Genomic DNA, 72089 nt, shown 5'->3' with positions numbered 1-72089 from the left:
CGCGGGGGCAGAAAGAAGAGGTGTGATAGCTCTGGCGACTCTGCTGGGGAGTTTTCCCAGAACCACTGGTTCAGGGTTAGAATTCGAGCTTAGATAAATTGTTATATTTGGTTTTATCTGATTTTTACATATTTGAGCCTAATGTGCTAAATGCTGCTTTTAGCGCTTTGATATTATTTGAATTGTACATATAAACTGTGCCGAAACCTTTCTCTTCTTACCTCCGGGGAGAAGCTCGCTGGACGAGACTCCCTATTCTGTTAGTGTCAATGCCTGAAATAAGAAAGAGGTCGGACAAGTTACAAAGCCGGACGATCTCGCGGGTCCCCGGTACGTAGCCCCCTCCTCGGCTCGAGTTGTCCGCTCGGGTACACGGCGCAAAAAGGAGGTGTGACAGCTCTGGCGACTCTGCTGGGGACTAATGGACCCAGAACCACTGGTTCAGGGTTCAAGAATTCGAGCTTAGAATAATTGTTATATTTGGCTTTATTATCTGATCTTTATTACATGTTTTTGCATAATGTGCTAAATGCTGTCTTTTACCGCTTTGATATTATCTGAACTGTATATAAACTGTGCCGAAACCCTTCTCTTCTTACCTCCGGGGAGAAGCTCGCTGGTCGAGACTCCCTATTCTGTTAGTGTCAATACCTGAAATAAGAAAGAGGCCGGACAAGTTACAAAGCCGGACGATCTCGCGGGTCCCCGGTACGTAGCCCCCTCCTCGACTCGAGTTGTCCGCTCGGGTACACAGTCTAGAACATATACCCAGGTTATAAACCTAGTATAACGAAACCTCATGCCGGATCCCTAGTAGGAACGCTTATTTGCATCACGTTGCATTTGACTTAGGGGACTCAACACAGGGGTTGGGTCCGTCTAGGACTAGCAACCTGAAATGAAAAGACCATTCTGATGCATCCTACTTGCTCTGTATATTTATTTGTTTCGAACTTGTATGTTGACCGGTTTCTGAATCTCGGGAATGTTGGAAAATTGAAGGAAAAAAGAGAAAAAAAAGGAAAAAGAATATATCAGTTAGGGAGTTAATTGATTATTTTAGAAAAAATCAATGACCAATTACTGGCGAAACTCTGCCGAAATTTTGAAGAAAAAAAAGAGAGCAAAATATTGTATTTTGTTTTACTAAAAATATAGGAAAAAAAAAGAGTCTTTTATTTTTGGAAAAATAGATTGTTTTATTGTTTGTTGAAAATGGAAAAAAATCGTTATTTTGTCTTTTTCAAAAATAGAAAAGGAAAATAGATTGTCTTGCCAGGAAAAAATAAAAATGGAAAAGAGTCATGTTTTAAAATAGTTCGGTTAATCTGCCCGAACTACGCGGGTTTGATTCTCACCGGATGTGAGATACGTAGGCAACCCTCATCGGGTCCAACCCCCCCTTTTGCTAAAAAAGCCAAAAACAAATAAATATATATAAAAAACATGTCAAAATTTTAATTCCGTCATAAAGAAGTTGGGTGACACTGTTTTATCAAGACATAGCCGAATGTTCCCGAAAGGGACGCGGGAAGGCTGACTTTGCATAAACAGCCACCTTTGGGTCATTTTTAAAAATTTGGTCTGATTGACTCACACAGCCTTAAAAATCTTCGTCCCCGAGGCGTTGAAAGGCCATGTTTGCAATATTGAGTTTTCTAATTTGAAAAATGATAAAAAGAGTCATAAAGAAGTCGGGTGATGCTCTTTTATCAAGACATAGCCGAATGTTCCCAAAAGGGATGTCGGAAGGCTGACTTTGCATAAACAGCCACCTTTTGGGTCATATTTAGGATTTTTTGATCCAGTTGACCCACACAGCCTTAAAAAAAATCTTCGTCCCCGAGGCGCTGAAGGGTCGTGTTTGCAACACCCGGTTTTTTATTGTAATTTGAAAAAAAAACAAAGAGTCAACGGTCAGGTGAATACCGTTTAGATTTTTGGTCAAAATAAGCCGAGCCAGCTTCGGCCGCGTCTTAAACCGTTCTTGCCGAAATAGCCTTAGAGTATCTTTCAGTTGTCGAAAGGCTATTTTCGTAAAAGAACGGACAAGTTTATAAAGTGTCAAAATAATCCTCTCCTGCCTCAAAATTCATGTGAGATTTGGAAGGGGCCGTATTTGCAAAAATAGCCGTTTGATTGCATTTGTCAAACTGGGAAAGGAAGCTGGCCATTTATTTTTGGAGTTTGTAAACCTTTTAATTAGAATATGTGGGTTGTTTGATCTTCGAGTTTGTAGGTCATATTCAAACCTTTAAAACCCAGTTTGTTTTAATATGAAAATTAAAAAAACAAATTGTTGTTTATCTTTATTTGGTCCGAACTACGCAAGGTCTGATTCATGCGGGGTCATGATACGTAGGCAATCTCCATAAGATTCGACCACAATGAAAAAAAGAGAGAAAAAATGAAAAAAAAATCGAAAAAAAAGAAAAAAAAAAGAAAATGAAAAAAATGTTGTTAATAATGAGGACCGACTGAGTCCATTCTAACCTGTTTGTTTCGCAAAGAAAATTAAGGTGGTTGGTTTGTGGTAAGCCGGACAATGACGCCCAGAATCCTTTGTTTGCACCTCATGATACACACTCTGCGGGGATCAGGCCTGATAACAGAAGCACTTGAATCCTATTGGGAACTTGTTGACGGAGGTTGATGATATTGAAGCTGGTAATGGTCTTGGCAGTATTGATGCGAAGCTCAGTGGCTAAGATGCCAGTTTTGATAAAGTGGGAGCACGCTCCGTTCCTTGGTTAGCAAGAGAGAAGCTTTTGGTGGCTTATTTTGTTGTCATTTCTATTGTTCGGGTTATTAGGATTGCAATTCAAATATTGTTCTGTGTCAATATCTTTCCGCTTATCTTTCCGTTTGGTCATAGCAGTTTGTTTAAGTTTTGTCCAGTTTGTTTTAGGATTTTATTTTGATTTGTTTTGTTCGTCTTGTTATTCAAACCCTTCCACCGGTAATCTAATGCAAAATCCGGTCTTTTATTTCCAGTCATCTTTTTATTTAGTCTTTTTATCATTTTTATTCAACGCCGATTCTAGTGACATGACATGCGCACACAATTTGGGCCTAATCTTAAAAGTTAATCATAAAATCCCGGAAAGGTGATCAGAACATTTAAAGGAAATATGGACGGTTTGAGATTATTCAGAGCTCGAAGTCATATGGAACTGGGGCAAGTAAAACATAAAGAAAACCGTTAAAACCAAGATTCATCAAATTGGCATGAGGGTCGTTCATGATGATGAGAGCGAGAGTGTCGCCCAACGGTGCTTTAAAAAAAGACAAATGAAAAGCAAATGTTGAATATAATTGTCAAGTCCAGCACCATCAGAAGACACTATAAATCTTTGTTTAAATTGTGTTGTTTGTACTTGGCATATTTTAAAGACTGGAATGACGAAGGCATTTTGTTCTGCTACCTAAAACACTTTATCCTTCGTTACCCCTTTTGAGCATTATTTATTTTCTTTCATACCCCTCGTTCGGAATCAATAGCAACGACTAGGAAATACGAGTCTGGAAGGTAAAGAAAAAAAAATCAACAAAAAAAAACGAAAAAAATAAGAAGAGAGAAATGATAACAAAAAACAAAAGAAAGTCAAATGAAAAAAGGAGGAATTGGGAACTACGTTTGACCTGATTCCTCAAAGAGGATACGTAGGCGCTTCACGGCTCGGTCATGATGTTAATTTTTTTTTTAAAAAATATAAATAAATAATCCCCAAGCAAGAAACTGGGGCAAGGGTTGCGTTTGTTGTAAACAAATATGATTCCGAAGGTTGTAATTTTAAAACCCCAAATTTATTTTGTTTTTGAGCCTTAAATACCCTTTTTTTCTAGCCTATCCAAAAACCCACATTACGGTCCAAAGAAAGACCTTCTGATCAGTCTTCAAAGATGCCAAGTCAGACAAATGAGAGTCTTACCGGTGAACATAACACTCTGTTCCACAATAGAAAGGACTCTAATCTCCAGCAGAGAAAGTCATACCGGCAACACTCCAAATCCCCAGCTGGAAAGTGATACAAATGAGAGAGTCTTATCGGTGAAAACCTTCACAGGCACCATAAGGCGATGAAAGCTGAGAGAAAAACCAAAATGAGAGAGGCTTGATAGTGAAAACCCTTCGGGCACTACAAGTCGAATAAGATTGAGAATCAGATGGGGAATTGCCAATTAGAGGTCTTGAAAGGCGATTGACGACGGAGGATAGGCCACATATGCATGCCATGACCATTAGAGTCTGTGTCTGCGCTTGATAGGTTTTTATTTATAGTTTCTTTTGTTACAGAGTCATCTTTTTCATTTGTCTTATTCTGTTCGCTTTTATCTTTTCCTTTCATAGAAAAATCCCCAGTAGAGTCTGTTTGGTCAGAACCAGTGGGAAATGATTTCAAAATAGGCCATCAGCTTTCCAATTATGCAAGATGAGATCTGGCTAGTACATCCAAGTGGTATAGTCAGAAAGGAACAAGCGCAAGGCCAATGTCAAAAAAGATATCCCCAGCAAAAGGGAATTGACAAAAGGATTGACGAGTGTCAAGAGGGATATCCTTGCCAAAACCAAGGTTATAAACCTCAAGGCCAAGGCCCATGAACAAAGCAAGGAAAGCAGTGAGCATGATTTGGAGAAATTCATGCGAGACTAAAAGGTCGGAAAAATGCAAGTTTCCGAGCTATGCCACAAAAGAAGAGGGATATCCCCAGCAGAAAGGGATTATCCCCAGCAAATAATATCATCCCCAACAAGTTGTGGAGCGCAGAGCAAGGAAGGAGAAAAGGAAAAGCCATCCCAGTAGGAGTATCACAACCAACCACCACGTTTTAAACTAACAAATTTTGTTTGATTTGAAACAGGTAAAGGAAATGGCATTGATGACAGAAATGCATGCCATAAGGGAGACTGTCAAACTGGGGCAGAAAATTTTCCTTTCATTTGGAAAATTTTCTGGAAGTCAGGTACCCATTCGAGGAAGAATAAAGATAGCACCAGTCTCAAGGGAAGTGGTGTTTGAACCAGTGTTGCCCCAACATAATAAGTTTAAATGGAGGAAGTATTCCCCAGCAGACAGAATAAAGGGATGACACTTGTGCTCAGAAAAGCAAAAAGCCATTATCATCCCCAGCAGCTTCCAGAAGAATGAAGCATCGACTTGAAGGGATAAAATTCCCCAGTAGCGTTATCCTCAACAACGTTATCCCGAGAAGATAACACTTTTATCCCCAGCAGTGTTGAAAAAAAAATTGAATTTGAAGGAGGGGAAGATAGGAGACTTCCCCAGTAGTATTATCCCCAACAATCAGGCGTCCACCTAGAGAACAAGGAAGAGCAGTTGGAGTATTAGCAATCAGGCGTCCACCTGGAGAACAAGGAAGAGCAGTTGGAGTATTAGCAATCAGGCGTCCACCTGGAGAACAAGGAAGAGCAGTTGAAGTATCAGCAATCAGGAGCCCACCTGGAGAATAAGGGAATACAATGGAAGTATCGGCAATCAGGAGCCCACCTGGAGAATAAGGGAATACAATTCAAATTTTAAGTAATCAGGAGCCCCCCCTGAAAAACAGAATGGCGTTTTATTTTTGACATTATTGGTTGAAGTCAGGAGCCCCCTGTAGAACAGAATGGTGATTTGTTGGTTGAAGTTGGGAGCCCGCCCATATAACAGAGGAATACATTCAGTCTTTTCATTTCAAAAAAAAAAAGAAAAGAAAAAATAAAGAGAAAAAAAAACGAAAAAAGAAAGAAAAAGGGGGAAGTAGTTTGCAGAGGAATGAAACATCCTACTCAAAAGGAAGTAATTTTGGAAGGAGTAAGATAACATATTTACTCAGCAGAGTTATCCACAGCAGTGTTATCCCCAGTGGATCATCGAGATGTAGAAGCATCCTCGACAGAGTTTCGGGCAACCCAGAGTGGGTAAGGAAGAAAAGGAAAAGTCATCCCCAGCAAAATAATCCCCAGCAGTTTCGAGGGAAGACAACACAGGTAAGTAAATAATTCAGGAAGAAGGAAATGGTTCACGCATAGGAGACGCACTTCCTAAGTGAAGATTTCATTAATAGGAGACGCACTTCCTAGTTTGAAATCATTAAAGTTTCACCCATAGGAGATGCATTTCCTCCTAAGTTTGTTTAGTTTCACCCATAGGAGAGGCATTTCCTCCTAAGTTTGTTTTAGTTTCACCCATAGGAGACGCATTTCCTCCTAAGTTTAGTTTCACCCATAGGAGACGCATTTCCTCCTAAGTTTAGTTTCACCCATATGAGACACATTTCCTCCTAACTAAGTTTAGTTTCACCCATATGAGATGCATTTCCTCCTAAGTTTGTTTTTACCCATAGGAGAGGCATTTCCTCCTAAGTTTGTTTTTACCCATAGGAGAGGCATTTCCTCCTAAATTTAGTTTCACCCATAGGAGATGCATTTCCTCCTAAGTTTGTTTTTACCCATAGGGGAGGCATTTCCTCCTAAGTTTAGTTTCACCCATAGGAGAGGCATTTCCTCCTAAGTTTAGTTTCACCCATAGGAGATGCATTTCCTTCTAAGTTTACTTTTACCCCATAGGAGATGCATTTCCTCCTAAGTTTAGTCTTACCCATAGGAGAGGCATTTCCTCCTAAGTTGTTGTTTAACCAATAGGAGAGGCATTTCCTCCTAAGTTTAGTTTCACCCATAGGAGAAGCATTTTCTCCTAAGTTTGTTTTTACACATAGGAGAGGCATTTCCTCCTAAGTTGATTGTTGAAATCAGGAGCCCGCCGGAAGAGAGGAAAGACGTTTTATATTCAAAGTTGTTTGTTGAAATCAGAAGCCCACCTGAAGAGAGGAAAGGCGTTTTATTTTAAAGTTGTTTGTTGAAATCAGGAGCCCACCTGAAGAGAGGAATGACATTTTATTTTCAAGTGTTGAAATTGGGAGCCCGCCCATAGAACAGAGGCATACATTTCATTCTTTTCATTTCAAGTGTTGAAGTTGGGAGCCCGCCCATAGAACAGAGGCATACATTCAGTCTTTTCATTTCAAGTGTTGATGTTGGGAGCCCGCACATATAACAGAGGAATACATTTCAGTCTTTTCATTTCAAGCGTTGAAGCTGGGAGCCCGCCCATAGAACAGAGGCATACATTTCAGTCTTTACATTTCAAGCGTTGAAGTTGGGAGCCCGCCTAGATAACAGAGGCATACATTTCAGTTTTTCATTTCAAGTATTGAAGTTGGGAGCCCGCCCATACAACAGAGGCATACATTTCAAGATCAAGTCAGAGGACAATAAAACAGAGGGTTACAACAGGAATCCCCAGCAGGAAACAATAAAAATCCCCAGCACCGGGAAGCAGAAGGTTGCAACAAGAGGTCCCAGCACAAACTCAAGTGCATGTGTCAAAAGGAAGAAAAGCATCAGAAGAAAAGCACCGGAAGAAATGCAAGCAAACAAGAAAGCAAGGCAACAAGAACAAATTGCAGTCTAGCCTAGCTTCTTGTTTTATTTTAAGCACGGTGTAACAAGGAGATCGGTAAGCAGTGGTAATATCATGCAACAACAGTAACATTGCAGTCCTACGGTAGTCCCAGCTTCCAAAAACTTCCCGAACTACATTGACCGGATTCCTGTTTAGCCCAGGATATGTAGGAAACCTTTGAAGCAAAGGTTCGGTCAAATCTTTTACAAAAAAAAAATGCTCCATACGGAGTACTCGGATAGGAAAAAATCGCTCGCTTTATCTTTGCACGAAAACCCTTCGTGTCTTCGGGAAAAGAGGGGCAGCTGTAAGCACGTGATTTTTGCCCTATATGAGAATTACTCCCAAAAATTCAAAATAAAATGATTTTCTTTGGTGTGCAATTTTGTGATATTTTTTAAATAATTGTTTGTATTTGTCTGTGCATGTTTATTTGTTAAATTAATAAAAATACAAAAAAATGTCGCATTTTGCATGTAGGATTTAATCATACAATTGTTAGTAATTAAGTTTGTTTTACAAAAAATAAAAATTACAAAAATAGGCATTTTTTGCATTTTTAGCATTTAATGTCCAAATGAACAATTTTATGCTTAATTATTACTTAATTGTGCGTTAATTGTTATTAGTAGTTAATTTGCATTTTTATAACTTAATTTAGTTCTTAATAATAATTTAAGTATATTTATAATTTAGTTTTAGAAAAATAAAAGAAGAAAAGAGAGCAAAATACAAAGAAAAATCGGATTGGGCCATTTCTTCAAATTTCAACCCCAGGCCCAAATAATTGCCCAACCTTCTCCATGACCCGGTCCACTTCAAACCGGGTCGACCCGGTCTGCCCCATTAACCCAAATACCCAACACCCCTTCTTCATTTTTTTGTCCAAACACAAAACAAAACAAAAAAATAAAAAAACCAAAACCCTAAAAAACTAAGAAAGGATCCCCTCCCCCCCGCCATTTTGGCTTCTTCTTCCCCAAACTCAAAAACACCTCCCATGGCTTCCCTTTACCTTCTTCTTCGTCCACACAAACACCCTCGCGTCCAAATGACCTCCCCGTCCTCCATTAAAACCACACAACCACCTTCAACCTCGAGCTCGACAACCATGGTCGCCACTGCTGCGTCTTCGTCATCAACGACCAGTCCATCGACTCCCTTTCACCATCGTTGCTTCTACTGCTGAGCCAGTCCTCAACCTCACGTCCCAACGGTCCACCTGCTGCTCGCGCTACTGCTACTTCTTCATCTTCTTCTTTGTCTTCGTCATCGCCCACCTCCAGTAGCCTCACCATCTTGCCCAAACGACCCTTCATTCCCCGTCAAGCAGCAGCTATCGCTGCTGCATCGTCCAGCCTCATCGTCCAGCATTGTCATCCGCTTCAAGCTCGACACCCTCCTGCTGTCACTACCCTCGTCAACCTTACCACCCCGTCGACGCTACTGTCCCGTTTTGCTAATGCTTCATCGTCCAAACGGACCCAGCCGCGCTGCTGCTTCACTTCATCTTCTTCGAGATGGAGCTCACCATGGCCAAGTTGTTTCCGGCGCTGCTTCTTCTGCTTTCAGCTTCTTCACGTAAATCGCACCCCAGCTTCTTCAGTCAACTTCTTAAATTCGAGTTCGTAGTTGGTTAGCCGTCCGTCGTTTCGATCCGGTTAGTAGATTTTTGAGTTTTATTTTGTCCGTATTTTGTTTTGATATTTCTCGAATCTAAAATCGGCAAATGTTTGTTTTGTTCATTGTTTGAATTAATTTTTTTTAGTGTGTTCATGTGTTTTGATTAAATTAATTTTCAGATTTCAAATGGAAAGTTAATTAGTGGGTTTTCAAGTTTATTTCATGTTTGTTTTATTGTTTAGGTAAATGTTGTTAGTTTAATGTTAGTTAGATACAAATTGAAGTTTAATTAATTGTTTCTTCAATTTGTTTCATGTATTTTCCAGAAATTATTAATATTGTTAAGTTCAAGTTTAAATTCATAATTGTTTCTTCTTAGGTTTTGTTTTGTTATTTGCCTAAAAGAATTTAGTTGTAATAGGGAAGTATGTTGGTTTAATCATTTGAATCCGTCATGTTGTTTTTGTTCAAAATAAATTTAATTCATGTCCATACTTTGTTTAATTGTTCTTGAATCCGAAATTTGTATAGTTTTGATTTTTCTTGTTTATTGTTTATCATTTATGATTACTTCTTGAATTTGTCTCATAATCTTGTTTAAGTTTAATATAGGAATTGTTGGTTGTAATGTTGTTAGAGTTGATTTTAAGTTCCATATTATGGAATTTAGAGATCTGAATATACTTGTTTGTTGTTGTTTGTTGTTGAATCTGAAAATAGATTTGTTTGTTGCTAAAAAAAATATTGTTCAATCAAATTTTAGTTGTTCTTTGTTGTTCAATTTGTGTTCATGTGATTTGTTGTTGAAATGTTGAAGAAATCATGTTCATGTGATTTGTTGTTTAAATTTGTGTAGAAATTGGTCATATTGGCTATATTTTGGTTGAGTGTGATTAATTGATTTGTTATAGCTGATGGGGTAGTTTGGTAATTTGCAGTACGTTCAGGGGTAGTTTGGTAATTTCAGTAAGGTCGGAGGGGTAGTTTAGGAATTGTACATTTTTGTAATTTTTTATGTGAAGCATGGGGGACAAAATGTAATGGGGTGGGTTGTGATATAGTTATTTAATATAAAGGGGGGACAAGACAAATTTTAGTGTGGGGGAATCTTGTATTTGTTTATGTTAGGCATGGGGGACAAAATATAATGGGGTGGTGTGATATATTTATTTAATGTAATGGGGATGAGTGGGAAGATAATGGGTTTGGTAGAGAAAATGGGTTGATTTTAATTGATTAAAAGATTTATGGGATGAGATATAAGTAGAGGTCTTGAAATCAGATTTTGGGGGAGAAAAAAAAAAAATAGAGAGAACACACGGACAGAACAGAATACAGGTAGAGAGGAAAAAATCTGACAGAAAGAGAATAAGAGAGAGAAAAAAGGGCTGAACATTTAAGAGAGAGAAAATTCCGAAAAAGTATTTAAACTTTCAAATAAAAAAAAAACTAAAATATATTCTGCTTTCTTTCATTGTTTGAAATTAACATTAATTGTTGTTGTGTCATAAAAGCTTGAAGTTTTTGTTTTGGGATTAATACTCCACCGGTTTGCAAACTCTGTTCCTGGGTTGTTACTGTTGCTGGATTGTTGCTGCTGTGCTGTATTGTTATTACTGCTGCTGATTCTCATCTTCATTTTCTTTTGCTTCCAATATACAACTGACACGCTGGTTATTGTAATCCGAAATATGAAGCATGAATACGAAAAAATGAAGAGTTGAAATTCTGAATTATATTCAATTATATTCTGAATTTTGTTTGTATAAATTATTTAGCTTGCAAAAAATCAGAATCATGTAGATATTTAATACATATAGTGGAACATTCGACGATAGCTTAACAAATGAACTATCTACATCTATTGCCTAAAAATAAATAAATGGTGTAGTAATTCCGTCGAGTCAAAAATCAAACGAATAGGCCATCTAGTAGGAAGTTGGTAGAAATATTGTTTAGTTAAATAATATTGGTTAATTTCAGCATGTAAATGGTCTAGGATTAAAATTAGAATTGCTATTTTTTTTTAATTTGACAAACTGAGAACATTCCTAGTATAATGTAACTAGGTAATAACATGTAAATAAATTAAGATATTTTCTCTTTTATTTTGTAGAGACAAATTTCAAATAAAAAATGTAGGGATTTTAGAACTGACTTTTTTTTAAAAATAAAATGAGATGAGCCTCGCGCAATAGAATGCACCAATTGCGGGGCCCTCGATAAATGTTTAATTGAGTATTTAGAATTCGGGATAGACTGTTTAGTGAATTCCACGGTCTTACCCATAAATAATAATACGCTAGTCGCTTTAGGCGTGCCTTTGATAATCTAATTTCCTTAAACTCGGGTGCACATTGATGTGACCCAAATCCAAATCTCAACGGAGTCAAAGTGTGTCGACGACCACGGGTACATTGATTGTAACGCGGTTCGAGATACATTTTCACAACGTTGCAATTCTTGATAAAAATAACAGTGAATGATAAAAGCGGTTGAAAGTTAAAATTTCGCACATAGGTTTAACATGTATAAAATCAGATAATCAAGCCAAATATGACAGTTGAGCGACCGTGCTAGAACCACGGAACTCGGGAATGCCTAACACCTTCTCCCGGGTTAACAGAATTCCTTATCCGGATTTCTGGTGCGCAGACTGTAATATGGAGTCATTCTTTTCCTCGATTCGGGATTAAAATTGGTGACTTGGGACACCCTAAATCTCCCAAGTGGCGACTCTGAAATAAATAAACAAATCCCGTTTCGATTGTCCTTTAATTGGAAAAAACTCCCTTGTACCCTCGCGGGGGCGGAAAGAGGAGGTGTGACAACCGCGTGAACACAGTTCAGAGACTTGGCAATAATTTCCTTGGCTGGTGCGGACCGTGCAAAGTGGGATTGCGGCTGCGTCGGTCACTGTTCAGAGACTGTTGTTTTACATAGTTGTTTTTGCATTGGTTCCATCGCAATTCCTGCAACATCTCACAAACCATTAGCTCAAAAATCCTAATCTACCACAGAAATCAAAAAGAAAGAAAAAGACATGGGTTACCTCCCAAGAAGCACCTGATTTAACGTCGCGGCACGACGCATGTTACCATCAAAGTCACTTCAAATGAATGAGTGCCACCTCGGCACTGCCATCAAACTTTCCCAAGTAATACTTGACACGATGCCCATTGACCCGGAAAACTTCACCATTTTTGTTTTTGAGATCAATAGCAACAAATGGGGTTACACCGACAACTTCAAATGGACCACTCCACTTAGACTTAAGCTTTCCCGGAAATAACCTCAACCGGGAGTTGAAAAGAAAAACCATGTCACCAACTTTGAATTCCTTCCCCCGGGCATACTTATCGTGAAGATACTTCATCTTGTCCTTGTACAAGGACGAGCTGGAGTAGGCATGAAATCTAAACTCGTCTAGCTCATTGAGTTGCTCAACCCGGAGATTCGCAGCGACATCCCATTCTAAGTTCAATTTTCTCAAGGCCCACATAGCCTTATGCTCCAATTCCACCGGAAGATGACAAGCTTTCCCAAACACCAACCGGTACAGAGACATACCAATCGGGGTCTTGTAAGCTGTCCGATAAGCCCAAAGAGCGTCATCTAGTTTCTTCGACCAATCGGTCCTATTGGCATTGACAATTTTGGACAGTATATTCTTGATCTCTCGGTTGGAAACCTCAACTTGGCCACTCGCTTGAGGATGATAAGGAGTGGTCACCTTGTGATTTACACCATACTTGGCAAGCAATGAATCAAAAGCCCGGTTGCAAAAATGAGAGCCACAATCACTAATGATAGCACGTGGAGTGCCAAACCTTGTGAAGATACTCTTTTTCAAGAATGCCACCACACTTCGAGCTTCGTTGTTGGGCAAAGCGACGGCTTCGACCCATTTTGACACATAATCAACCGCTACCAAGATATAGGTATTCCCACAAGAACTCACGAACGGTCCCATAAAGTCGATACCCCACACATCAAAAATATCTACCTCTAGAATTGTGTTGAGAGGCATCTCATCCTTTTTAGAAATCCCACCGGTTCGTTGGCATTCATCACATCTCTTGACAAAATCACCAGCATCTTTAAACAAGGAGGGCCAATAGAAACCGCAACTAAGCACCTTAGAAGCCGTCCTCACCCCCCATGATGGCCACCATAGGGAGAGGAATGGCAAGCCTCCAAAATATTCAATTGTTCTTCTTCTGGGACACACCGGCAAATCACACGATCGGTGCAAATCTTGAACAAATATGGCTCATCCCAATAATAATTCAAACTATCCCGATTGAGCTTCTTCCTTTGGTTATAAGAGAGCTCATACAGGATTATACCGGTCACAAGATAATTTGCCACATCAGCAAACCACGGCATATCATGCATAGATACCGCAAGGAGTTGTTCATCCGGGAATGCATCATTGATTTCAAGGTCGTCAGAAGGCCTCCCCTCTTCTTCCAAGCGGGACAAATGGTCCGCCACTTGATTTTCACTTCCTTTGTGGTCCACAATTTCGAGATCAAACTCTTGAAGAAGAAGCACCCATCTCATCAACCTTGCTTTTGAATCTTTCTTGGTCATCAAATACCTAAGGGCAGCATGATCGGTATGGATAATTACTTTGTCCCCCATAAGGTACGGTCGGAACTTTTCCATGGCAAACACAATAGCTAGCAATTCCTTCTCGGTGACTGTATAGTTTCTTTGAGCTTCATTCATCGTCTTGCTTGAGTAGTACACTGGATGGAATATCTTGTTGATTCTTTGGCCCAAGACCGCCCCTACCACAACATTACTAGCGTCACACATGAGCTCAAATGGCAAGCTCCAATTGTGTGCGGTGATGATACGGGTTGTTGTCAACTTGTGTTTTAGCAGCTCGAAAGCCTCCATGCACTTCTCATCAAAAACAAATTTGGCCTCCTTCTCTAACAACTTGCATAACGGATTAACTACCTTAGAGAAATCTTTGATGAACCTTTGGTAGAAACCCGCGTGCCCCAAAAAGCTCCTCACCCCTTTGACAGAAGTAGGGGAGGTAACCTTGAAATGACTTCAATCTTGGCTTTGTCAACTTCAATACCTTTCTTCGAAATTTTATGACCCAAGACAATACCCTCTTCTACCATAAAATGACATTTTTCCCAATTGAGGACTAGGTTTGTATCTTCACATCAGGCCAACACTCGGTCCAAAGTTGTCAAACATTCCTCAAAGGAGTTTCCCACCACACTAAAATCATCCATAAAGACCTCCAATATATCTTCCACCATGTCAGTGAAAATTGTCATCATACATCATTGAAAGGTCGCTGGGGCATTACACAATACAAACGACATCCTCGAAAATGTGAATGTGCCGTAGGGACATGTAAATGTCGTCTTTTCTTGATCTTCTGGGGAAATGAGAATTTGATTGTACCCCGAATACCCATCTAAAAAGCAATAGAACGACCGACCCGCAAGACGATCAAGCATTTGGTCGAGGAACGGCAACGGGAAATGATCCTTTCGAGTCACCTTGTTAAGCTTTCTATAGTCCATACAAACTCTCCATCCTGTCACCGTCCGAGTAGGAATCAACTCATTATTGGCATTGGTTACCACAATCATCCCGCCCTTTTTCGGTACGCATTGCACCGGAGAAGTCCATGAGCTGTCAGAAATAGGATACACCACACCGACGTCAAGCCACTTGATAACTTCCTTTTTGACCACTTCTTGCATAGCTTCGTTGAGTCTCCTTTGGTGTTCAAGTGAGGGACTCGCATCCTCCTGCAATATGATCTTATGCATGCAAAAGGTGGGGCTTATGCCCCGTATATCCGCCAATGTCCATCCAATTGCCCTCTTGCGCTTTTGTAGAACCGCCCAAGTGGCGTCAACCTGCACGTTAGTCAAACAAGACGAAAGAATAACAAGCAAAGTGAAATTAAGGCCCAAGTATTCATACCTGAGGTGAGGAGGAAGTGGTTTCAACTCCAACACCGGCGGCTCCTCAATAGATGGCTTGGTTGGGGGAGTTTTGCAATTCTCAAGATCCAAAGATAACTTCCTAGGCTCATAAGAATACGAGCCCATACCATGCAAAACGTTTAAACATTCAACTCTCCCAGCATCATCATCAACATCCATGTTCAAGAGAACGATTTCAAGTGAGTCTTTAACATTCACCATTGCGCTTGTGTCATCCACTATCACCGCCGTGACAATGTCAACAAACGAACACACCTCGGTGCTATTCGGTTGCCTCATAGATTTGCATACATGGAACACCACCTTTTCATCACCAACACGGAAGGTCAACTCTCCCGCCTCGACATCTACCAAAGCCTTCCTCGTAGCTAGGAAAGGTTTTCCAAGGATAATTGGAACCTCAAAATCCACCTCACAATCCAAGATAACAAAATCGGCCGGCAATATGAACTTATCAACATGAACAAGGACGTCATCAATAATCCCCAAAGGTCGTTTCATTGACCGGTCCGCCATTTAAAGCCTTATAGAAGTTGGACGAGGTTGTCCGATTCCCAAGGTCTTGAAGACCGAATATGGCATTAAATTGATACTTGCCCCCAAGTCACAAAGGGCTTTTGCAAAGTCCGCACTTCCAATGGTACATGGGATAGTGAATGCACCGGGATCCTCAAGTTTCAGAGCCATAGAATGTACAATTGCACTCACTTGATGGGTCATCTTGATTGTCTCACACTCCATTGATCTCTTTTTTGTAACCAAATCTTTCATGAACTTTGCGTATCCCGGCATTTGCTCGAGTGCCTCCACCAAAGGCACGTTGATAGTCAAACTCTTCATCATCTCAATGAATTTCTTAAATTGGTTGTCACCCTTTTGCTTGGCCAACCGTTGAGGATAGGGCGGAGGAGGTCGAGGTAAGGGTGCTCGAGCTTTGGGCACCACCGGCTCGGGCATATCAATCACGTGTTCCCTAGACGGGTTCACGGCCTCTTGTGTTTCTTCCTCAACCTTCATGAACATCAATCCGCACATCATCTCTCACACTTGGTTCAACTACATCTTCAACCACCAAAGGTATTTCATTATCTCGTAACTCATCTTCATCCACCGTAACTTGGTTTCCTCTTGAGGCATGCACATCACCGCCTCTTCCACTTCGCATTATCACTGCCATCACATAATTATTGTGCCCACCCTTGGGGTTTACTACCGTATCACTTGGTATAGCACTCTTTGGGTGAGTATTTAAAGACTGAGAGATTTGGCCTAATTGCACTTCCAAGTTCCGGATAGATGTGTTATGCGAAGCTAATTGGGCCTTGGAATCTTGGTTCTTTTTCATCATTTGCTCGAACATGCTTTCAATTCTCCCCATCTCTCTTCCGGATGAACTCGGACCTTGAGAAGGAAAGGGGGGTGGATTATTCGGTTGTTGGTACATGGGGGCCTTCGAAAACCTTGCCCCCGGTTGCCTTGGTTCCCGCCATTGTTCCACCCTCCTTGATTGTTGTTGTTGCCCCAATTATTGTTATTACCATGCCAATTTCCTTGGTTGCCTTGATTACCCCAATTGTTGTTTTGGTTGTTGTTATTCCAATTACCTCCGCCTTGTTGTTGATTGCCCCAATTACCTTGAGGACGCCATTGTTGGTTTGAAGAGTTACCTCTATTCCCTTGATAGTTGTTGACATATTGGACCTCCTCGCTTTGATCATCATAGCACTCATTTGAATAATCTCCACCATCATTGTTGTTGTCATATTGTTCACAATTAGCTTGAGGTTGTTGTCCTCTTTGCCTCCTTTTCAACATAGAAACACCTTCCATTGCGTTGACTTGGCGCGAGTTTTGGACTTGTTGCAATTTCGCCTTTGCCAATTGATTCATAGTTGTTGTAAGCTCAGTGATAGCTTGGCCATGATCGTGCAATTCCTTGTGCAAATGGGTGACCGTGGGGTCACCTTGGGGCACGTTTGCTCGGCTTTGCCATGCCGAAGAGGTGTCGGCCATTTCATCAAGTACATCACATGCCTCTTGGTAAGAAAGTTTCATAAAGTTCCCTCAGGCCAATTGGTTCACGATGCATTGATTTGTGGTATTGATGCCCCGATAAAAGGTTTGTTGAATCATAGCCTCGGTCATATCGTTATTAGGGCACTCTTTCACCATTGTTCTATATCTTTCCCATATCTCATGCAAAGGTTCCGTTGGCTCTTGCTTGAAAGCTAGAATTTCATCCCGAAGAGCTGCCATATGACTTGGAGAGAAGAACTTGGCAATAAATTTGTCCGCCAATTCATCCCATGTTGTAATAGAATGATTGGGGAGCCTTTCTAACCAATCCAATGCTTTACCCCGAAGAGAAAACGGGAAAAGCCTCAATCTCAACGCATCCTCGGACACGTTTGTCTGCTTGCTACCCCAACATGTATCCACGAACCCCTTCAAGTGCTTGTAGGCATTTTGATCGGAGGCACCCGTGAAATAACCTCTTTGCTCGAGCAAGGTCAGCATAACATTTGTGATTTGAAAGTTCCCCGCCCGGATTCGGGGAGGAACAATAGCACTGGCATATCCTTGATTTGGTAAAACTCTGGGAGCCACCTCGGCGGTGCCGGAGGAGGGTCTGGAGTGTTGTTGTTCTCATTTACATTTATATTGACATGTCGGCCTCTCCGTGGAAGTTGAGGTAAGACCTCATCTTGTTCTAGATCCTCTACCTCCTCCCCCGCTATCACATTACCGAGAGGGTCATTTCCATTAAGAGCCACTGTACCTGATTTATCGACACAAACAAAATTAGTAAACAAGAAGGAAAGAGAAGCAAAACACAATTCTAGCTACACAAATAGTCAACACCGTAAGCTCCCCGACAACGACACCAAAAAGTTGATCGCGGCGAACTCAACCTTACACAATGATAAGAGGAGCGGGCGCTAATACTTTTACCTGAATAGTGGTATCGGGGTCAATTTCCACAGGGAGCTTGGAGTGGAGTTGCGTATTTGTTTAGACTAGGAATGCGTGTTTGCTCCTAATTGTACTTCTACCATTTTTTGGGTTTTTGTTTAATCACTACTATTATCAACTACAAGTTTAAGCTAATTTATGCTAAAAGGGTATGTTCTAAGTTGTGATTAATATAGAGAAAGGTACTAGGGTCGTGGCATCACCTAGGTGGTTAACTAACGGGTAGAGGTTACTAAGAATAGATTGACATAATTGGGATCAATGTTATAACCGTGCACATTTGTACTCACTCTCACACCTCTCGGTAGAGAGAGCGATTTTTCCCAATTGACTCTCTCGAGATCAATTGGGTAGGCCAATTAGACCAAGCAACTAGGGTTCAAGTAGGGTGATTACTCTCTCGAGGTTTAACCCGTTAATTGGGACTACCATTTCTCATGGATCCACCCCAATCCCTTGTTGGGTCAATTCTGGGGTCATAGACTCTCTTTCTCAAGAAAGGTCAAGACCCACTAAGCTAGAATCAATGTTTGCAACCATCAATCCTTAATTAAACCATAAAATTAACCCAAATAACAAACACCCAATATCAATCTATCAGTAAGAAGAAATACCCATTAATTACTCACACTAGGGTTGAGCCACAACCCTAGCTAATGGGTTTAGCTAGACATAATTAAAGCAAAACATGAAGAAATAGAAGATGAAACAACCATATTAATTAATTTCTAATGCTAAACTACAATAATCTATGATGAAACTAAGCTAAAAATGCCTAATATAGGCCAAAACATAAGTCTCACGAGTGCAGCAGCTGTCAGTTGTACAAAACTTGACCTAAAAATGGTAAAATGTTCTACTTATAGTGGGTTGGAAAAACTGGACAAAAATGCTCCTGCGGGGTTAGTGCGGACCGCACAAAGATGGCACGCGGCCGCACTGGGTTGCTTGACCTCTGAATCTTGCTCTCTGAAAATGGTGATGCAGACCGCACAAAGTTGGGGTGCGGCCGCGTGAAAACTTGCGCGGACCGCACAAAGTTGTTGTGCGGCCGCATGAAAGGTTTCGCAGCTTCTCTGAACTTCACTGATGCGGGCCGCGTGACCATAGAGTGCGGCCGCATGGGAGGGAGCGCGGGCCGCATGAAGTTGGACGCGGCCGCGTAGTTTGCTTCTGGAATATAATACTCTCTGAACTTATTGGACGCGACCGCATAGCAACATTGTGCGGCCGCATGAGTGAGACGCGGGCCGCAAGAACTGGGACGCGGCCGCATGGGGCATGGCTTGTAAGTTCCCAGTCTCTGAACTTTTATGATGCGGCCGCATGACATGATGGTGCGGTCCGCACCAAGTTCTGAATGTCTTCACTCTACTGATCTTTGGCACTTGAGCAGGTTTCACTCCAATTTGAGCCGATCTTTGACGATTTGTCACTTTATAGCTCAAACCTGCAATCAAGCGCAATCTGTAAGCTTTTTGGGACTATTTTGTAGCAATTTACACTCAAAGCGCATGCAAGTATGGGTATAAAACATGTTAAAATCCTACTTATCAGCATGCAACTCGATCCCATAATATCCTCACAACATAGGCCCCCGGCCTCACTTAGTCAGAAACCTCTCAAGCCACTCGAGCTATTAGTAAAATAGGTTGCTCAGCCCAAAATATCATTTTATGCATAAACACATAGTAATAAAGACTGAGTTGTGAAATCAGTAAACATAGCATGACTGAGTATAGATCTTAAATCAAAAACAATGAGAGGATAATAAGAAAAAGCCCCTAAGGGTCCAAACAGCTCTGGCACAAGGCCCAAATATAGCATTCAGCCCAATTTAGGGGAAATTCTTTCTAAAACACATAAGTATCATATAATTTAAGTCAAATACGCAACTTTATAATTGCTACGGGACGGACCAAGTCACAATCTCCAATGGTGCACGCCCACACGCCCGTCACCTAGCATGCGCATAACCTCAACATAGTAAAGCAATGTGAAATCTGGGGTTTCATACCCTCAAGACAAGATTTACAATCATTACTTACCTCAAACAACCCAATTCCAATACCGAGCAAGCCAAGCGATGCTCCAAAAAATGCCATCTCGCGCATTCCGACCTTCGAACGGCTCGAAATTAACCAAAAATAACTCAAATACGTCAAACAATGCTAACGCAACTAATCCCAATCAAAAAGGTTGAATCTTTAATCAAAAGCCCAAAATCGGCCAAAAACCCCAACTCGAGCCCACATCTCGGAACCCACTCACAAAATCCGATAACTCATTCAATTATGAGTCCAACCATACTAGTTTCATCCAATTCCGACTCCGAATCGATATTCAAAATTTAAAAATTCACTTTATGAAACCTTAGGCAAAACCCCCCAAATTTCACTTTGAAATCATCAATCAAATGTCAAAAACGAAGGTGGATTCATAAAATGTAACCAAAACCGAGTAGAAAACATTTACCCCAATACATATGGCAAAAATTGCCTCCAAAATCACCCAAATCCGAGCTCCCCAACTCAAAATATGATCAAATGAACAAACCCTTGTTTTATATATTTTTCTGCTAGCTATTCTGCCTCGATTCTCATGTCAAATGATCCTGAAACTCGCTTCCAATGGATTCTTTGTGAAATTTTAGTCAAGTTAGGCTATTGAATCACTCCATTTGACCTTATATTGAAGGAGATATGTTGGTTTCAATATTTGAAAATAGTGCAGATTTTTAAATACGAATTCAGCGGCAATTTCGTAATTAATCTGAAAAAAATCTGGCAACCCAATTCTTAGTAAAATGACCATAAAATCCTTACTTGATTTTCACTGCTTGATTTTGAAAAATATTTCTCCGTTCTACAGGCGGACTCCTGACTTCTTCTATCTTCGACACGCAACAACCTCCGTTCTACAGGCGGGTCCCTGACAATCAAAACAAACAAAACAAACAAAATTTCCTAACCAGTTTGTACTGGGAAGATTTGTGAGTCGTTAGCAAAATTGTAACTCACTTACACCACTGATGCAATGATGAGAGCAAACTAAAGTCTAGGATGTGCATCTCCTATGAGTAAAACCAAAACCCTTGCTAGCAAATGTGTCTGCTAAAATAAAAACCTCAATGACTCAAACTAGAAAGTGTGTCTTCTATGGTTGAATCGGACTGAGCTAAACTAGGAAGTGCGTCTCCTAAGGGTGAAAACTTCAGTGATTAGAAACTAGGAAGTGCGTCTCCTATGAAATAAAATCTCGATTAGGAAGTGCGTCTCCTACGGTCGAACTTAAAATGAATCAAATTAGGAAGTGCGTCTCCTACTGGTGAAGCTTGCTTAGGAAGTGCGTCTCCTATTGGAAAAACTGTTCTTAGGAAGTGCATCTCCTAATGGGTAAAACTTGCTTAGGAAGTGCGTCTCCTATTGGTAGAACTAAACTTAGGAAGTGCGTCTCCTATGGGTGAAATGAATCTAGGAAGTGCGTCTCCTATTGATGAAACTTGTTCTTAGGAAGTGCGTCTCCTGCTGGGTAAGACTTGCTTAGGAAGTGCGTCTCCTATTGGTGAAACTTGCTTAGGAAGTGCGTCTCCTATTGGTGAAACTTGCTTAGGAAGTGCGTCTCCTATTGGTGAAACTGAACCTAGGAAGTGCGTCTCCTATTGGTGAAATAAACTTAGGAAGTGCGTCTCCTATCGGTGAAATTAACTTAGGAAGTGCGTCTCCTATTGGTGAAACTTGCTTAGGAAGTGCGTCTCCTATTGGTGAAATAAACTTAGGAAGTGCGTCTCCTATCGGTGAAATTAACTTAGGAAGTGCGTCTCCTATTGGTGAAACTTGCTTAGGAAGTGCGTCTCCTATTGGTGAAACTGACTTAGGAAGTGCGTCTCCTACTGGTGAAACTGACTTAGGAAGTGCGTCTCCTACTGGTGAAACTTATCTTAGGAAGTGCGTCTCCTATTGGTGAAACTGAAACTTAGGAAGTGCGTCTCCTATTGGTGAAACTGAAACTTAGGAAGTGCGTCTCCTATTGGTGAAATAAACTTAGGAAGTGCGTCTCCTATCGGTGAAATTAACTTAGGAAGTGCGTCTCCTACTGGTGAAACTGAAACTTAGGAAGTGCGTCTCCTATTGGTGAAACTGATGCTTAGGAAGTGCGTCTCCTACTGGTGAAACTTGCTTAGGAAGTGCGTCTCCTACTGGTGAAATATTTTTAGGAAGTGCGTCTCCTATTGGTGAAACTGAACTTAGGAAGTGCGTCTCCTACTGGTGAAACTTATCTTAGGAAGTGCGTCTCCTACTGATAAAACTTGCTTAGGAAGTGCGTCTCCTACTGGTGAAATATTTTTAGGAAGTGCGTCTCCTATGGTGAAACTGAACTTTAGGAAGTGCGTCTCCCATGGTGAAACTGAACTTAGGAGGTGCGTCTCCTATGGTGAAACATATAAACTTTAGGAAGTGCGTCTCCTATTGGTAGAACTGAACTTAGGAAGTGCGTCTCCTATGGTAAAACTGAACTTAGGAGGAAATGCATCTCCTATGGGTAAAGACGTGGAATGTATGCCTCTATTATCTGGGCGGGCTCCCAATTTCAACACTTGAAATAAAAAGACTGAATGTATGCCTCTATTATCTGGGCGGGCTCCCAACTTCAACACTTGAAATAAAAGGACTGAATGTATGCCTCTATTATCTGGGCGGGCTCCCAACTTCGACACTTGAAAATAAAAAGACTGAATTTATGCTCTGTTATCTGGGCGGGCTCCCAATTTCAACACTTAAAAGTAAAGACTGAAACCAACATATCCTATTTGAGGGCGGATGAACCCAACATATCCTATTTGAGGGCGGATGAACCCAACAGATCCTATTTGAGGGCGGATGAACCCGACAGATCCTATTTGAGGGCGGATTAACCCGACAGATCCTATTTGAGGGCGGATTAACCCAAAATATCCTATTTGAGGGCGGATGAACCCAACATATCCTATTTGAGGGCGGATTAACCCGACAGATCCTATTTGAGGGCGGATTAACCCAACATATCCTATTTGAGGGCGGATTAACCCGACAGATCCTATTTGAGGGCGGATTAACCCAACAGATCCTATTTGAGGGCGGATGAACCCGACAGATCCTATTTGAGGGCGGATGAACCCAACATATCCTATTTGAGGGCGGATGAACCCAACATATCCTATTTGAGGGCGGATGAACCCGACAGATCCTATTTGAGGGCGGATGAACCCAACATATCCTATTTGAGGGCGGATGAACCCAACATATCCTATTTGAGGGCGGATGAACCCGACAGATCCTATTTGAGGGCGGATGAACCCAACATATCCTATTTGAGGGCGGATGAACCCAACATATCCTATTTGAGGGCGGATGAACCCGACAGATCCTATTTGAGGGCGGATGAACCCAACATATCCTATTTGAGGGCGGATGAACCCAACATATCCTATTTGAGGGCGGATGAACCCAACATATCCTATTTGAGGGCGGATGAACCCAACATATCCTATTTGAGGGCGGATGAACCCAACATATCCTTAAGACTTGAAATGTCTTACCTCGAATACTTGCTGGGGATTGGGATGAATTTTCCCCTTTTTTTCATTATTATCCTTTTTTTTTAATTCCTTTTTTTTTGTTTTGTTTTTGCATAGCTTCTTCCTTCAAAGACTACCTCCCTTGATTTACTTGCCTGTTGGGTGGTAAAATGTTATCAGCTGAGGGTACCTGACTTCCAGAAAATTTTCTAAATGGAAGGAAAATTTTCTGCCCCAGTTTGATAATATCCCTTGTGGCATGCGCTTCTGCATCAATGCCATTTCCTTTACCTGTTTCAAATCAAACAAAATTTGTTAGTTTAAAACATGGTGGTTGGCTGTGATACTCCTGCTGGGATGGTTCTCCCTTCCTCCCTCCTTGCTCTGTGTTCCACAACTTGTTGAGGATGATATTATGTGCTGGGGATAATCCCTTCCTGCTGGGGATATCCATCTTCTTTTGTGGCATAGCTCGGAAACTGGCATTTTCCCGACCTTTTAGTCTAGTATGGATTTCGCCAAATCATGCTCACTGCTCTCCTTGCTCTGTTCACGGGCCTTGTCTTTGAGGTTTATAACCTTGGTTTTGGCAAGGATATCCCTCTTGATGCTCGTCAATCCTTTTGTCAATTCCCTTTGCTGGGGATATCTTTATTGACACTGGTCTCGCGCTTGTTCCTTGCTGACTATACCATTTGGATATACTAGTCAGATCTCATCTTGGAAAGCTGATGACATATTTTTGAAGTCATTTCATACTTGTTCTGACCGGACAGACTCTATTGGGGAAATTTTGTGAAAGGAGAAAAACAACAGAAACAAAATAAAAGACAAAGGACACGATGACTCTTTTACAAAAGAAACTATAAATAAAAACCTATCAAACGCAGATACCGACTCTAATGGCCATGACATGCGTATGTGGCCTATCCTCTACCGTCAATCATCTTTCAAGATCTTCCATTGGCGATTCCCCCTCTGATTCTCAATCTTATTCGACTTGTAGTGCCCGAAGGGTTTTCACTATCAAGTCTCTCTCATTTTGGTTTTCTCTCAGCTTTCATCGCCTTATGGTGCCTGTGAAGGTTTTCACCGATAAGACTCTCTCATTTGTATCACTTTCCAGCTGGGGATTTGGAGTGTCGCCGGTACGACTCTTTCTGCTGGAGATTAGAGTCCTTTCTGCTGTGGAACAGAATGTTATGTTCGCCGGTAAGATTCTTCATTTGTCTGACTTGGCATCTTTTGAAGACTGATCGGAAGGTCTTTCTTTGGACCGTAATGTGGGTTTTTGGATTGGGCTAGAAAGAAAGGGTATTAAAGGCTCAAAAATGCATTCATTTTGGGTTATTAATTACAACCTTCGGAATTAGATTTATTTACATCAAACGCAACATCTGCCCCAGTTTCTTGCTTGGGGATATTTTAATTGTTTTTTTTTCATTTTTCAAAACTATGACCGAGCCGTGAAGCGCCTACGTATCCTCTTTGAGGAATCAGGTCAAACGTAGTTCCCAATTCCTCTTTTTCATTTGACTTTCCCTTTTTTGCTTTTCGTTATCATTTTTCTTTTCTCTTTTTCTTTTCTCATTTTCTTTTGTCGTTTTTTTTTCTCTCTTTTTCTTTCATTCTTCTTTTCCCATTTTGTTGTTTTCTTTTCTTTCTTTTCTCTTACCCGCCATGCTTGCGTATTTTATTCGTTGCTACTAATTCCGAACGAGGGGTACGAAAGAAAAATAAATAAGGCTCAAAAGGGGTAACGAAGGATAAAGTGTTTAGGTAGCAGAACAAAATGCCTTCGTCATTCCAGTCTTCAAAACATGCCAAGTGCAAACAACACAATTTAAACTTGTAGTCCCTTCTGATGGTGCTGGACTTGACAATTATATTAAACGTCTGTTTGTTCATTTGTCACTTCTAAAGCACCATTGGGCGACACTCTCATTCTCATTATTATGAACGACCCTCATGCCAATTTAGGCGAATCTTTCTTTAACGATTTTCTTTGTGTTTAACTTGCCCCAGTTCCACATGACTCGGGCTCTGAATAATCTCAAACCGTCCTTATTTTCTTTAAATGGTCTGATCGCCTTTCCAGGGTTTTATGATTAACTTTAAAATTAGGCCCAAAGTGTGTGCGTATGTCATGTCCCTAGAATCGGCATTGAACAGAAAATGGTAAAAGGACAAAAGAATGACTGGAAATAATGAAAGACCGGACTTTGTATTAGACTACTGGTGAAATGGTTTAAATAACAAAACAAGCAAAGCAAACCAGAACAAAATCCTAAAAACAAACTGGACAAGACAACATCCGACTCATCACCCTAATAATCCGAACAACAGAAATGACAACAAAATGAGCCACCACAAGCTTCTCTCTTGCTGACCCAGGAACAAAAACGTCCTCCCACTTTATCAGAATTGGCATTTTAGCCACTGAGCTTTGCATCAATACTGCCGAGACCATTACCAGCTTCAACCTCATCAACCTCCGTCGGCAAATTCTCGAGGAGGTTCGAGTGCCCCATGTCACTGTTATTAATTGCAACCCGCCCTTCTCGGATCATTTTCTCTACTTCCTTTCTCCAGCTATGACAGCTCTCAATGTTGTGCCCTATGACATTGGAGTGGTAGGCGCATCGTGCTGCCGGATCAAAGCTCCTTGCAAGCGGATTTATAGTACATGCGGGGAGTGGCTCAATCGAACCAGCATGCCTTAGCCTTTCAAACAGACTGGCATAAGATAACCCGATGGGGGCGAGAGCATTTCCTCGTTTCAGCAACCTCTTCATTCTTGCATGTTGACAGGGCCGGAAACCTGATCCAGGTGGCTTTTGGTAGGCTTGTGTAGGTGGGTAGGCATTTTGTGGAGCCGGGTGCCTGGAAAGTGAAGTATGGCGGGGAAAGAAGTGGTGTTGGGGAGCGGAGAAGCATTGAGGAGTGATGGAGCTACTCGGGTAGCTGGGAAGGCTGCCATAAGTGGGTTGGGATGGAGAGTATGGGGGATCTTCCATTATGGTGTTGGGTGCTTGGGAATTGACCGAGTTCAAGAGACTTGGCGGTGGAGGGGGTGGTGCTTTTCCCGTTATCCATGCCTGATACATGTCTGCCACATGCTGTCTCAGCAATCTCACTTCTTCTACCAACCCGCTGTTCCGTTCGACCAATTGTTGTCGGTCATCAGTACCGACCCACTCGGTTCTGCGGTTCTGAGCCATTCTCCTTTGATTTTGCTTTGCAGGGAGGAGTTACCACAACCAACCACTCTCTATATATGGACACATCAAAGGGAAGTCATCACGTTAGTGTTAGGGCATTGGACAGACAATCATATATCAAAAATGTACCCAAGCAGTTAGGCAATTGTGCCCCCTGAAAATCTTCCACACTCTCTTTTATTTATTTATTATTATATATTTTTATTTTATTTTTTTATTTTTTTATTTTATTATTTTTTCATTTTAGTGGTGGTCGAATCTTATGGAGATTGCCTACGTATCATGTCCCCGCATGAATCAAACCTTGCGTAGTTCGGACCAATAAAAGATAAACAATAATGAACATTTTTTCTTTTCACTTTTCATATTAAAACAAACTGGGTTTCAAAGGTTTAAAGATGACCTACCAACTTGAAAATCAAACAACCCGCCTATTTTAATCAAAAGATTTATAAACTCAAAAACAAAAGGCTAACTCCCTTTCTCTGTTCGACAAATGCAACCAAATGGTTATTTTTGCCAATGTGGCCCCTTCCAAATTTCACATGAATTTTGAGGCCGGGGAGGATTATTTTATGACACTTTTACAAACTTGTCCGTTCTTTTACGAAAATAACCTTTCGACAACTGACAGATACTCTAAGGCTACTTCGGCAAGAACGGTTTAAGACGCGGCCGAAACTGGCTCGGCTTATTTTATTTTTTCATATATTTTTTTTTGATTAAACATCCAAACGGCATTCACCGGACCGTTGACTCTTTGTTTTTTTTTCAAATTATGATAAAAACCTTGTATTGCAAACACGGCCTTTCGACGTCTCGGGGACGAAGCTTTTTAAGGCTGTGTGGGTCCATATCTCAAAATGACCCAAAGGTGGCTGTTTATGCCAAGTCAGCCTTCCGGCGTCCCTTTCGGGAACATTCGGCTATTTATGACAAAACAGCATCACCTGACTTATTTATAACTCTTTTTATCGTTTTTCAAATTAGAAAAGTCAATATTGCAAACACGGCCTTTCAACGTCTCGGGGACGAAGATTTTTAGGCCGTGGGGGTCAACTGGACCAAGTCTTAAAAATGACCCAAAAGTGGCTGTTTATGCAAAGCCAGCCTTCCGGCGTCCCTTTCGGGAACATTCGGCTATGTCTTGATAAAACAGCGGCACCCGACTTCTTTATGACAATTAAAATTTGACAGATTTGTTTTTGCTATATTTTTTGTAAAAGGGGGAAGTTACATCACTAGACTTATTTACGACAAAATTAAAAATCTTTGACATGTTTTTTTTTTTGTTTTTCATTATTATTTGTTTTTGGCTTTTTAGCAAAAGGTGGGGTTGGACCCGATGAGGGTTGCCTACGTATCTCACATCCGGTGAGAATCAAACCCGCGTAGTTCGGGCAAATAAGCTATTTTTGAGAAGACCCTTTTCCATTTCTATTTTTTTTATTATTATTCTTTTTTCACAACAATCAAATAGACTATTATTTTTCATTCATAACAAACAAACAAATTAACGAAAAACATAAAACATTCCTTCTTTTTGAGAAGGTGGGGTTGGACCCGATGAGGGTTGCCTACGTATCTCACATCCGGTGAGAATCAAACCCGCGTAGTTCGGGCAATCAAGGATAAGTAGATGAACTAACTTTTTTTGAATTTGAAAGAACTACTTTAAAAGAAGAAAGGAAGTATATTTTTTTATTTTTGATTGATTTTCTTTTTAAAAGAAACATTTCTAAGATATATTTTTGAATTTCATTTGCTTTTTTTTTATTATTCTAAAGAAGAAGAAGAAAATATTTTTTGGAATTTTACCTTTAATAAAAGAAATGCTTCTAAAATATTTTTTTTTTTTTGAATTTTCTAAAGAAGAATCAAAATATTTTCGGATTTTTATTTATCTATTTTATCTTTTTTGAATTTTGAACTTTCTTTTGAATTTTTTTTTGGATTATATATATACTTATTTTTGGAACAAATAATAAAACTCTTTTTATTTTTATTTCTGGCATTTTCATAGACAAACAAAATAAAATAAAATAAAACATTTTTTTTAAAAAAAACAAACTCTTTTTCATTTTCATTTAATGGCAAAACAAACTATTTTCTTTAATATTTTTTAAAAAACAGACAGAACAATGGTGATTTTTTTTATTTTTCCTTTGCTTTTAATATAACAAACTAACAAGACATTTTTTCATTTTTAAAATTTCGGCAGAGTTTCGACTCTACTCGGACTTCTATGCTGTTATTTTCTCCTCTTTTTCACGATTTATTTTTAATCTGTGGAAAATAATGAAAACATACAAAATCTTTTTGAATTTTCATGCTTTGTTTTTATTTGTAATTTTATTTTTTATATTTATTATTTCTTTCAAAAATGTGGCATGGGAGACATAACGATTTCCAAGACTTCTTGGATTCCGCAAATGCTCCCCATGCGCTTTTCCCAACATATGAAGCGTGGGGGACATATGGGAATTCCAAGACTTCTTGGATTCCACAAATGTTCCCCATGTGTTTTCCCAAAAAGCAAGCGTGGGGGACATAGGGAATTCCAAGGCTTCTTGGATTCCACAAATGTTCCCCATGCTTTGATTAAAATAACATCATGCTGGAAATGACCCAATGACCCATACGCCCTTGACTAAATACAACATGTAGCACATAGGATGCCGAAAGATTGTCTATTATTTTCAGGTTGCTTGTCCTAGACGGACCCAACCCCTGTGTTGAGTCCCCTAAGTCAAATGCACATGATGCAAATAAACGTTCCTACTAGGGATCCGGCATGTGGCTTTGTTATACTAGGTTCAGACCTGGGTGTTTGTTCTAGACCTGGCTTACCCGAGCGGACAGCTCGAGCCGAGGGGGGGCAGCGTACCGGGAATACAGAAGCTTCGCCGGCTTAGCAACTTGTCCGAACCTCGTTCTAAATTGGGATTTGACACTATACAGAAAAGAAGTCGTATGAAGTACACCCTTCTTCATGATTTAGAAGACTGAGAAAGGATATGGGTTTCGGCACAGTTTATATACAATTCACATAATATCAAAGCGGTAAAAGCAACATTTAGCACATTAGGCTCAAAACATGTAAAAAATCAGATAAAGCCAAATATAACAATTTATCTAAGCTCGAATTTCTAACCCTGAACCAGTGGTTCTGGGTTTATCCCCAGCGGAGTCGCCAGAGCTGTCACACCTCCTTTTTCCGCGCCCGCGGCGCAGGGGGAGTTTTTTCCAATTAAAGGACAATCGAAACGGGATTTGTTTATTTATTTCAGAGTCGCCACTTGGGAGATTTAGGGTGTCCCAAGTCACCAATTTTAATCCCGAATCGAGGAAAATAATGACTCTATATTATAGTCTGCGTACCAGAAATCCGGATAAGGAATTCTGTTAACCCGGGAGAAGGTGTTAGGCATTCCCGAGTTCCGTGGTTCTAGCACGGTCGCTCAATTGTTATATTCGGCTTGATTATCTGATTTTATACAAGTATGAACTTATGTGCAAATTTTGACTTTTAACCGCTTTATTATTATTGTTTTTACAAGAATGTGAACATCGCTTAAAACACGTCTTTGGACTGCGTCACATGAAATGCACCCACAATCCGGAACGCATTTTATTTGATGTTTTGAGATTTGGATTTGGGTCGCATGAAATGCACACCCGAGCTTAAGAAAGTAAATTATTAAACACGCGCCTAAAGAGACTATCGCGTTATTATTTTGGGAAGGCCACGAAATTCACTAAGCGGCCCTCCTGAATTCTAAGTAATTTAAAACAAGTATTTACTGAGGGCCCCGTAATTTGTATTTTTATTCGGCGAGGCTCATCTCATCCTTATTTTTTAAAGGAATTTGCAACGTCATGGAAATGCATCTCGTACCGCGTCACAGTCAATGTACCCGTGATTAGAGACACATTTCGATTCCGTTGAGATTTGGATTTGGGTCACATAAATGTGCACCCGAGTTTAGGGAGATAACATTATTAAAGGCGCGCCTAAAGCAACTAGCGCATTATTATTTTTTGGTAGGGCCGTGAAATTTGCTAAACGGCCCGTCCCGGAATCTAAGTATTTAATACATATATTTTGTGAGGGCCCCGCAATCTGTACATTTTTTCCGGCGAGGCTCGTCTCATTTTATTTATTTTTATTATTATTTTTTATTCATTCATTTTTTTTATAATTATTTATTTATTTTTAAAGGATGCCATTTCTACGCCTTTAACAATACTAAAACTTACGGCCTCTGTACAACTAAAATCTCATAACTTGTCAAGATTTAATAAAAGAAGTTAGGCGAATGAGTGTTTCGGGCGTAGTAACAACAGGTACTAATATTAATTTTGTCCAAATAAACTAAGACAATGAAGGGACGAGCGAATCAACGTCAAGCTGTGTCTTAGGACTACTAATACAACTAAATCAAACGACATCAAGTAAACAATAATAACATAACCCAGAAATGAACTAAAATGCATACGGTGAAACATGGGCAGAAAATTATCATATCAATCGATATATTGCAACTTCGAACATTGAACGTAAAATTTCTTTATCTAATACAGTGAGGCTTACTAACCTGAACAGACAGAAACGAATAGAACTAGGGACCAAACCTCTACATCGACTTCAACGGACGGACTCGACGCGCCGGACCTCGACGAACAAAGACGACCTCAACGGACTACACGACAACAGTGAAAGAACAACGATAACATCAGCTGAAGCAGTGGTGGTCGCGTTTGGACGGTGGGGTTGCGGGCAGTGGTTGACAGGCCTGTTTGGTGGTGGTTTTTGTTGGTTCCACAGGTGGTTTTTAGGCGATGGGGGAGGTGGCAGACTGGTGGTTTTCGGACGTGAGGCTGGTGAAGCTGGGACGGGCAGCGTTGGTGGTCGACGTACGGACTGGGATGACGAACAGCTGAGGTCGTCGGGGTGCAGCGATGGAGGGAGTTTAGTGGTCGTCCATGGTGGTTTTGGGCAGTGACGTTTGGGTGCGACGGAGGGGAGGTGGTTATGGTCGTTTGAACCGTTGACGGAGGTGGAGGGAGCTGGTGGTGATTGGTCGACGCTGGGGAAGGTGACGAAGCAGCGAGCAGCAGCTCGGCGGAGCTGGTACGTGGGGGGTTTACCGGTGGTTTTGGACGCGAGGATTTTGGGGTCGTTGGTTGGACAGGGACGACGAGGGAGTCGGGGAGCTGGTTGTTTGGACGTGGTGTTTATGGAGGAGGGAGAAGGTGGCGAACAGTGGTGACGAGGGGGTGTTCGAGTGTGGGGGTGTTGGTCCGGTGCTCGGGGAAGGGAGGTCCGACTGGTTGGGGGTGATGGTTATGGCGTGGAGGTGACGGGGATGCGACGGGGTGGTTTTGACGATGGTGGGGCTGGTGGTTATTTCGGAGAGGGAGCTGGGGAAGGTGACGGGGGAGGTCTTTGGGTTTTCGACGCTGGGGGGAGTCCGGATCTTCTTTGTAGGGTTTTGCCCTTTTTTCTTCAGAAGAAGATGATGAAACAGTAGTCTGTTTCCCTTTTTAAAATTTTCCAAAAAAAAAAGTCCTCCCTTTCTTTGTTTCATCCGTGTATTTAGCATGGGTTTGCCCAGAAAAATGAGCTCACGCGTGGTGGGGTTCAAGGCATATGTCCCCCACGCATGGTGGGGTTCCCCACGTGTCCTGGACACGGTTTATTATGGGCTAGGTTCGAAATTAGGCCTAAAACCGGGTAGTTTGAACCCGAATATTATTCTTTTGCCCGAACCCGAGAAATAGGAACACGTTGCTTAACTAGTCCTATGTAAGCAAAATAACTACCGAAAATAAGACTAGTATTTAACAAAACTATATCCTTTTTTTAAAATATTTCTAAGGTTTTAAAATAGCTACAAAATATTAATAAAACTACTTTTGTAATTTTCGTAAATATTTTTTTTTGTATTTTTCAAAGTTAAAATAACTATAAACTATTAATAAAACTATTTTTTGTAATTTCCGTTTTTTAAGTATTAAGATAAAATATGAAGTAATATTTTTTTGTATTTTTCAAAGTTAAAATGACTATAGAATATTAATAAAACTATTTTGTTTGTAATTTTCGTTCTTTAATAAAGACAAAAATATGAAGTAATATTTTTTGTATTTTCAAATTATAATGACTGCAAACATTAATAGAACTATATTTTTTGTAATTTTCGAATTTATATAAAGTACCAAAATAAAGTACAATTTTTGTATTTTTCAAGTTTATGAGAGATACATAAACTAAAATTTATATATATATTTTTTGAAATTTTCTTTTTGCAACGAAATAAAGTAAAAATAGTTAAAATAGCTATACTAGACCCAGTTTCACATATTCATGCTAAAAATGTGAAAATTCTCGGGGAGGGTCAAAAATCACGTGCTTACAGTTGATGTGTAGTCTGATGGTTAAATTGTAGATATGTTATTTTTTATTGTAGTCTGTATAGCTCATATATTTAACTTCATTCTAACTACAGTTAATCTACATTTATGTGACATACTTGAAGTAACTGTTACATCCTGTAGATAATGTTTACACGTGCATTGTTCTTCTGTTATTGTTTTGTAGTTATAGGTGTGGGTAGGCTATTCTTCTTCTAGTTATATTTTGTATTTGTCATGTAGTTATATGTAGATTACTGTTTCCTTTTTATGCAAACTACTAATGTTCATTAATTTTATATTTTCTACAGAATGGACCTTACTTTGCACAACAAAATGTTGATTATGGTGTGCTTAGATTCCACAGTTTGTGTGATCCTAGCATACCTAGCCAGATACAAGCTTTACTCTCTCCGAATGCTTTAAGGGTTTTCAGAAAAACTTGTTTTGGTTACTTATTAGGTCTCCCCACAATCTGTATGCAAAACCAATCACTTCATCTTCTGATGAAGTATGAATTGACAAAGTCTACTGACTCATATTTTTCAGTACTATTTAAGGGTGAAAAATTGAATTTTTCCTTGAGAGAATTTGGGTTGATAACTGGTCTTAATTGTGTGAATAAGTTTTCAGACTATGGTTACACTTCCACCTATGTTAGCCCTTTAATGAATACATATTTTCCGAACAAAGAAAGGGTTGAGAAATGGCATTTGAAAAATGTAGTGACTAATAAAGCATGGGCAAACGATGTGGATGCGGTGAAGTTGTGCATTCTTTATATGTTGGAATTTTTTGTTTGTCCTTCTGATAAAGACCATGTGACTTTCATAGACAAGTTTATGTTCTTTCTAATAGAGTCTGGTAATTTTGAGTCATACCCATGGGGTATCAAATCCTTCAAGCAGGTTATTGAATCTGTCCGACATCGTCTTAATCCCCATGTACATTCTTATCTGATACGGGGATGCTCATTAGCCTTGCAAGTGTGGCTATATGAGTGTTGCTCGTCCGTCAGCACCGAGCTTGCTACGAGATGTTCTGAATCTATACCTCGCATTTTAAGATGGTCAGCTACAAAGGGGCAGATTTGGTTAACTGCAATTGAAGAGAAGATGATCAAGCCTGAGTGGATCAAGGTATTTTTTTCCACTTTTGTATGATGCTACAATTACATTCATAATAACTACATTGAATCTACATTTTTTTGTCACTTGAATTAACTGTTATTTTCATCATTCAGTTCACAAACATGATTGAATCTGGAGAAGAGCTTGGAGTGCTTAATCTGCCAGACAAGATTCAATATGAAGATGAACATGGTGCTCAACCATCACATGTTCCAACTGCTGCTTCTCCATCATTTGAACCCAAATATACAGATTGTCAAGAGGACATTGAATCTGTCAGTAGCAAGCTCATGAAGTTGGAAAAGGGGATTGTGCAGGTATTATGAATAACTACAATATATTGACATAATTTGCTACATTTTGACTTCATTACATAACAATTATAGTATGTTATACATTGTAGTTAATTTGTGGTATAAATCTATAACAATTATAGTTTGTTGAATTGTAGTGTAACTGTAGCAGTTAGAATAAGATTACCAACTAATTATATATTTAATTTTTAGGTTGATGTAAAGTTAGATGCCTATAGGAAGGATGTTTTTGAGGAACTCTCAAGCCTTCGAGAGTTCATAGATCAATCTTTGAAGGGTGTTATGAATGTGATAAACAAGAGGTTTGATTTGGACGAGTCAAAGGTAAGAATTTACATATAATTTTGTACTAAGACTAATTAAGACATATGAATAAAGTAGTCTCAAATATTCCCCAAAATTGTAGTTTGCTGGTAGTTCAACAAAAAATAATTACCAACATCAAGGAGAGAACAACCAGCAATTCCAGTTCAATGCTGGTGATCAACTGCATGGAAGCACAAGCAATACAGGTATCTACAAAATTCCTACATACATATCTACAAATTTCAAGACAACATTATTTAATTATACTAATCATTTTTTTACTATGTGTTACAGCTACAATTTCTCCAGAACATTTTCAACCACGTGTTGAATATATCCTGACTTCCAAGAAATAGCTGAGGCATATAAAGCAGGTACAGAACCATTCCTTCATTACAATAAGGTTTTTATGCAAAATTTTAATAATTTACACCTTAACTACATATTCCTACATATATCTACAATTCTCATTCCCAATTATTCATTCAAGCTGATGTTTCAGCAGAACATCTACAAGGAAATATTGAAGAAGAACCAGTAATTGATGAAGTGGCTGAGGCACAACAAGCAGGTAATATATTCTCTATATTCTCTATAACTCCATAATATTGTTCATATCTACATAGATCTACACTTATCTACAGAAGGTGAAGTTCCACAGTCGCCAATTCACGGTGTGACTGTGACTGAAGTTGTTCCTGAAGGCATTGATAAAAAAGTTGTTCCTGAAGGCATTGAAAACAAAGGTTTGACATTGGATGACTTTGAGCTGCCAGAAAACTTATCACAGTTGGTCATGTATGGCGAGCCCATACGAGATGAATCAACCCCTGTTCATCCCGGTAGAACCAGGCAACCGGGAAAACATGCACGATCACCTTTCACATCTTTGTATAGTTCTGGAGGCAGCACATCTGTTGGACCTAAATTTTTTTACCTCAAGCACCCCTTCACAAGTGTCATAGGTGAAAATGTAGATCCTGAATTGACAGAAAGGTTCACCAACTGGTTATACATTCGTAGTGATAAAGTATCTAGGAGGTATGAATGCTTCATTTTACACTGTCTGTTCACCATTTTTATACTTTAAAATTGTAATTCATTTTGTAAATTTTTTGTATTTGATCATCTTTTTTTTGTTATTACAGGAGGAAATATTACTTTTCCAAGAAGGATAACCAAATCAAGCCTTGGTTGGATTTTGGTTGTGAAAAGATTGATAAGAAGGACTGGTTTTATGACCTTGCTCACCCCGGACAAGTCATCAATAACACAGTAAGTATAAAGAACATAATCATTCACAATATCTGTTTTGTCTTCAGCTGTGTAGTGTAATTGTAGTTTATTTTTCAGCTATGATGTGTAATTGTAGTAATATTGTAGACAACATATATATGTTACTATATTTATGTCTCAGCTGTGAAATTTTGCTTTTTATGGACCTTATGTATCATATGTGATGATGATTGTATGTACAAACTGGAATTTTGGTACTTTTGACTGACTTGGAATCTCCGTGTACCACAACTGTAGTTACCTTGTAGTAATATTGTAGAGCTTGTGATTGTGCCTATTAATATTAACTGTAGGTTGAACTTGCTGATTTTTGGGAGCTTAAGTTAGGTGGTATGTTTCATTTGTTCCTCTGTATAGTGAATAAATGTAGACAGTGCATAAATATAGTTAATGTGTAGTTGTTTTGTAGTCTGATGGGTCAATTGTACATATAGTACTTGTTCACTATGGTTCATACAAACTACAATTAAATTACATTTTGTGAGGAACTTGGACTAACTGTTATATTTCTGTAGTTATAGTGTAGCTAATTTGCAGCAATCTATTAGAGTTTTTAATAAATTCAAATTGTAGTTAATCTGTAGCTGTCTTGTAGACAAGTGTGGTTACACCGTACCTTATTGTATATGTTTATTCTATTTTGGCAGCACATTGATGTTATTATGTATTATCTGCGAAAAAGAGGCAAATATGGCCCCAACAATAATACTAGGTTCACAACCACGGATTGCTTGTTCAAGACAAAGATTGAAAGAATCTATGACAAGTTCATAAGTTCTCCACCGGAACAAAGGTATTCGGTTGTTAAACCCGAGGATGATGTTGGAGAATATATTCTTGGGTACAGAATTCTTGCTAATGTTGCCTGGGATCTTGTTGACTATGTGCTCATGCCTGTGAACCTTGTAGAGAACTTCCATTGGTTGTTGCTAGTTTTTGACATAAAGGACAGACAACTTTATGTTTATGATTCCATGGTGAGAGCAAACCGTCATAAAACAGTTGAGACATTGGTTGACAAGTTTTCAATCATTATCCCTCTGTATTTGTCATGCACTGGTTTCTATGGTAAACGTAAAGACATTAACTTCAAGAGCACAAAGGCATACATCGAAAAACCAGTTACGGACCCTCTCGACATACAATGGATGGTTGCTGAGATTCCACAACAAAAGGAAGGCTCAGTGTAAAAAAATAATCTCCCTTTCTATATGTTTAATTTTTTTATTTTAATCATTTGTTATATAATGAAAAATTCTCATCTTATGCAGCGATTGTGGTGTATTTGTGGCTGCATTTGCGGAGTATGTTAGCCTTGGAGATTTGGCAATCCCAAAGGAAGATCTTTCTGATATTGACCAACACCGTAGACGCTATGGAGCTCTACTGTGGGACTATGCAACAAAGAAGCAAGAAGATGGGTCAATCAGTGAGAGTGAGGTTACTGGCAGGCTAGCAAGGAGGAAGGGTGCTCCGGCAAAAAACGAGAGGACTAGAGTGCAACGAAAGAAGAAATAGACTATTGTGTTCCTAGTTTGGTCTGTGAAATTTGGTAGTTGAATTGGAAAACAATGTAGGAAATATGTCGTTTTGGTTTTCTACAACACTTTTTGTTGATTACATTATACTCGAGTACTCTGATTACATTTTTACAGCAACAGCTTTGTCTTACAATTTGACTTTAATCTTCAAGTTATTTTTATAAATACCTTCAAGTGCCAAGTAATATCTGTATATAACTGTCATTTGTTACACAGCAGAAAGATAAAATAAATACAGGAATCATATAAATAATTTAGCCATCTTTTATCAACAAGGTTTATCAAAAAAATTCAATTTATCTACATTTAAACTACGTCAAACTACATTTTAACTACAACTCCTCTACATATGAATAACAGGACTACAGTTCTAACACAGTTAAACTACATATTCACTACAATCTGGATACAATTTACGTTGAATGCATTCTTTATTAATATCAGTTTTTTTGTATACAGTAAATATTAAAGTTTAACTATTTTATAAAAAAAAGACAACTTTAGATGCTTGACAGAATACATAAAAACATAAATAGTGCAGATACACAAATTGATGTTTATACTTCTTATTCATCTTCAAAAACTTAAACAATTACACAAGAAAATCCGATAATTTGAGCTCACTAACATTTATTTTGAATAACTATTCTAACTACATGATATTCATTTCTTTTTCGGCGCATTCTTGCAAGTTCTTTTGTTATGCCCTTCACCTCCACAATTACCACATGACACCTTGTATTTCTTTGACTTTATTTCATCAAATGTTTTATATCTTTCCTTGTGAGGTCTCCCTGGCTGCCTTTTATCTCCCGCCGGTGGCTTTACTACCTCATCCAAAATATGTTGTGGCACTTCCCATTTGCCTTCATCAGGAAGAGGATTTACTGGCATTTCATAGGTAAGCAGAAGGCTCTTCCTTGTGTAATACGGAGAGCAATAGTTTTCGTATGTTTCATTCCTATGCCTTAATGCTGCCAAAGCATGCGCACATGGAAGTTCATCAAGTTGGAATTGTCCACAGCTACATTTCTTGTTTTCTAGACACACAATGTACCGCTTCACACCATCTAACACAGTATGTATATGATCTGTTGAAGCCCTCACCTACAATTGAAGACCAAACAGAAATAATAATACATCAATCATTAAAATGGATTATCAACAATTTACCTACAAATCAGCAACAAATATATTACAGCTCATCTACAAACTATTATTACCGACAATTTGACTACAGTTTAACTACAATCTGGAAAAACTGCAGCTAGTACTTTTTTGATTCTACTGCACCAAAAAAAATATCTTACCCTTAGTTTCTGAGATAATGTACTGTTGTCTTCCAATTCTTTGTTGTATTTGTGACCAAGGTATGTGAAAGTACCCTTTGCCTTCGATAACTTTTCTTTTGTCCAACGTTCAAGAAGAGTCCTCATATACTCAAATAGATCAAATATTGGAAGCTCTCTTGCATCTTTTGTTACAGCATTCAACGACTCGGCAATGTTTGACGTCATAGTAAAAGTTCTATTCACCGTTGCATGTACTCTTGACCATCTATGATAGCCAATATCATATAGGTAAGACTTTACACGCAGGTCTACCTCTTCAATCTTCAACATCCTTTCATTAAATTCATCCATAGTGTATGACCGTGCTGTAGCAAAGTACAATTCATGTAATTGTAGATGTCCCTTCTTGAATTTTGACCTTATATTTGTCCATATATGCCACATGCAAGAGTAGTGTGCCAATCCCGGATAGACAACTGATGTTGCCTTCAGTATACTCTCATGCCTATCTGAAACAACACACATTGAAGGTCTTTCACCATATGCCTCCTTGAATTGCTCAAAGAACCACTTCCAAGACGCGTCGTTTTCAGAATCAACCACAGCATATGCCAAGGGAAAAATAGTACCTACATTTTTAAGACATAAAATATGATTAAATAACAACTACAATATATATTGAGAAATATAGACATGTTAACTACATTCTTTTATATAACTACAAAATAACTACAACATAACTACAATTTAACTGCATTTTAAAGACTGTCTACAAAATAAGTACAAAATTATTCCATTATTTACCTGCTGCATCCATGGTGCTTGCTGTCAGCATAATCCCCCTGTAGGCTGACTTTAAGAATGTCCCATCAACCACTACTACCGGCCTACAATGTTGCCAACCATTTATTGATGTACAAAGAGCAACAAATGCGTATAAGAAGCAATCATCTGCTGCCTTTTTCAATTTAACAACAAAACCAGGATAATTCTTCTCAAGAATATAAAAATATTTGGGTAATTTGTTGTAGGAGTCACACGGATTCCCTCTCAAAAACTGTAAAGCTTTTTCCTTTGCTCTCCATGCTTGCATGTAGCTTAGGTTCAGTCCATGTTCGGATAACATGTCAGTTTGTATGTCCTTTGGTGTGTAAACAGTCTTAGGATCACAATACTTTGGAACGACCATGCTACCAAGTACTGCTGCAGTACGTTTGCGTTGTATGAATATTTCGTCCATTAGGCAGCATGTGTGTTGACGGCTGGAACTTCTTATCTTGAACATTGCTGAATCATTAATTGACGTTGCCTTGAAATGCCATTTACAGATTTCAGCAACACATATAAGCCAGTAGCTACAAAAGAAATACAATATTTACACAAATTTATAAAAAAACTACAATTAACTACAAACTGACTACAATTTAACTACAATTTATAAAACCCACCTATCTTCAATCATACACTGATTTTGCTGATATATTATCCACAAATAACTACATACCTTCTATGACTAGATCTTTTTACTCTGAACTGGAACTTGTGCATCACTGAATAATTCTTCATTGCAGCAGCTACTGTTTGCTTGTCCTGATAAACTTGTCCTTCTTCAATATATGTTTGCGTAGATTCAGTTATTATTTCACTTTGATATTCCTCTATAGCTGGTGAGGATGGAAATTCAAGTAAGTTTAGGGATCCAGACGAACCTGCAAACAATAAATTCATAAATGTAGTTTCTATGTAGATAATTTTGAAAGCAACATTGCTTTATCCTTTTCAGTACTATGTGAGCTTTGTAGTTTAATTGTAGGTAATTGTAGTAATATTGTAGATAACATAGTAACACCATAACTCTCTGCAATGTCGAATCAAACATACCTGCACTGGTGCTTTCATTGTTGATTGCCAATTCCATATTGAAATCTCTTACGCTTATACATAAAGGATACGAACCTAAGTTTTTATTCTCCTTTTTGGTTTCCATGTAAGCACGAACCCCCATATCATTCCTAATCTCCATTGGAGGACAATTCTCGTTCACAATGTATTTGATTTCTATAATTTTATCCGATGTATCAATCGATAATTGTTCTGCAATTGTAGAACTGAGAATTCCGTAGTTTGCATTATCATCTACCACAATGGCATCAACTTCAAAATCTCTAAATCTACCATAGTTATCCCAATTACCATTCGATTTCAGCATTATTGGGATTTTTGACATGATTTCGTGTAGTTTATAGGAAAAAAGACGAAGAACAAATATAGTTTCTACAATTTGAATACTGATATCGACGAAGAGCAATTTTGTACAATTTGAGACAAAGAACAGATATAGTCTCTCTTCAGTAATTGTACAATTTGATTGCGTTTTTTGTGAGATCTCTTTCTGTTGAGGAAGGAGAGAATTACGCAACTGGTGCCTTCATCAGGAAGAGAGATCTCCTTCATTTCAAAATTGGAATAAAATCCTTGACAGAATCACATCAGATTTGGTGCCTTCATTTTAGGGCTTTTTAATGGCAAAATCTACCTATTTTTGGATTGGTATATAATTTGTAGTAAAAGTGTGGACTACATGGGTAAATAACAAATTATGAACATTTTTGGTAATAATGTTTGATATATGGTATAGATAGGTGAAAATCCCTTTGCATATATACCTATTTTTGGGCCTATGTGGAAGTTATACATTGCATAAAAATTTACAAGATTTACAAAATTTACAATTCGGAATCAAAAGTAGTTTTATCTTTTTAATGCAATTTCAAAAAATTCAAATCTTAAGTAGTTCAATCTCTTTAATGTAACTTTAGAAATTAAATCTTAATTTCTTTTATCTTTCAAATGCAACTTCAAAAATTCAAATCCGAAGTAGTTTCAAGCTCTTCAATGCAACTTCAAAAATCAAATCTTAAGTTCTTCTATATTTCAATGCAACTTTAGAAATTTTAAATCTTAAGTAGTTCAATCTCTTCGATGCAACTTCAGATTTCGAATCTTAAGTTCTGAAACATAACTTTGTTCGTCGAATTTTAACAAGAGGATTTAACTCAAATAGCCGTCTACCTAATTTCTTAAATGAAAAATAGCTGGTAAGTATAATATATGTCTAATTCATATATAATATATGTATAATCAACTAATTCATATATAATTTATGTATATCGGCTAGAAAATGTAAACATTGAATCTGGCAGGCTATTTGTGTAACAATCCCTTTTAACAATACAAACATACGATTCAACACCCAAATATACTCCAAATGAGCTCAAGTTTGAAACATAACTTTCAAATATCATAAAGAACAAACCTTAATCATCAAATTACCAAATAACAATAAATCTAACATTAAGCAGAAGAAGAAGAAGAAGAACCCTAAGTACAACTTGCAATGGTATTTTGCCAAAAGGCTCCTGGATATATAGAACATGAATACAAAAAAGAAGAAAGCAATACAACTTGCAATATATATATATATATATCTGAAATTATCCAAACTAGGTATCAGTTAAACTTTTATTTAAAAAGTGGGTACAGGTTAAATAGAGGTGACCAAATCAGGTGCATTGTTAAATTTTTACATGTGTGCTAAATATTATATGGAGAATTGTACAAGTAGGAACATTTAGTGCCACCATTTAAATTTTAACTTTATTAAGAAAAAATTTAGAATATAGCCCTGTTGTCAGAATTTTAAAGCACCGATGTCAGAATTTAAAAGCAGGAATTTTAAAGTATAATGTCAGATTTTAACGCATGCTGCTAAAATTTTGAACCATGCTACCAGAATTTTAAAGTATACTACCAAAATTTTGAAGCATACTGACAGAATTTTGCTAGAACTAAATACTGGCTACATGTTTCAAAATTCTGGCCACGAACTTTAAAATTTCGACGCAAGGTTATTTTACTAAAACTTTTCTTAATAAAGTCAAAATACAAAATCTCGGTAGATAAGAGTTTAATGATTGGCAAAACTTACATTGCCACTAGTCCTGGCGGATAGTCATGAGTTACTTTGAGATTCTTGGTGTTTTTATTTTTTTATTTTTTTGTGGGGGGGGGGGGGGGTAAGATCGTCCAAAATTGATTGAAAAAACATATCACCATCTCCTTACATGGTTCTGAATAATTACTTCATGAGATTGTTTTAAGATTGAGTTATGCTTAAAGTTCATTTTTTTTGTCATAAACAAAGCAATCCAAAAGCCCAAGATTGTTGAAATAAAAAAAGAATGACAATTATTTACTTGTCAAATAAATGGAAAAATTTAAAAGAGCAAAATATCATTATTAAACGATTAAACCGAATGGAAGTGCACATTTCTTCGAGCTCGCTCAAGTAATCAAATGAACAAATATTATTGAAATTCGACCACAATTACCAACACTATTAGATAGTAAGTTCGTACAATATAAATTTGTATTATAATTTTGATATAATTCTTTCAAATATTTTCTGAGTTCCTCAGTATAACAATTATCAATTTACATGAGATTAGCATAAAGAAGTTGATTCCAAGTATCAGGAACACCAGGAAGACACCAATGTGTACAATCCATGCCTTTATACCTAGGGCTTCCATAAATAGAAGGATGACCATCCACTCTATATTGTGACAATTTGCTTATACTCAACAAATGAACTGGCTTTCCTGTTTTTCCCAACACTTGGTCCAATAGCATGTTTGCTTGAACTTTACTTCCATATATTAGTTTTTTCATGGGTTTCTTTTCTCCCCAACATTGCATTTGTTTGGTCTTCCTCCCCCATTCTGTGGCACTGTTAATTAATGTAACATTTATTAGACAAGGAAAAACATTAGGATGTATTACTCTAATGGAAGTTGGAGATTCTTATTTGATTCTGTTAAATAATAAAAAAAAAACTTACTTGCTGTGATCAGGGGAAATACCCTGGAAGAAGACTTGAACTTTCTTGAAATTAATGTTGCTGGAAACCCATCTACCCCATGTTACCAATGCTTTTTCATAAGCTTTTAAACGATCCATATCTTTGCGCATGTATTTCCCATCTTGAATCACATCCCATCTGCAAAATAATTAGTACCAATTTTAGTATCTAATATTGAAACAATAACATACTCAATACAATTTCACAAATAGGATATAAGAAAAGTAGTATGTACATGGACCTACCTGAGAAGGTAGAGAAGCTAGTATCTAATATAGTCCACTAAAAATATTTCTTGTTAGTACTCATCCGAAAAGGATTATAGGTTCATATACAAAGTTAATCATATAAATTTTGCTGTGAACTCGCAACTCGCAAATTTGCGGGGACTCTCCAAAATGTAGCTGCACCCGTATCGGATCCTTTAATGATGCATTACTTTTGGAGGATCTAACACGTATCCGGCCACATTTTCGGAGAGTCCGAGCAACATAGAAATCGATTACTTCTATTTACATAAAATTGCATATTTTAATATTACATACATATAAAATACTACTATAAATTTTTTTTTAAAAAAATTATTAAAAATATTTAATGAATGTTTAAAATCGTATTCTCTCCATTCCGATGACAATGAAGGGGTTCTTCAAAGTACATCTGTCAATCATGTAAATTTCGGATGCAATTCAGACCAAAAAAAAAAGGGAGGGGCAGCTTGGTGCATGAATTATCCCGCATTTACTCAAGGTTCGGGTTGCATCTTAAGGGATGTGATGTAGATAGTCTACTTTGATGCAAGTATCAGTGATTGATTCCGCGGCTCTAACCCGTACAGTTCAGACATCAATTTTGTTATTTTCTAAAGAGAAAACTTATGCATTTAGAAACTACATTTAATTACTATAAGTATCAAGAGATCAATTAGCCAAAGTAAAAAGCTGTTTGATTCCCTAGCTAATAATAATGGTGTTGTCAAATGGAACATAAGAAATAACAAAAAGTTATACGGCTTATGAAATAATAATAATAATAATAATAATAATAATAATAATAATAATAATAATAATAATAATAATAATAATAATAATAATAATAATGTCATCTTATAATTGACGGATGAGTATTAAGTATAACTCACGGTTGTTTTCTTCCAGTGTGAAGCCACCAATGCCAAGTATCAAAGATCAAGATGTCATAACACACCCAGAACTTTGAAGACCCTGCAACCGAGTCCAGCTTTAGCACTCTTTTTGATTTCATCTTCACTATGTCAACCAGCAGCGCATTTCTCACGTAACTCACTGTCACTTGCTTCGACTAAATTCAATCAACCATTAAAATGGAGAGATTTTTATCAATTATAATATATTTGACACTAACAATATTGAAAGCCAAATGTTAGGGAGAAAAAAAGAGAGGATGGATGAATCCAAAGGCCAAACTAGAGCCAAAGGCGGACCAAGGATTTGACGGTCATGGGGGCATCGTTACATTCAACATAAATTTATCATTGCTCATAAAGATTGGTACGATGGCCTTGACTATTTCTGGAAGACATTTGCAAGTATATATGGTAAGGCTAGAAACAGCCTCTTGAAAAAATGTAGGGTAAGACTGCATACAATAGACCCTTGTGGTCCAGCCCTTTACCAAATCCCACACTAATAGGAGCTTAGTGTACCGAACTGCCTTTTATTAACAAGTACATATGAAATTTTTACCGAAGTTTCCAGGTGCCGATAACTCCTCTCTCAATCATGTAAGTCCGTCTCTGACTAGAGCGGATAAGTCGGTTAAGTAAAACCACTACTTTTGGCTCGGTTCACTTATATATACTAAAAGAGTTAAAAATATGTATATATAATAGATCACATCTATTTCGAACAGTTAGACTCTAAATTCTTAATTCGCCTTGATTACTTACGGGTATAGAAAAAGTTGACATGAGAGCTCCATTTCTGGTGACATTGTAATATGCACGAGGGAAGGCCGAATGAAGCATGCAAGCCAAGGATTGCCATTGATTCAAGCTCAATGAATCTCCCACGAACAGCACCTTCTTATTTTTAATTCTTCTCACGAAATCCTTTCCATCCCACCTACGTAGTATCCAAAAACCCAAGATAACTATAATAAATGATACTTCACGAGATCACAAGATTAAATAATCTTCCATTCATTTAATACTCAACGCGGGAGTACAGCATGTACTTGTCAGATTAATATTCATCAAGTTTACAAATGACAAGAAACTATATTACTAAGAAAGCAACCTTTTGTTTAGTCATTTGCTTCTCGAATTTCAATCACACATTTCATACAAAAATACCTAAATGGCAAAAGACACAATGCACGAAAACTAATACTCCTATTATCGAGCAAAACCTGTCCACCCTAGATTAACGAATATTTACAAAGCACGACATAATAGACGAGACAAACTTTGCCATGGTCCTAAGTTCTCCGAATTTTCTTTTTTAAGCTAAAAATTTGAAGTTCTAAAACCACAAAGTTTTCTTCCCGCCGCCCCAAAATTTCTTCTCTTTGTCTAGAAAATAATACTAATGCAATAATTAATTACTCTTTCCTTGGCCGGGAAAAATGAATTACAACAGCTTATCTCTATTGATTCATTTTTAAATTGTACTAATAGGATGCTCAAACATTTAGGAGATGATAAACATTTGTGTTGTCCGACGTTTCAAAAGAGACGTACAGAAATAGAGCTGAATAAGTAGATGATCTAAGAAGGCAAAAAAATGTACTCCCTCCCTCCTTAATTGTCTACTATATACAAAAAAAAAATACATTTTATCTATTTCTATGATGTTTGGATTTTTCTAAACAAAGAGAAATCAAAAGATAGGCTTATTACCTGGTCAAGTCACAGTTCCGCGGTTGCCATCTATACTTGAGATATTCTTTATCTGGTCTGCCATTCCTTACACAATCAAACTGCTGCAAAAGGAATGGACAATCTTTTGCACTATAGAGTGGGTACTTATAATCTAAAACCCATCTTCCATCATAAATATCGCATTGTGCAGCCAAATTTTTAGGTGGCGGCTTCTTTTGCTTGGCTTCTGCTATATCAACGTTATTGCTAATTAAGCAAATAATGTTGATTATCACTAATGCTTTCACAAACCAAGGGAAAATCACACAACCTTTCATGTTAGAAGTGAAGGGCAGATGATAGAGAAGAAAAAAGAAGCATAAGGTCAAGTTACTGCAGGTAATGGTGGAGGATTTAATGTGTGAGATTTATGAACAAAAGGAGATAATAATTAATTAATGAGCGAGCCAGACAGCGAAAATAAGAAAGATAAGGGAGATTTAATGAGGAATTAAGGAGAGTGTGGTTTATGCGTGTAGGCAGTATGCATCACGTTCATTAAATGCGGAATATTGGGAGTAAAATTGGCGGTTTAATTTGCTTTTTCCCTAACTGTAAAACGACGTTCATAATCCTAATTCCGGAGACTATGTTCAACAATTCATACTGACTAATTACATGTATATGGTGGAAAAAATCTAATTACATGTATAGATACGCAGCATGTTTAATTTCTCAAAATCATGACTAGTTATGGTAAAAGGAATATAGAGAAAATAAAAAATAGATAATATATTAAGTTAAATCTATTGACTGAATGGATATAACTAAATACTATAGTACATACTAGAAATACACTTCCTATTCGACAAAGAAAATATAATTATTTATCAAGACAAAATTTACTCGACATTAAGATTCAAGGCAGGAGATATTTTTGGTGATCTAATTCAAATAAGAATGATCAAATACATAGACAACTCTTAAACTCGTGAAATTTTTTGCATATGTAGGAAAATATGGGCCAACCTTCATATTTCGTGAAAATGGCGCGGGCTAGCTAGTTTTCGGGTTCGTAATCAAATAATAGTCAGTATTTGCAAAGTCATTAAAACATAGCCATTATTTTACTGAAACACGAAAAGGTCCCGCATAATATGCCGAATTAAGGAGCTCATGCGTATAAACTTACAACATATTATAATGTTGGAACTCCAGTACACGGAAAATTCCCGCATAATATGTTGGATTATGGAGCTCCTACGTATAACCTTCCAGCACATTATGCTAGAATCTCATATGTAAAAAATTCGAACTCCAACATATTATGCTGCAATTTTTTCAGATTTTTAAGGGTTTTTTTGTTCAGATTTATCTTTACCTAAAAGAGTGACTAAATTTCGATTACTTTGAAACTGTGGCTATTTTCCAATTACCAATTGTAGGCTACTTTCTATTTTTCCCCGCATATTTCCACCTATAAGAGGTGCTCTAAGGCTCATTAGGGTTATTAAAGCTAACCCTAATATTTCCTATATTATATATTGTACGCTCTATTCTCCTAAATTATACTAGGGTTTAGATTGTGATATCAGTTGCTCTAACATTATCACCGACCAGTGACTTCAATCGCAATTCATCCGATTCTGCTTCTGCTACATAAAAATAAATAAATTCTCATTTTATGATTTACACGTTATCTAATATATTTAGATTATTGTGGCCCACTCAAATAATGCCTTTTGCACTACAAAAGTTAACACCATCAGACTTCGCCATGAAAAACAAATATACACATATAGTCAAACCCTTCTATAAGAGTATTATTGTATAACAACACTTACTATAAAAGTCAATCTTTTTCGAAACCAACTTTAATGCTCTGTTATAATATATGTTCTCTATAACTGCAATTCTCTATAATATCTAAAAATATCTGTAACAAAAGGGACTGTTATAGAAAAGTTTGGTTGTATTACATTTAGCAACACCGAGGCAAAACTCATAACCCACCTGTTTAACCAAAAAATGAAATTTTAGTCAAAGCTAGAATTTAGAAGAATACGGGTTATTGATAATAAAAAGAGTGTATAAAAGGAAGTAATTTAGGTAACAAGAGAGTAATCAAGAGAAAAACAAGTAAACCAAAGTTCGTATCAATAGTATTTAGTGTCCTTACAATTGATCAAATGTCTCCCTTTTATAGATATCTTGGAGATATACGTTTTGTCCAAATCATAATGAGGTTATTATGAGTAATTAAAGACATTTAATGCTACGTTATATAATCATTATATTTAATACAAATTCTCTAACGTATTCCACATTTAATGCCTATTAAATGCCGTATCTGCACTCTTTTCTATTGTCACATTCATTCCTTTTGATTCTCAGACATAAATGACTTAGATAGGTACGGGTGCTGGGTTATTTGTATTCGTGCTCATGCCTCTTCCTCTGTCATTTGCTCGTATCTGTTGCAGCTCGTGCCTCTTGGCTAGTTGTAATTCTTTGATCATTTGACCAGTCTACGTGTTTCGACACGTATTCGACACATCACCTTTATATTTAAATACAATTTTTCTCAATACAGATAGTCCCCCACTTTCCATTTATTCATCAGTTTGAATATTTGGGAAGTGGATTTCATTAAAAGAGAATTTTTATCACCATTAATGCTATGACAAAATTGACGCTTCAATTGTCGCTTTCATTTAATGCTCCGTACACGTGTCTTTTTTTCATTAGTTCTGCAGTTTTACAGCCCTTTTTCAAGGATTTTTACGGCTCCACTATTCACGAAGTGCCAGTTATCATTATTATGGTCCGTCCATCACTGCACTTTTACCTTTGGCAGTGGCGTATTAATATAAATATAACTTCTCTCTCTGTCTTTTACCACATAAAGCTTATTAAACACTTAATCCCACACATTCTTCTCCTTCGCCATGTCTTCACCAAATCCTAACCATAGGAGAGTTCCCATTATTGATACCTTCCCTAATGCCCCCATTAGACATATAAGGGAAGGTAGACTTCGTAGCTTAGGGTCTACTTGCAGTGGTGGTTCGTCTATACCTTCTCCTAGTTCTGGTCCTTCTTCTAGAACTAGAGGTTCCCTTTCTCACAAATCTTCTTCTAGGGATAAAGAATCTTCTGAATCATTACGTGAACCTTTAGTAGAGTAGATAGTCCCTACAGAATTATCTTTTTACCATGATAGGGAATCTCTTAGAAACCAGGTTTTCGCCTTAAACCGTGCTGACACTTACCCCACTCAAATTACAGTAGTTTTGACTCTTGTAGTTCGCAAAGACTGCCATTGGAGTAATTATTTTCCCATTATTATCCCTAATCCAAATCAGGGAATTACTTCTTACTTAACTGGGTTCTATTTTATTTATACATACCCTTTCACTTTAGGGTTCAAACCACCTATTGACCCAATTATTCTTGAATTTTGCCGCTTTTTTAATGTCTGTTTGGGTCAAATTGGCCCAATCATATGGAGGGTTGTTGCTTGTTTGAGGCATTTAACCAATTTGGCTGACGTTTCCTTTACTTTCCCTCACCTGATTCATCTTTACTCCCCTAGACTTTTCCGTAATAGCGTTTTTATCCTAGTGGCCAGGAGTAAGAGGATTTTAGTGAGCCCTGAAGATGACAAAGACCGTGGATGGTACGCCCGATTTGTTGCTGCCCCCACTGTTGGTTTAGTGGGTAAGAATAACGTTCCCTTCCCTGAGAAGTGGAATTTTGCACGTAAGTCTTTTATCTATCTCGTACCTTTTTCCTTCTAGTTTATCAACTTCTCTAATTTTTGCTCCTCCCCCTTTTTTTTAGCAACCATGGGAGTGGTGGAAAATATTCCCAATTTTTGTGGTTGGGTAGATAAATTGCTGAAGGCCGCACCAATATATGGTAGGTCTTGGAAAACACTTTCTAACCATTACGGTTGGAAAGTAAAGACTCATGGTAAGAGTTTTTATTTCATCTTTCACGCATATATATATATATATTCTTTATGGTTCTAACTTCCACCCTTCTTTTTATCAAGATTTGCTATTCGAGGAGTTACTGCTGAAGCAGTTGCGGCCTCTCGTGTCTCTTCGGGAACCCGTACTCCTTCGGGAACCCGTATCTCTTTAGAAAGATCCCGAGAAATAGTCTTGGGTTCTTCTTCTGCAAAAAGGAAAACTGTTGAAGAAGGAGATTCTGAAGAAGAGGAAGATGGGGGTTCCCTGGTGACGAGACCACGAGCTAGGAGACGCATCGTTTCTGATGACGAAGCTGAAGTTTCCCTTCGTCTTTTTGTTCCTCTTACCGAACCTGTTGAAACCCTAATAACAATTCCTGACGATGACGTCACTTCCCATGATACCCATGAATCTATTGATCAACGTTTCTTCAGTGGTTTTGGCAGTGGAAGTCTAGGGCCTATTTTAGATGAAATACCCTTATCTTCCTTCTCAACTCATGTGCCTGCGATTCCTTCCTTACCAGCCCCAGCTGTTTCTGTTCCTTCTTCTACTGTTTTTACTTCCTCTACCGCTCCTCCTTGTAAACAACTCCCCCTCCTATCGTTCACCATACGGAAGCGGGCTCTTCAAGTAGAAATGCTGCTATGAGGAGGGTAACCATTGAAGTTCCTGCTGATAGCAGCCTTTTGAGGAAGTCAGGTCAGGCAGAAGTATGGATGAAACCTTTAATCGGTCCAATTGAAAAAGCAAAGCTGGAGAGCCATAGTTCCCTGACTCTAATGAATGATATCGTGCATGCCACTTTGAAGGTACCTCTCTTCTTTACCTTAAAAAAAATTTATCTTTGGGATTCTTATATTCTTATTTCCTTTCCTTTTTTTAGGCCAATCTTATCGGCACAGAAATGATGAGTAGAATCCCTCTCTTATAGAAGGTAGCACGTGATTCTCAATTGTAGGCGATCAATTGGAAGGAACAATTTGAGAGTGCACAAATTGATATGGAAGATTTACAATAAGGCAAGAATACCCTAGAACAGCAGGTGCGGGCTTTAACTTCAGAGTTAGCGGTTGCAAAGGCTTCCTCAAGCCAAGAATAAAAAGACAAAGAACGTCTCGAATCTTCCTTCTCAGAGCAGCTATCTAAAGCCAATGAAGAGAACAGAGAGTTGAAGGCTCTTTTGAGTCAAAAAGAAGCTTACGCTGGGGAGCTCGTGCAAAGCTTAACTCAAGCACAAGAAGACCTTCGAGTCTCGGCTGACAAGGTTCGTGCTTTAGAGAGCTCTCATGCCTCTCTTCAAGCTTCTTATAACTCCGCCTTGGCTGAAAACGAAGAGCTAAAGAATGAGATTGCTGATTGGGAAAAGGATTATGAAACCCTTGAAGAAAAATCTGCTGTTGAGGTAAGTTGGGCATTTTTGAATTCTCGTCGAGATACCCTAATTGAAGCTGGCCAAGAAAACTTCAACCTGGAGTCGGAGTTAGCTAAGATCAATGAAACCATTGAAAAAGCTCAGCAAACTCAGGACTTCCCTTCTCCCATGGTTGAAGCTCCCGTAAATGTTAAAGCTGATAGGGGTATCCCAACTCTGTCAAGCCCAATCGAGCCTGTTGCTGCAAGCCAAGTTGAAACCGCATCTGTTGATGCACCTACCCAAATTGAGCCCACTGCTATTGATGCTCCTGCTTTAGTTCCGCAAACTTCTCAATGACCAATTTTAATCATTTGAATGATTTTGTTTTTTGTTTTTATTTTGGAAAATTGTAATCAAACCCTTAGCTTTATTTGAGGGTTGGATTTGGAAATGCAAGTCCCCAAGTCTTTTATGGGGTAATTTGTATAAACAATTTGATAGCTTTATGACTAAGTTCGTACTTAGTCTTCAGTTTTTAGATATTAAGAAGTTTTTCATGTTATTATCTTAAACTTTTGTCTGTTTTATTCTTGCCTTCATTTTTAAGGACTTATAGAATAATTCGCATTTTTGTTCTTCGAAAATGCTTCTGTTAATCTCATGACTGACTAATTAAACATGAGTTTTATAAAAGAGGGCCCTTTTATATTTCGACATTTAATGAAGAAGACGTCTCAACTTCATAATGGTGTTATCATATGATAAAAGAAATAGGAACACACATGTTTCTTTGAAATAACTTTGACAAGTTTTGAACAATACTTTACATGTATTTGAATTACATCTATAACTTCCTCGTAACTGTTTTTCTTGTAACAGAGTTTTTAAAAAGAAGAATAATAGACACGGGGTTTTTTCTTATAACTCGTTTTAGTACATAGCCTTTACCCTAACTATAGTGAGGTTTTTCTTTGGCCTTAGCTCGTGGCTTCATCTCGTGACCTTGTGACTTTTACTCTGCACTTGACTCTTTTAGGCTTGATTTTTCTTAATCTTCTTTGCCTTATTTATACACATATCTGTGTATATTATGTAGTCCCCCAAGTGTTTGAGTGTTGAAGTATGAAGCCTCGAGCACTTGATAGATTCTCTCATTTGGTCCTTTTCCTGAAAAGGAAAAACATACGGGACTCGGAGATGCGATTTTAGATGAAGACTACTTAACCCGTATGAATTTCTATCAGAACAATTGTAACCCTAGGCCAGGAATTTTAGGTTATTCCGTGTGCCTTAAAGGTCGTGACTCATCATTTAGTACGTGTTAGCTTTTTGCCTATCATCTAAAATTGTTAGTAAAATTTTAACAATTCAAAAATTAAATTTGAAATAGTGATACCTGACTGTGGGTATTTCTTAGAAATAGTTTCTCTTCAAATGAACAGCATTCCAATGCGAAGGTAGTATCTTGACATCCATTGTCTCCTGCTCATATGCTCCCTTGCCTGCAATATCACGCACTCTATAGGGTCCTTCCCATGTTGGACTTAATTTACCCGTGTTAGCTGCCTTTGTGGATTGAAAACCTTTTTAAGCACGAAGTCCCCCACTTTGAAGAATCTGAGGCGTGCTTTTCGGTTGTAATATCGTTCTATGACTTGCTTTTGTGCTGCCATTCTTATCAATGCAAATTCTCTCCTCCCCTCGAGTAAATCTAGATTGACCCGCATCTCCTCATCATTAGATTCTTGTGTCGCCTGTGTGAACCGCATACTTGGTTCCTTTATCTCAACTGGAATTAAAGCCTCAGCTCTATAAACCAATGAAAACGGTGTTTCTCCTGTACTTATTTTTGCAGTTGTGCGATATGCCCATAAAACTCCAGGTAACACTTCGGACCAGTTACCTTTTGATTCCTCTAATCGTTTCTTTAAATTATTGATAATAACCTTGTTCGTTGATTCTGCTTGCCCATTACCCTCCAGATAATAAGTTGTTGACGTAATCCTTTTAATTTTCCAACTTTGAAAGAATTCTGTGATTTGTGCTCCAATAAATTGAGGACCATTATCACACACAATCTCCTTTGGTACACCGAATCGGCATATGATATTCCGCCAAAGAAAATCTTTGACTTCCTTTTCTCGCACCTATTTAAATGCTCCTGCCTCCTCCCATTTAGTAAAATAATCAGTGAGTACGAGCAGAAATTTTACGTGTCCTTTTGCTTGTGGTAATGGACCCACGATATCCATTCTCCATTTCATAAATGGCCATGGGGCAATGACCGGATGTAATAATTCCACAGGTCTATGCATATTGTTACCGTACCTTTGACCTTTATCACATTTGGCCACGAAACTTTCTGCTTCTTTTTTCATTTTAGGCCAGTAATAACCTGCCCTAATTAAGGTTCTTACCAATGACCTTCCTCCTGCGTGATTTTCGCAATGTCCCTCGTGTATTTCTTTCATTACATACTCCGTTTGTGAAGGTCCGAGGCATCTTGTTAGGGGACCACCGAACATTTTACGATACAAATTGTCTTGCTTTAAGCAGTACCGAGCAACCTTCTTTCGAAGCGCATGAGCTTTCTTCTTATCATCAGGGACGGTACCATACTACAAAAAAGCGACAATCTCGTTTCTCCAATCCCAATTTAAATTATTAAAATTTACCTCATTCTTATCAGGATCGAGAACTGAATGAAACAAATGTATAACTTAGGCGTTTGCATCGCTTGCCACATCAGCTGTAGATGCGAGATTAGCTAGGGCGTCTGCTTCAACATTATCATCCCTTAGTATTTGTATAACTTTCCAGGTTTGAAATTGCTTTATCAATTCCCGTACCATTTCTAAGTATTGTTGCATCCTTGCTTCCCTAACTGCATAAGTCCCCAACATTTGATTAACCACGAGTTGCGAATCACTCTTAATTATAATCTGATTTATGCCAAGCACTTGTGCCAATTCTAGACCTGCAATCATAGCCTCATACTCCGCTTCATTGTTAGTTATAGAGTGACATTTAATAGCTTGTCGAATGGTCTCACCCGTAGGTGGTACCAAGACAATCCCTAAACCTGCACCTTTTACATTAGATGAGCCATCAATGCATAAAGTCCAAGTTCCCGGGTTAGCCCCATTGAATACCTGTAATTCTTTTTTTTGCTTCTAATTGCATCTCTTGGCTAAAATCGGCCACGAAATCAGCTAACACTTGTGATTTTATAGCAGTTCTAGGTTGGTATGTGATTTCGTATTCACTCAACTGTATTGCCCACTTAGCTAACCTACCTGATAGCTCATGCTTATGTAATATATTACGTAAAGGGTAAGCAGTTAATACGGCGATAGGATGATACTGAAAGTAAGGTCTTAACTTTCTAGATGCCATGATTAATGCAAGTGCAAGTTTTTCTAACTGAGGATACCGCGTCTCCGCATCTAACAAAGATTTACTAACATAGTAGATATGGGATTGTTTACCTTGTTCTTCTCGGACCAAAACAGCGCTTACCACAACTTCCGAAACAGCAAGGCAAATGAGTAGTCTTTCCCCAGCCTTTGGTTTTGCCAACAAAGGTGGATTTGATAAGTACATTTTCAAATTCCTGAGTGCCTGTTGACATTCCTCATTCCATTCGAAATGATCCTGCTTCTTAAGGGCTGAGAAGAATTTGAAACACTTCTCTGATGATTTAGAAATGAATCTTCCCAAGGCTGCAATTCTCCCTGTTAATCTTTGAACTTCTTTCTTGTTTGAAATTATATCAGGGATTTCCTCAATGGCCTTGATCTATGCAAGATTTACTTCAATACCTTAGTTAGAAACAAGAAAACCCAAAAACTTGCCTGATGCAATGCCAAACGCACATTTTTCGGGATTTAACTTCATATTAAATTTGCGCAAAATTGAAAATGTGTAAGATAAGTGTGATATGTGATCTTTTGAATACTGAGTTTTAACAAGCATATCATCTATATATACCTCCATTGTCTTTCCTAAATGCTCTTGAAACATTTTGGTAACTAACCTCTGATTCGTTGCACCTGCATTCTTCAGACCAAAGGGCATTACCTTATAACAGTAAGTCCCCCTGTCTGTTATGAATGAAGTTTTTTCTTCATCTCCCCGATCCATTTTAATCTGATTATAACCTGAATATGCATCTAAAAAACTTAATAGTTCGTGACCGCAGTTGCATCAATCAATTGATTTATGTGTGGTAGTGGAAAAGAATCTTTAGGGCAGGCTTTATTAAGATCTGTGTAATCTACACAAACTCGCCACTTACCGTTCTTCTTTGGAACTACAACAGTGCTATCTAACCAGTTAGGATATTTTACCTCACGAATAGAACCAATTTTTAGCAATTTTTGGACTTCTTCCTGAATCACCTGATTCTTAAAAGTTCCTTGCTTTCTTTTCTTTTGCTTGACAGGAGGGTACGATGGATCTTCATTTAGTTTATGGGTCATCACCTCCGGGGTATTCCTGTCATGTCAGAATGGAACCAAGCAAAGCAATCCACGTTAGTTTTCAAAAATTCAATTAACTTACCTCTCATACCTTGGCTAAGATTGGCTCCAACATAGACTTTTTTATCAGTCCATTGAGCAAATAACACGACAGGCTCTAATTCCTCTATTGTTGTTTTGATATTTTCATTCTCTTCTGGTTCTTGAATGGTATTAGGCCTTGAATCTACATCTGTTTGCCCTTGTTCAGTTAAGGTTTGTGTTGTAGTGACCTCAACTGTCTTCTGTGATTGCTATTTACCTTCATTTCTCGTGCTTGTATCTGCAACAGAGTTGATAGCCCTGGCTGTATGTTGATCTCCCCGAATTTGACAGATTCCCCATGGCGATGGAAATTTAATAACGATGCAAGGTTGAAGGAACAACATCCATTTCGTGGATCCATGGTCTCCCAAGAATCATGTTGTAAGCCATCTCCATATTTACCACCTGGAACTTTGTATCTTTAACGACTCCTTCAGCAAATGTGGTGAGTGTTATCTCTCCTTTCGTGAGGACACTAGAATTATCAAATCCAGATAAAGTATGCGCCTTTGGTATCATTTTATCTTCAGCTTGCATCTCATGTAATACTCTCAGTAAAATAATGTTCACGGGACTACCTGGATCAATCAAAACTCGTTTCACATTAGTATCATGTATAATTAAAGATATTACCAATGCGTCGTTATGCGGGGTTAATACGCCATCTGCATCTGCATCATTGAATGTAATGTTGTCTTCCTCTAAAATATGCCGCACCTGTTTCCCTTGGGTAATTGTTACTTTGGAAATTTTGTTAGCTGTTGTATATAATATACCCTTGACATCTTCACCCCCACTTATAACGTTGACAGTTCTTTTGGGAGAAGGTGGTTTTGGAGGCTCCTGCTTGTTCTTCATGTAAGCTTGCTTGCCTTTCTCACTGAACAACTCAATAAGGTACCCTTGTTTTAATAAAAGTATCAACTTCACTTTGCAAAAACCTGCAATCTGCTGTTTTATGTCCGTGGTCATTATGAAACTCGCACCAATGGTCAGGGTTGCGCATGTTTGGGTTCGATCTCATTTCCTTTGGCCATCGTACCTTATCTCCCATACTTCTCAAAACAGCTACGAGCTCAGAGGTGCTGACGTTGAAGTTGTAACCACCGAATCTCGCCTTCAAATTTCTATCATCATCTCGTGACTCATAGTTATTTCGCTCGTTCCTGAATTTTAATGAAGAACCTGATTCTCTGTTTCTTGATCTGTGATCGTACCTTTGATTATCCTGCTTTGATCGTGAGTCTTTTCCCGCAGGTCCCATGTAAGGCTCGTACCTGTTCTTACCGGATCTTTTTTCGGTTTCCGCACGTCTCGAACTTACCTTTTCTTCTTTTTGAAGTCGTGGAACAGTATCTTCTTCTATCCTCAGCTTCGTGCTATAACTGTTATAAACGTCATTCCACGTTGTAGCTGGGAATTCACGAAGGCTTTCTTTGAGTCGCCTCATAGCTTCTGAGCTTTTTTCATTCAAATTGCTTGTGAAAGCTATAGCTGCCCAATTATCTGGTGCACGTGGTAATGTCATTCTTTCATGTTGGAATCCATCCACGAACTCTCTAAGCAGTTCTGAGTCCCCTTGCTTGACTTTGAAAATATCCTCCATTCTTTTCTCTACTTTTTGAGCTCCCGAGTGTGCTTTGATGAAAGAATCTGCAAGCTCAGCAAAAGAATTTATAGAATTTTCGGGTAAAAGAGAATACTATGTTAGCGCTCCTTTGGTGAGCATTTCACCAATTTTTTTGACTAATACTGATTCAATCTCCTGCTTAGTCAAATCGTTGCCTTTTACACCCGTCGTGAATACAGTCACGTGATCTCGTGGGTCTGTCGTTCCATCATATTTTGGAATATCAGGCATTCTGAACTTTTTTGGAATTGGGAGTGGAGCAACACTAGGCTTCCAGGGTTGTTGTGAATATCTATCCATATCTACTCCTTTGATTATGGGCGGCACCCCGGGTATCTGCTCTATGCGTTCACTTTGCTCCTTGAGCTGTTTCTGCAAGGTTAGTACCAAGTTTTGTAAATTTGAATTAACTAAATTACCCGGTTCTCCATCTTGCGATTCACTAGGGGTTCCACCGCTGCCTGAATTAACAAGCCCGGAATGAGGGTTCTCCAAAGTGTTATTATTTGGAGTAGGTGTGGGGGGTGCAACAGGTAACTAGCTAACCAAGGCCTGAACGACTTTATTGACCTGTACGGTAATAAGTTTTTGCAAAGCCTCATCCATAGCTTCAACATTTTCGAATTGAGCATGTCCATTAGTGTGAGATCCCTCAGGAGTACCTTCACGAGATCGCCGAGGAGAGCCTTGTGGAGAAATAATCAGTGCATTATTATCCTGAGGGTCTCTCTGAAGTTGTTGGTTTATCTGGTTTTCTTGATTTCCTTGAATGTTGTCATTGTTGTTCGACATAGTTGATGCAATAAGAAAAATTAAGCGAAAAGAAAATAGATTATCAGATTTCCGGCAACAGAACCAATTTGTTTAACCAAAAAATAAAATTTTAGTCAAAGCTAGAATTTAGAAGAACATGGGTTACTGATAATCAAAAGAGTGTGTAAAAGGAAGTAATTTAGGTAACAAGAGAGTAATCAAGAGAAAAGCAAGTAAACTAAAGTTCGTATCAATAGTATTTCGTGTTCTTACAATTGATCAGATGTTTTCCTTTTATACACTCTTTTGATTATCAGTAACCCGTATTCTTCTAAATTCTAGCTTTGACTAAAATTTCATTTTTTGGTTAAACACCACCCCATTCCATTTTCCCATTATAGCCCCCCCCCCCCCAAGTTTTCTTCCTCCATAATGAAAATATAATTCTCTTAGATTTTTAAAATATTGGCCAAATAAATATACGGCCCCTTCCAATTTTCCATTTAACACTTCAACTTAAGCCAATACCTATTGAACGCTCCAATTCCAACAATAATGTGTCTATTAAACACAAACCCTGATGTGACAAAACCAGTGTTCTTCACCTTTCTCACGCGCGCGTAAATTGGTCTCATTAAATTTTTCCTGTTTTTCCATCAAAACAATCACATCTTCTCTCTTTCTCTCTTTCCTCGTCTCTCCACCACCAACTCAGTCTTGTCTTTCCCTCTTGCGCCACCGTGGTCAAAAGTACTTTTTTGGGGCCAAAAGCACTTTTGGCCAAAAAATGAGTTGTTTGACCAAGCTTTTGAAAGGAAAAGAAAGTGCTTTTAAGGAGAAGCAGAAATAGTTTTGGAGAAGCAGAAAAAAGTTATTTTTCTCCAAAAGCACTTTTTTGAGAAGCATTTTTGAGAAAAATACACTTAGAAGCAATTTTTTAAAGCTTGGTCAAACACTAATTGCTGCTCAGAAGTATTTTTCAAATTAATTAGTCAAACACAAACTGATTCAAACCAAAAGTACTTTTGAAAAAAAATACTTATCAAAATAAGCTGATTTTTGCATCTTGGCCAAAAGGGCTATTAGTCTTCTCCTTCACCTTTTTCTTTCCCTACCATCTATATAGTAGAAAAAAATCTGTCAATGGATTACACGAAAATAACGCCGGCAACCAAACCAGTGTTTGCCGGTAACGAAAATTTCGACGAATTCTAAAAATTTAACTACCATTTCCTTTAATTTTCACAATTATCATCCCTTCTTTTTCATAATCCTTGTGGCCTTCTCCTTAAGATCTGGCTCAGAACTTCTTTACTGAAGATAATAGCATTTTGGCTTACCAATTTTCAATTTATTCCTCAATTTTCTATGTATCTCTTTATGGTTAGATTGAAAATAGTTATTGATTTTACTGGTAGGAGGATATAATAGTTGTGTGTGTGTGAGGGGAAGGGAAGATTATGGTGGGTTTGGCAAGAGGAAGACATGGGGTACAGATTGAAGGTTAGGGCTGGAGACTGACGGCGACTGGGTTTGTGGAAGTTATTTTCTTTTTTTGTTTTTTTTCCTTTTGTTTTCTTTCTCTTTTGGTTTTCTATTTTCTCTAAGTTCTTTTTTAAATTCAAAAACCATGTGGCATTTCGTGGTTACTGTGTTTTGCCACGTCATTGTGCGTCCAGTTCACGCGGCTGGACTTACTTAAGCATATTATATGAGGTGTTTCATTGACACACTATTATTGGAGTTGGAGTATTCAATAGGTATTGGCTTAAATTGAGGTGTTAAAATGAAAATTAAAGCCAAATTTAAGGGGCCGTATAGGTATTTGGCCAAACATAAAGTATCATTTTGTTCGTTTTACAGTTATAATAATTAACAAATACAAACAAATTAAACTCCTTCCTGGATTCGCGATTCCACCCTTGCACAACACCAAGTCCAATCTTTGATTTCACATTTCCAAGGTTGTCTCCACCACATTCGTCATGTGGCAAAGAATACCGAAACAAGAAGATACTGTTTCACTTTCTTGTCCTAATTGTCCCTTAGCGTTTACGAATTGTATTTTGTACGTAGTCATCAATAAGCCACGTTCGCCAATCATGTAAGTAAAATATATTCTGTTTACGAATCAGACATGTACGTGAAAAAGAATTGTATGTTCATATGGGTAAAAGGATTTAAAAAAAAGAATTCCAAATTAAATTAGCATAGCAAGGAAAAGAATCTGTTAAGCGATGTTATTGGATCTGATTGCTGTCAGAATATGAGGACCGGACTTCTTAATTCAGAGTGACTTGCAGCAAATTCCCCTTAAGTGACACCTTTCTCCTAAAAAGTATAGTAAACTAACAATATAGTTTTTTTATTAAATTGACATTATAATAATTGCTAGAGCTCAGAATAGCAATGACTTAGTTGGCATTTACTAGCAGTTAGCAAAACCAAATTAAACTTTTCTGAATTTGGAGATTTTGATTATTGGCGCCGGAGATTCTTGGAATGGAAGATCAGAATTCTATATTCTTTACCATAAATTACAAGTAAAAATGATTGGAAAATACTTCAGATGTGCGTTCACATGTGTAGGCAATTTTTGCAGACCTTGGAAGTTTTATTTGTTTAATATATGGGGTTTGGGGGAAAAAAATCCTATGGGAAAAACATTACAATTCAAAAATGGCTCAAATAGGAGTCACACTAGCTTATTTATGCCACCTCCGGAATCAATGATAAAGGGCGAAAAGTGTATGCTTTGAGTGTATTTGTATATTAATTTTTATATGAATTGTGGGAGTTCACACTACTGTGAAAAATATGTTTAAAATATGTTTATGAGAGAAAAAATAGTGAAAAAAAGAGTTTGAAGAGAAAAGTCCCAGACAACGAAGCGAGGGTCACTTCGCCAGACCGGGACCGGAGTAGAAAAATATCAGCTTTTTAACTCCAAATTGGGAGAGGCCAAACCCGCCCCAAATAAACCCTAAACCATATAAATATGAGAGTTGGCCACTTTTTGAAGGAGGAGAAGACCTTGGGAGGCAAGAACACACTCGGAAGCGGAGAGAAACCATAACAGAGTTCAGAAACCGTGGAATTCATCTTGAGTTCTTCTTTTTCCCTTCTACTATTGATTTTTTTATGTATTTTTGGGAATTAATTGAGATTGCTACCATGACTATGCGTTGGCTAAACTCGTTCATTCTAGGGTTATGGTTGTACATGAATGTTGATATTCGGAGATTGATTTGATGATTTAATATATCATCTTAGGTTGTTTATTCTGTCTCGACCCAAATTTTTCACCATAGGCACCATGATGACGCCTAACATCGCACTCGCTAGGCAAGCCAAGGTTAGAGTTCTAATCATCTTTTTCCTTTACTTTTTTAATAATTAAAATTTAACAAAACTAAATCAACGGAAATAAAAGAGGAAGTACATAATTAACTGATTATCCTTATACTATTAACAAAATCGAAATAATTACCACCCAAAAACTGGTGTCACAACCCACGAACATTTTATGAATATCTACAAGTATTGGTCTGAAAGAAAAGTACATCTATCTCGAAAGGAAATAAAACAGAAATGTAGAACATAGGAGGGGACGCCAGGGCCTGCGGATGCCTGTAGGACTACCTTGGGTCTCGTAGATGAATGCATGTAACCGACCTCCCGATCAGCCACAACCGACTCCAAAATCTGCACAGAAAGTGCAGAATGCAGTATCAGTACAACCGACCCCATGTACTGGCAAGTGCCGAGCCTAACCTCGATGAGGTAGTGACGAGGCTAAGGTGGGACATTTATAATATAACCTGCATACAGTTTATAATAGAGCAAAAGGAAGTACGGAACGAAATGGAACAGTAATTTGCATTAAAATAAATATGGAACTCAATTTTCTTGTCAGTACTCAGCTATAAACAATCCTTAAGAGAGTTACAATGCTACAGAATAGAATCTCAGCAGCGGAAGAATACATAAACAACAAAAATAATGCGGCGCGCATCCCGATCCCACCATATAATCAGTAGCAATATGAAAATTCACCCTTATTACTCCTTGTTGCGTCGTGCAGTCCGATCCCACCAGTCCACCCTTATTACTCCTCAATGTATCACCCTTATTCCTCCTGTTGCGGTGTGCAACCCGATCTCACATGTCCATCCTTATTACTCCTTATTACGGCGCACAACTCGATTCCACCAGACGATCACATTTCACCCTTATTCCTCCTGTTACCGCGTGCAACCCGATCCTACCATATCAGTACCAATCATACAATAAGAACAAGTATTTCACAATTTAGCTCAACCCTCCACAATATTTATACCTCAAACCAAACCAAACGAAAATATATATAATTATGAAATCTCATCAATTATTACTACACAGTGAGACCAACCAAAATATATCATGAACACCAATAAACCAACTTAAACCAATAATATAACACAGTGAAACTACAAAACAATTAATACCTTCAATAAAGAAAACAACATCTAACAAGAAGCAATTAGACATGGACGTATCAATAAACATGTAGCAGTTAAGACAGAAAGACAATATATTAGAAACGGGGAAGGGAACAGGCTAAACAATTAATTTGGCAGTGCATAGGTATTCGTCACCACACCTATACACCACACACCTGGAATTTCACATAGCAATTAAGTCGGGGATCCCTAATCCCTCGAGTCAAAGTTAGACCAAATACTTACCCCAATCCAACAATCAATTCAAAGCTCAATTACCGCTTTACCTAGTGATTCTACCTCCAATCCACTCGTATCTAGTCATAATTAACTTAATAATATCAATTATCGCTAAAAAATCAATTTCAATGCATAATTATAGGTTTCCCAATATCTTTCCCAAAAAGTCAAAAATTAACCCCAGCATGCTTGGTCAAAACCCAAAATTCGAACCAAAACCTGATTACCCATTCACCTCTGAGCCCGAATATACAATTGATTTTGGAATCCGACCTCAATTTGAGGTCTAAATCCCCAAATTTCGAAATTCCTAAGTTCTACCAAAAAGTCCCCAATTCCACCATGAAAAACCCTAGATTCTAGGATAAAATCTTGTGAAAAGAAGTAAAAGATTGAAAGAAATGAGTTAAGAATCATTTACCTATGATTTGGGGAAGAACTAGCCTTTGGAAAATCGCCTCTTGAAGTTTAGGTTTTGAAAAATGGGAGAATGAATGAAAAATCCCGTCTAAGTCCTAAGTTATCAGCTGCAGATGTCACATTTGCGACCTGAGCTTCGCAAATACGAAGCTCGCAAATGCGAAGCCCTTCACAGTCCTGCTGCCTTCGCAAATGCGAGGAAATTATCGCATTTTTAACATACCCCTCCCAGCCTCCCTTCGCAATTGCGAAGGTTTGTTCGCATTTGCGAACTCTTCCAGCCCAGCCTTCTAATTGCAATTACAATGAAAGGCTCGCAAATGCAACCCCTTCAAGGCTCGCAATTGCGATGCCTGATCTCACAATTGCAAGATCAGGGACCTGCAACAAGCTGGAGCACACTAGCAATATTGTCTAAGTTCCAAATCACTTCGTAGCCTATCTGAAACTCACTCGAGCCCTCGGGGGTGCAATCCAATCATGCATACAAGTCTTAAAACATCATACGAACTTGTTCACGTGATCAAATCACCAAAATAACATCTAGAACTATAAATTTAGCACCAAATTGCATGAAATTTTCAAGATAGTTTCAAAACTTCTATTTTCTCAACCCAAGGTCTGAATCACGTCAAATAAACTACCTTTTCACCAAAATTCACAGACATGACTTAGATATTATATTAAACCTGTACCGGGCTCCGAAACCAAAATAAGGGCCCGATACCAACGAGATCAAACATTAATAGATTTCTTTAAATCATTGGTTTTTCATTATTATAACTTTCATCAAAAATTTATTTCTCGGGCCTGAGACCTCGGAATTCGATCCAGGCATACGCCCAGGTCCCATATTTTTCTACGGACCTACCAGGATTGTCAAAATACAGGTCCGGGTTCGTTTATCCAAAACGTTGGCCCACGTCAACAAAAATCAACTTTTTAGGCCAAAAATTGTTATTTCATAAATTTTCCAAATAAAAGCTTTCCGAAATCATGCCCGGATTGTGCACGCAAATCAAGGAGAGATAAAACCAGGTTTTAAGGCCTCAGAACACAGATTCGAGTTCTAAAACAGAAGATGACCCTTCCGGTCATCGCATTCTCCACCTCTAAAACAATCGTTCATCCTTGAATAGACATAGAAAAGTACCTGAGTCAGTGAAAAGATGGGAATATCTGCTCTGCATATCGGACTCGGACTCCTAGGTAGCTGCCTCAACAGGCTGACCTCTCCACTATACACGAACCGAAGGGTAACTCTTCGACCTCAACTGACAATCCTGCCGATCTAGAATAGCTACCGGCTACTCCTCGTAGGTCAAATCCTTGTCCAACTGGACAATGCTGAAGTGTAACATGTGGGATGGATCGCCGTGATACTTCCGAAGCATGGACAAATAAAACACTGGATGCACTGCTGATAAACTGGGTGGCAATACGAGCTTGTAAGCCACCTCACCCACTCTCCGAAGAATCTCAAAAGGCCCAATGAACCTAGGGCTTAACTTGCCCTTCTTCCCAAACCGCATCACACCCTTCATAGGTGACACCCGAAGCAACACTCTCTCTCTGACCATGAATGCCACATCACAAACCTCTGGTCTGAGTTGTACGAAGTCTCTCCTGAATGATCTTAACCTTATCCAAGGTATCCTGCACTAAATCTATACCCAATAATCAAGCCTCCCCCGGCTCAAACCATCCGGCCGACGATTGATACCATGTACCATACAACGCCTCATAGGGAGCCATCTGGATGCTCGTCTGATAACTGTTGTTGTAGGAAAACTCACCTAATGGCAAGAACTAATCCCAAGAACCCCCAAAGTCAATAACATAGGCGTGGAGCATATCCTCTAAGATCTGAATAGTACGCTTGGACTGTCCGTCCGTCTGAGATGAAATGCCGTGCTCAACTCGACCCGCATACCTAACTCACGTTGTACTGCCCTCCAGAAATGTGAGGTAAATTGCATACCTCGATCAGAAATGATAGACATAGGCACACCATGAAGGCAAACGATCTCACAAATATAGATCTCTACCAACCGCTCCGAAGAATAAAAAACTGCCACAAGAATGAAATGTGCTGACTTAGCCAGCCTATCCATAATAACCCATACTGCATTGAACTTCCTCTGAGTCCGTGGGAGTCCCACAACAAAATCCATAGTGATATGCTCCCACTTCCACTCAGGAATCTCAATCTTCTGAAGCAAACTACCAGGTCTGTAATGCTCGTACTTTACTTGCTGACAATTCAAACACTGAGCTAGATATGCAGCAATATCCTTCTTTATCCTCTTCCCCCAATAATGCTGCCGCAAGTCCTGATACATTTAGCGGCGCCCGGATGAATAGAATAATGGGAACTATGGGCCTCCTCTAGAATCAACTCCCGAAGCCCATCCACATTAGGCACATAAACATGACCCTGCATCCTCAAGACTCCATCATTTCCAACGGTAACCGGCTTGTCATCTACGTACTGCACTGTGTCCCTAAGGACAAGCAAATGAGGATTATCATACTGCCGCTCCCTGATACACTCAAACAAGGAAGACCGAGCGATTATGTAAGCTAAAACACGACTGGACTCAGAAATATCCAACCTCACGAACTGATTGGCCAAAGCCTGAACATCTAATGCAAGCGGTCTCTCACCGACTAGAATATACGCAATGCTGCCCATACTAGCTGACTTCCTACTCAAAGCACCGGTCACCACATTGGCCTTCCCAGGACAATACAAGATGGTGATATCATAGTCTTTCAATAGCTCCAATCACCTTCTTTGCCTCAAATTGAGTTCCTTTTGCTTGAACAAATACTGCAAACTCATGTGATCCGTGAACACCTCACATGACACGCCATATAAATAGTGCCTCCAAATCTTCAACGCGTGAACAATGGCTGCTAGCTCCAAGTCATGAACTGGATAATTTTTCTCGTGAATCTTCAACTGCCGCGAAGCATATGCAATAACCTTGCCACCCTGCATCAATATCACACCAAGTACAATACAAGATGCGTCACAATATACTGTATAGGGCCCTAAAACTGTGGGCAACACCAACACCGGCTCCATAGTCAAAGCTGTCTTGAGCTTCTAAAAGCTCACCTCGCACTCGTCTGACCACCTAAACGGGGCACCTTTCTGGGTTAACCTGGTCATCAGGGATGCTATAGATGAAAACACCTCGACAAACTGATGGTAATAACCTGCCAATCCCAAGAAACTCCGGATCTCTGTAGCTGATGTGGGTCTAGGCTAGTCTTTGACTGCCTCAATCTTCTTAGGATCTACCTGAATACCCTCTACTAATACAACGTGACCAAAGAAAGTAACTGAACTCAACCAAAACTCACACTTCGAAATCAGAGAGAATTAGTCTACGGATCTAGGGTTTGGAGAAGAGTGCGAAAGGTTCGAGAGAGTATAGAGGCGGTGTAACGACACGGCCGGTCGTTTCATGAGTTACCGCTCCGTTCCCCCATTTCTGCTTGTTATTGGCTGGTTCAACTATATTTAATGTTATCGGGTTGGTTGGCTCGGGTTCGGAGAGATTTTTGTAAGGTTTTAGACACTTAGTCTCTTTTGAGGAAGCTTAAGTTAGAAAAAATCGTATATTGACTTATGTGTTAAAGGGCTTGGATGTGAGTTCCGATGATTCAGATAGCTTCGGGAGGTGATTTGGGACTTAGGAGCATGATCAGAATGTGTTCTGGAGGTCCAGAGTGGATTTAGGCTTGAATTGGCGAAATTGGAATTTTGGCGTTTTCCGGTTGATAGGTGAGATTTTGATATAGGAGTCGGAATGGAATTCCGGAAGTTGCAGTAGGTCTGTTGGGTCATTTAGGATGTGTGTGCAAAATATTAGGTCATTCGAACGTGGTTTGATAGACTTTTTGATCGAAAGTGGAATTTAGAAGATTTTGGAATTCTTAGGCTTGAATCCGATGCGAATTTGGTGTTTTGGTGTTGTTTTGAGCATTGCGAAGGTTGGAACAAGTTTGAATGAGGTTATGGGATATGTTGGAATGTTTGGTTGAGGTCCCGAGGGCCTCGGATGAGTTTCGGGTGGTCAAACGGACTATTTCATGTTGTAGGAAGTTGTAGAAAAATATTTTGTAGTGTTGCAGACAGCAGTGTTTTGCATTCGCGAGTGGACCCTCGTGTTTGCGAAGGGTTAGCAGGTGAGGCAGAAGATTTAGCCTTCGCGTTCGCGAGGGAGGTTCCGCGTTCGCAAAGGGCTGGGGTCGTTGAGCATCGCGTTCGCGAGGTATCAGACGCGTTCGCGATGGTTTGAGTTGTGGAGTCATCGCGTTCGCGTAATAGGAATTTGTGGTCAACGTCAGGTTGTGCTTCGCGAACACAAAGCTTTGACCGCGTTCTCGAAGAATGTTTTGAATGCATGGGCAGAATGTTTAAATAGCCATTGTCCGCGATTTTAGGGCTAACTTTCACCATTTTTGAGCGATTTTGGAGCTTTTTGAAGAGGATTGAAGAGGGAATCAAGAGGGAACACTTGGAGGTAAGATTTATGGACTTAATACTTGATCCTAATGTGTTTTCTACCTAATTAATCATGGAATTTAAGCCTAATATTGAAGAACTAGGGCTTGTAATTGGAGACCTAGAATTTGGGATTTGAGGGGTCGTTTGTGGTTGGATTTTGATGCTTTAGATATGAATGAAATCGGGGAGTGATAAGGAGTCTATTGATGTAATTTTTATCGGAATCCGAGATGTGGGCTCGGGGGTCGGGTTTGGCAATTTTGGGATTTGTATTGTAATTTGATTTCTTTCGAGTGGGCTTTGTTCCCTTAGTATATTATGATGGTTTTGCACTGATTTTGGTTAGATTTGGAGCATCCGGAGGCCGATTCGAGAGGCAAAGGCATCGCGAGCTAGAGTTTGGACTGGATAGAGGTGAGTAATGATTTTAAATGTTGTCCTGAGGGTATGAAACCTCGAATAACACATCGTTGTGCTATGTTGAGCTGATGCACACGCTAGATGACGAGAGTGGGGTCGTGCACCGTTGGGGATTGTGACTTAGTCAATCCCGAATGACTATTTTACCATAGTTAGGCAAGTACCTATGTGATACCATAAATGGACGACCAATAATGGGAGAAGGCTAATAAGGCAAGTAGATTACAGGTGGATTCCATTTCTAGGTCGGAATCAGAGAGAATTAGTCTACGGATGCTAGGGTTTGGAGAAGAGTGCGAAAGGTTTGAGAGAGTATAGAGGCGATGTAACGACCCGGCTGGTCGTTTCATAAGTTACCGCTCCGTTCCCCCATTTCTGCTTCTTATTGCCTGGTTCAACTATATTTAATGTTATCGGGTTGGATGGCTCGGGTTCAGAGAGATTTTGGTAAGGTTTGAGACACTTAGTCTCTTTTGAGGAAGCTTAAGTTGGAAAAGTCAACCAGATGTTGACTTATGTGTTAAAGGGATTGGATGTGAGTTCTGATGGTTCAGATAGCTTCGGGAGGTGATTTGAGACTTAGGAGCATGATCGTAATGTGTTCTGGAGGTCCGGAGTGGATTTATGTTTCAATTGGCGAAATTGAAATTTTGGCGTTTTCCGGTTGATAGGTGAGATTTTGATATAGGGGTCGGAATGGAATTCTGAAAGTTGCAGTAGGTCCGTTGGGTCATTTGGGATGTGTGTGCAAAATTTCAGATCATTCGGACTTGGTTTGATAGACTTTTTGATCGAAAGCGAAATTTAAAAGATTTTGGAATTCTTAGGCTTGAATCCGATGCGAATTTGGTGTTTTGGTGTTGTATTGAGTGTTGCGAAGGTTGGAACAAGTTTGATTGAGGTTATGGGATATGTTGGCATGTTTGGTTGAGGTCCCGGGGGCCTCGAGTGAGTTTCGGGTGGTCAAGCGGACTATTTCATGTTGTAGGAAGTTGCAGAAAAATCTGTTGTAGTATTGCAGAAAACAGTGCTTCGCGTTCGTGAGTGGACCCTCGCGTTCGCGAAGGGTTAGCAGGTGAGGCTGAAGATTAAGCCTTCGCGTTCACGAGGGAGGTTCCACGTTCGCGAAGGGCTGGGTTCGTTGAGCATCGCATTCACAAGGTATCAAACGCGTTCGCGATGGTTTGAGTTGTGGAGTCATCGCGTTCGCGAGGGAGTGGTCGCATTCGCGTAAGAGGAATTTGTGGTCAACGTCAGGTTGTGCTTCCCAAACGTTAGGCTTTGACCGCGTTTGCAAAGAAGGTTTTGAATGCCTGGGCAGAATGTTTAAATAGCCATTGTCCGTGATTTTAGGGCTAACTTTCACCATTTTTGAGCGATTTTGGAGCTTTTTGAAGAGAATTGAAGAGAGAATCAAGGGGGAACACTTGGAGGTAAGATTTATGGTCTTAATACTCGATCCTAATATGTTTTCTACCTAATTAATCATGGAATTTAAGCCTAATATTGAAGAACTAGGGCTTGTAATTGGAGACCTAGAATTTGGGATTTGAGGGGTCGTTTTTGGTTGGATTTTGATGCTTTTGATATGAATGAACTCGGGGAGTGATAAGGAGTCTATTGATGTAATTTTTATCGGAATTCGAGACGTGGGCCCGGAGGTCGGGTTAGGCTAATTTCGGAATTTGTGTTGTAATTTGATTTCTTTCGAGTGGGCTTTGTTCCCTTAGCATATTATGATGGTTTTGCACCAATTTTGGTTAGATTTGGGACATTCGGAGGCCAATTCGTGGGGCAAAGGCATCGCGGGCTAGAGTTTGGATCGGATAGAGGTGAGTAATGATTTTAAATGTTGTCCTGAGGGTATGAAACCCCGTATTACACATCGTTGTGCTATATTGAGGTGACGCACACGCTAGATGACCAGCGTGGGGTCGTGCACCATTGGGGATTGTGACTTAGTCCATCCCGAATGACTGTTTTACCGCGTATTTGATTGAAAACTGTTTGCTATCATCATGTTTTGGCTGAATGCCATATTTGGGCCCCGTGCTAACTATTTGGACCCTTAAGGGATTTTTACTGCTATTTCTTCACTATTTTGACGTTATACTTGTACTCAGTCATGCTTTATTCTACTATTTCCATAACTCAGCCATGTTTACTTTGTTTTAACACATTATATGATATTTTAAATGATATTTTGGGCTGAGCATCATGTTTTTCTGTTGCCTGAGTGGCTTATGAGATACTGACTGAGTAAGGCCGAGGGTATGTGTTGTGAGGATACTTTGGGTCGGGCTGCACGCCGCAGCAGTGATACACTGATTATGATTATGAGGTCGAGGGCCTGGGATTGTACTCCACGAGGTAGCTTGTTGATATGAGGACGAGAGCCTATTGATTATGCCACGAGATGACTTGATATTGTGCTTGGGCCGTAAGGGGCCGCTCCCGGAGTCTGCACACCCCTAGTGAGCGTGGGTACCCATTGTGACGTGAGATATAGCTCGAGGGGCTGGTGTTGTTCCATGTGTTGTCCGAGAGGCTGATTCTGTTGGTATTGTGCCTGAGGGGCGGTTCTTTATGTGTTTATATTTTCTAGTTGTCTGTCATTTACTTGCTTAACTGTTAAAAAGATATATTAAAGAAGCTTAAACTGAACTAAGGTGACCTTATATGTATTCACTGTTTCATTGCTTTTACTGGCTTTATACTGCTTCTTTATAGCATGTTGATGTGCCTGTACATGATTTCTTACCGCTCAGTCTTTATTTATTATTATTACTCATTGAGTTGGAGTACTCACTTTACTCCCTGCACCCCGTGTGCAGATTC

At 38.8% G+C, this 72089-nt stretch overlaps 4 protein-coding genes across 4 annotated transcripts; 1 reads left to right on the top strand and 3 right to left on the bottom strand.

The window, feature by feature from the left end:
- Positions 1–13241: 13241 nt before the first annotated feature.
- LOC138873042 (uncharacterized) lies at positions 13242–15595 on the bottom strand. Its single transcript, XM_070151474.1, has 2 exons — positions 14624–15595; positions 13242–14147 (listed from the first exon to the last, which is right to left on the bottom strand). Exons 1-2 carry the CDS (start codon positions 15593–15595, stop codon positions 13242–13244), a joined length of 1878 nt encoding a protein of 625 aa, XP_070007575.1.
- Positions 15596–35556: 19961 nt separating this feature from the next.
- LOC138873041 (uncharacterized) lies at positions 35557–37811 on the top strand. Its single transcript, XM_070151472.1, has 5 exons — positions 35557–35568; positions 35642–36038; positions 36146–36272; positions 36941–37479; positions 37565–37811. Exons 2-5 carry the CDS (start codon positions 35794–35796, stop codon positions 37809–37811), a joined length of 1158 nt encoding a protein of 385 aa, XP_070007573.1. The 5' UTR covers positions 35557–35568; positions 35642–35793.
- Positions 37812–38497: 686 nt separating this feature from the next.
- LOC104231769 (uncharacterized) lies at positions 38498–41353 on the bottom strand. The gene is made up of 5 exons (XM_070151471.1): positions 41008–41353; positions 40631–40835; positions 39931–40481; positions 39145–39755; positions 38498–38941 (listed from the first exon to the last, which is right to left on the bottom strand). Exons 1-5 carry the CDS (start codon positions 41351–41353, stop codon positions 38498–38500), a joined length of 2157 nt encoding a protein of 718 aa, XP_070007572.1.
- Positions 41354–43605: 2252 nt separating this feature from the next.
- On the bottom strand, positions 43606–47345 carry LOC104231768 (protein trichome birefringence-like 43). The gene is made up of 5 exons (XM_009784821.2): positions 46926–47345; positions 45975–46149; positions 45189–45367; positions 44027–44185; positions 43606–43915 (listed from the first exon to the last, which is right to left on the bottom strand). The coding sequence occupies exons 1-5, from the start codon at positions 47222–47224 to the stop codon at positions 43621–43623; spliced, it is 1107 nt and encodes a 368-aa protein (XP_009783123.1). The 5' UTR covers positions 47225–47345; the 3' UTR covers positions 43606–43620.
- Positions 47346–72089: the final 24744 nt, after the last annotated feature.

Source organism: Nicotiana sylvestris, chromosome 7, assembly GCF_000393655.2.
Source record: "Nicotiana sylvestris chromosome 7, ASM39365v2, whole genome shotgun sequence".
NCBI classification, from domain to species: domain Eukaryota; kingdom Viridiplantae; phylum Streptophyta; class Magnoliopsida; order Solanales; family Solanaceae; genus Nicotiana; species Nicotiana sylvestris.
Note: the sequence above shows the minus strand (reverse complement) of the source record. Positions and strands in the feature narration are given on the sequence as shown.

Coding starts and splice junctions, on each gene's coding strand:
- LOC104231769 (XM_070151471.1), bottom strand. CDS start 41,353: ATGTCAAAAATCCCAATAATGCTGAAATCGAATGGTAATTGGGATAAC. Junction 40,836..41,007: donor CAATGAAAGCACCAGTGCAG/GTATGTTTGATT, acceptor TATTGTTTGCAG/GTTCGTCTGGATCCCTAAAC. Junction 38,942..39,144: donor CATTATCTCAGAAACTAAGG/GTAAGATATTTT, acceptor CTTCAATTGTAG/GTGAGGGCTTCAACAGATCA.
- LOC138873042 (XM_070151474.1), bottom strand. CDS start 15,595: ATGGCGGACCGGTCAATGAAACGACCTTTGGGGATTATTGATGACGTC. Junction 14,148..14,623: donor ACTATAGAAAGCTTAACAAG/GTGACTCGAAAG, acceptor AGTCATTTCAAG/GTTACCTCCCCTACTTCTGT.
- LOC104231768 (XM_009784821.2), bottom strand. CDS start 47,224: ATGAAAGGTTGTGTGATTTTCCCTTGGTTTGTGAAAGCATTAGTGATA. Junction 46,150..46,925: donor CGGAACTGTGACTTGACCAG/GTAATAAGCCTA, acceptor GATACTACGTAG/GTGGGATGGAAAGGATTTCG. Junction 45,368..45,974: donor TGTCAACTTTTTCTATACCC/GTAAGTAATCAA, acceptor GATTGAATTTAG/TCGAAGCAAGTGACAGTGAG.
- LOC138873041 (XM_070151472.1), top strand. CDS start 35,794: ATGTATGGCGAGCCCATACGAGATGAATCAACCCCTGTTCATCCCGGT. Junction 36,039..36,145: donor AGTGATAAAGTATCTAGGAG/GTATGAATGCTT, acceptor TTGTTATTACAG/GAGGAAATATTACTTTTCCA. Junction 37,480..37,564: donor CAACAAAAGGAAGGCTCAGT/GTAAAAAAATAA, acceptor CATCTTATGCAG/CGATTGTGGTGTATTTGTGG.